Source organism: Alligator mississippiensis, chromosome 6, assembly GCF_030867095.1.
Source record: "Alligator mississippiensis isolate rAllMis1 chromosome 6, rAllMis1, whole genome shotgun sequence".
Taxonomy (NCBI): Eukaryota; Metazoa; Chordata; order Crocodylia; family Alligatoridae; genus Alligator; species Alligator mississippiensis.
The window spans coordinates 12607557-12679645 of NC_081829.1; positions in this window are offsets into that span (position 1 = coordinate 12607557).

Sequence of the window (72089 nt, forward strand, 5' to 3'; positions counted from 1 at the left end):
CTTGAATCAAGTTAACGAAGTAAAAAACATCCCTTTTTCTACCAGTGAAGAGAAGGCTTGGAGGCCCAGATAATGCCTATATATGCAAGAGTCTACATGCACGCTTTGAAAATGATAGGCTCTACATTAATTTTTACCACATAGGAAAGGTATCTAGGAGTCATTGTGGACAGTTTGCTAAAAACAACAGCTCAGTGCTCAGCTGCTGTCAAAAAGGCAAAGAAAATGTTAGGAATTATTAAAAAGGGAATTGTGAACAAAACAAAAAGTAGCATTATGCCCCTTTACAAATCCATGGTGCATCTGCACCTTGTATACTGTGCCCTGTTCTGGTCCCCACACCTCAAAAAGGATAAAGAAGAACTAGACAAGGTACAGAGTTGGGCAACAAGGATGGTTAGTCATATGGAGGGGCTCCCATGTGAGGAAAGACTAAACAGACAAGGCCTATTCAGTTTAGAAAACAGACACGTTAGGGGGGACATGATAAGGGTTTACAAAATATTAGATGGTGAAGAGAAAGTAGATAAGGATTTATTATTTGCTCTTTCTCACAATACAAGGACTAGGGGTCATAAAAAGAAACTAGAAGGCAGTACATTTAAAACCAACAAAAGGAGTTCTTTTTCACACAGCATGTAATTAAAGTGTGGAACTCACTGCCACCAGATGTTGTGGAAGCTGACAATTTAACCAGATTAAAAAATTATTGGACAGATTCGTGAAGGAAAGGTGGATCATTAGCTATTGAACATGGAACCTAGGGGTACAGCCTCTGAACCAGAACTTCCTAGACCTTAAAACTAAATACAGATAGTTGAAAAGCCTGAGGCTGAATCGATTCAGTCTTTGCAGGTTAGTCTAAAATACAGAGATTAAACTGAGAAACAACTGGACACGCATTTATTTTTGATTCAGGAAATGCAGCCTGCAGTGGCTCACGCCAGAAACTAGAGGGCACTAGAGCACATCTCTCTGGCACATAGCCAGCTTGGGCTGTGTGTTGCTTCCTCTTCCTACTGCCCCTGAGATTTCCAGGATTTGTAGTCCAGAATCACAGCAGCAGGACTCTCCATGGTTGCTCATCACTTCCTTTTCCTGCTTCCAGGTCCCTCTGGGATTTGTAATCCACAGTTGCAGACACCAGTAAGTTTCAGAAAGTTTAGCAGAAGGGCAGCTTCTGGGTTTTGGGTTTGACCCAAATCAGTTAAGTCTGATACTACATTCAACCAGGTTTAACATTTAGCAACTGGTTTATGTGTACTGAACTTATGTTCTGTTTTAGGTTTAAACCAGTTTCTGACCACTTAAACCAGTTTATGTGTAATTTCTGTCCCTACCCCAAATGCTGGAGGCTGCAAATGAGAGAGGAAAAATGGAAAAAACTTGGTCATACCCAGTTCACTCTCTCTTTCAACATCCACTCTCTGCCACTGTGTGGCACAGAATACTGGGCAAGATGGACCTGTGGTCTGACCCAGTAAATGACAGTTCTTATGAGAGGAGCAAACCACCCTACATCTGCTACTGCAAGTTTCTTGCAGCTTCCTCTGCAGCATTTGCTGCTGGTATCTTTCTGAGACAGGCACATGAGCCAGAAGGCCATTGGATCTGGATAAGACTGGCCAACCCCTCTGCCTTTAAGAGGCAGAAAGAGAAAAAATAGCATTTTAAAAATTATTAACCAACCTTGGAGAAGTAGGGTAGATTCCATAGTATTCTGCAAGTGGCTATAATAAAAGCTGATGGAAATTTTTTCCATCAGAAACTTTTTTTTAATAGAATATGGCCTTTTATTTCCAAACTGCAGTATATTTCAAAACTTTTTGTTTTAAAAACAAAGCCTATAGAAGACATGTTTGTGATTTTTCCCTCACTTTTTCTTCCATGTCCTCCCTATTACTTTGCCACTTGGGAAAAGGGGAAAAAAGAACCAATGCCTATATATTTTTTAATTTGTTTTAAAAAAAACAACAACCACAATGTCCAGTTTTCAACCTGAATTGTTCCTGTAAAAGCCAAAATATTTTTGCAAGAAATCTGGAGGGAAAGCCCAAAAATATCTCATAATTTCCAGCAAAAAAAACCCCAAACAATCGGCATTTTCTGAGCTGTTCTTGTTATTACAACACTGATTTTTTTTTCACCAGTGCGTTCCAAGTGGGGGCATGGACAACAGACCATGTGTTGAAAGGAAGCAGGGACTCCCATGCATCAGCTGTTCCATAGTAACAGCAGGTTCTTACTTGTGAAGAATGGAGCCTAGGCTATAGTAATTTAACACTTAATGAAAGAGAAACAAGTTATCATGGTTTCATTTCCACTCACCACGGGGTAAGAATATACAAAAAGGTAGTTACCACTGAGGACATGGGTGGCTTGGTGTAAAGTGCCAGCCCCTTTTACACAGCAGTAAATGATCTACATGTCCTAAGACTAAGTTATTGGTATCCCCATTCTACAGATAAATACAACTGAAGGATAGAGAGATTACACACTTGCATGAGGCCACAAGCTGTATGCCTGCAACAGAACCCATGCTTTCTGACTCCTGGTTCAGCAGCCGAGCTACTGACTCTGTGTTACTTTCATATGCCAAAGCTGCAGTATGCAGAGAGGTTACATAAAGAGTCAAAAACCTCTGTATTTATAGCCTCATCTTAAGGAGGAAACAGAAAGCTATTTGGTCCCATCTGCATCTGCAAGGGATAGATGCAGTCTTTTCTATCTCAGCACCTAGGAGCCTTCCTCTTCTTTGTCCACTTCAGTCTTACAAGGAAAGTCGTCACCTTATGTTACAAACCATAAAGCCAGGCTTGTTTGCAGTCTCTTCTTACTGTAGTATTACTCCTAGAAAACAGAACCTCACATAACAGACACATGAAAGAGATAAGCCATGGAAGTCTAGCTGTGCCAACGAAAATAAAAAGCTATAAGCACACAATGAAACTACTTGAAATGATACTGTTCCATCCCAAACAGGAGTATTTTAGCTTTGGGTGAATCCATCAGTCCATTGAGCCCACTCCAAGGGTCACTCAAGTCAGTAGGAATCTTTCCAGTGCCTTCACAGACATTTGGGACCAGCTCGGAGGACTCCATCTTGCAGGAGTTGTTTAAACACCAGGAGGGTGAGATGAGCTCAGTGCCACCTGAGAAGGGTGAACTAACCCTGTGTGCACAAAGTGCTGAAGTGAAGCACTTGACTCCTGCAGGGTGTGAGCACTGGAGCCTGAAAAAGAAGCCTAAGGCACATGAATAGTCAACACAGGAATGACTGTGACTATTTATATGCTTACAGGTAACCACATGCATAAGTCAATTGCTTAACAGAGCTAAATGGTTTAGCATCTTGCAGGGCTGAGCGCCTGCTGAGCAATTCTGCTTACCCAGTCCAAACTAGCTAGCCTTCTTCAGGAGCGGACCATTCCATGGCACAGAGATGCAATGCAGAGGGCACGCACCTTCCCTTCTTGACACATTTGCCCTCACAGTTGGAAGGGCCAGTTATTCAGAGGGCTATGCTTGCCTGAGGTTTTCCTGGCTTTTAGCAAGAACAATCGGTTGCAGTTTGCAGCCAGACAGGATATTTATAGAAAACCATTAAAACAAATCCAATCTTCTTATGTTCTCTCTTGTACCTCGTTCATTACATTTCATTGGCTCTTGAAAGCATTCCATGCCCAGGCCGCGGGATGTTATCCTGCAGGGACCATATCTCATTCATTTAGTTTTTATCTACATCTGGTAACTAGGTTAAAATCTAACGTAGGACTAATCAGACTAAAAATAACACCAGTTCCTAACGAACGATCAGGCCATCGTTATTGTTAAACGTCACTAGTAATGGTAATGTACTGCAGACACCTGACAAATAGCATAGCTTTTAAAGGTAATTGAATGAGATCATTAACTTTCCCGGAGCCAACACATACAATTTATTTATATTACCGATACATTTATTTATATTTACACAGAGATGTATCAGGCAACCCTCTCTGTAGCTCTTGCCTTCAGTGCTAAATTTTGTAGCAATCTTGGGATTATGCAGAATATTAGAGAAGAGATTTAGCTGCAAAATTCAGATGTAGATCTATGTATTGCTTAAATTTTGTATGCGTGTGGGAAAAGGTATTCAGAAGGAGATTTTTTGATTCAGGCATGAAACGCTTGGCTATCAGGATGATGATCATAGTGATGGAAAATTCCTTCCCGGCTCAAGAAGAAAATCCTTTAATATTCTACAGTATGATCCTTGTTTACCCTCCTCCATTTCCAGGCTGATTGTTGAGAGCAAGAATACTCTGCAATTATTTATACTGCGCAGAGGTGAAATCAGTACTAAAATTCTGTTATATTGGGTGGAGTTGTATGCAGATGAGGAGATGACATTTAATAGACCCATTGATATTAAGGCTACAAGAAATTAGTATTAGTATTAGTAAAGATGTAACTGGTAGAGTTTGCATCCTGTGCAGCAGAAAGTTTGAGCTCTGGGGCACCAGAATTAAGGCAAGAGGGCTCGAGGTCCCGCCACATGGAGCAGAGTGGAGGAAGGAGTCCGTTTGTCAGCCTTACCCTTCCTCCCCATGCAATACACCACTGCTGCGTAAAGAGGAGTCCCTGCCAAAAGCAGGGCTTAACCGTTCTCTGGCCCTGTACCCACTACACATTTATATACCAAGTGACAATGCAAAGCCTTTAATTCGATGGCGATGGCAAGGACATGGAAGGGTTAGCTTGGCTCTTGGCAGTAATACCTCCCTTTGAAGCGCTGGCATCTCGCACAGGCAGAGAAGGTGAGGCTGATGAGGGGATCCTACGCGTGTTTTACTCCACACGGCTGGAGCTTGGAGGCCCCCTGCTTCATTTCTAGTGGCCCCTGCCTACATCCTAGTGCTGCCTTTACTGAGCACTGAGGGCTTGTGCCCCACTTGCCCACCTTTAATTACACTACTGAGCGTTACTATTAGTATTATGGTAGTATTTAGAAGTCCATCATGGACCAGGGTCCCATTGTGCCAGACATCAGCCAGACACAGAACAATCATTATCCAATCTGACCTCCTGAATAACAGAGGCCATACAACTAGCTATGGTTTATTAAAGTCAGTGGAATCTGACTCCATTGATCTCAGTGAGTTTTTGATTGGGCCCTAAAGGGTAAAAAGGGACTGTGAAACCTCTGTCACTGGAATTTTTTGAGTGCAAGTTGGAGAGACATGGATCACAAGCCACCTAGCGGTGAGGAGAAGGAGGAGAGGTGAAACGGGAGTAAGAGGGCTTTCTTCCTACTAGATCAGACCTTTGCCTCCTGCTTCAGGGAGGACAAAGATCATGCATTGCCTTCGGCCATTTCCTTCACTGCTAGACCCTTTGCTTCCCTCTCTCCTTCACAAAATGCCAATGTATTTGCCTAGATCATTAATAATATTTAACACTTATATTGAACATTCAACCCAACCATCACTCTTTCCTGACCACTTACAAGATTGGCATGTACGACCCACAGAGATAGAAAATGCACAGACTATTAGGAAAGTTACCCAAGATTGCCCAGTGGGGCAGCAGCAGACTCAGAAACAGAATTCGTATGCCTAACTCCCCAGCTTGTGCCTTTCCCATTAGCCTTTAGCTCTGAGTGCATTAGCCATTCAGGCAAGAGAAGAAATGGTGAAGTTATAACACTGCAGATTTAACCTGGGAGCCGAAGCGTTTTGGGATAGAAACAGTCTTGGCTCTGTGCTCGTTCAGCACCTGCCACAATGGGATTCTAATCTGTGACGGGGGCTCCTAAGAACAACTGCAACACAACTAATAATAATAGCATCATATCAACTACCTTATTCCTCATTCCTTTAAGAATGCCACTGAGGTTCATCCTTCACCAACTAACAAGAGCAGCACCGTATGCTTAGATTTCAAGATGCTATGCATTCAGGAGCATCTTGCCTCCTTAGATAGGAGCAGTTGTAGGAAGACAGCCAAATTGTACCCCAGGCCACAATTTATTTTGTTTAAAAAATGGTAATGTAATTGATCCCTGCATAAAAATCAGCTTTGCACAAGGGTTATCGAAATCCGACTTACAGAATTTAAACAGAAAGGGGGCTATTTATGTTACTGCTTTCTTTAAAATAAAAGAGATCCTCTGGGCTGTTTGCAAGCAAAATCATCCCAGTTTCCTTGGAAAATGTATAAATAATGATCATGCAGCTAGAAACATGTTTTACAGCTTTGTCTTTAGTGGCAAGGGGAGTTGCATTAGGCTGTGCAGATGTTCCACCTTCCTGGACATGCAGTCTGGGCTGTGAATTGTCCAAAAGGGCTTTATAGATGAGATGACCGCGCTGTGACATTGGCATTCCATCACCCACTTCGTCCCCCATAGCGTTTTGATCCCACAGAAGCAGTAATGGGATTTATTCATCTGCGTTTATCAAGGCAAAGAGAAAACTGGCTCCCACTATTAATCCTAGCCCCAATCAAAAGAGGTGCCTTCATCTCCCTTTGCAGTTAGTAAGAAGGCACCTTGAAAAGGTTGCTCACCCAGAGTTTTATAGGACCTAGCTCCATTGCTTTGCTAACTACAAATAATGCATGGGATATTTTTTTCTTGAGACGATGGAGTCTTGTGATATAACTCTGGCATCATCTACACTGGGGTTTTGTCACTGAGCCAGCCCCAGGGTGCATGTGATTTATAGCCATGTGGTATGACTGGCCATGCTACTGCCTCGCTCATGGCTGGAGTAGACAAGGGCAGGCTCAGCTTCTGTCCATTTACAAGGCCTAGGTGCATTGTACAATGCCTCTCTGGATTGGTGCAGCCCTTTCCCATCAAGGAGCCCAAAGAGCCGTTCTCTGAGCCACAGACCTCTCTCCACAGATCATAGAGTCCTGGGTTTGATCGAGAATTGGATTTTGGGATTTACTCAATGATAAGTGATAATCCAACCCTCTTGTGGCAGATATCTACAAACCTAGGTGAACTTCAGATCTGGACCAGGCCTCAACTTTGTAGCCCAGGCCCCTGTTTGTTATAGGGGTGGTCTACAAATGAGAGATGTCTGGCTGTCCGGCTGTCAGTCCATGTTGCTCAGGAATACACGGTGCTGGTCTCAGTGCTATAAACCTCCTGAAATCCTCCTTGATGCTTTCAGCTACAAATGATTTCTTTACCAGCATCTTTTTGACTGCCAGCTTTTAATCCTTGCCTTATTCCAACAAAGTCCCCAGCAGGGAGGTCAGTATGTTTATACCTTTTGTGTTGATTAGTACATGGGAAAGCAGAGAGCTGAAGTGACTTGTCAGTGAACATAGCCAGGACCCAGCCCCATGCTCCAATCATCACGCTAGCAATAACGCCTCCACTCAACACTAACAAAGCTCGGTCTCCGCACCAGAAGCAAGCTAACTGCTCTTCGTGCAGCAAATGCAGCACTCGGGCTTCAACTCAGGGCAGCTGAGGAGCAAAAATCCCTTTCTCAATGGCAACCATTGGACTTTTGTTTTGTTACTGTGGCTCAGACACTGCTCTGTCCAAGTTAGGAAGAGCAAAAATCTCCTTTGTATTTCTGTCCTAAGCCAAGGTGCACAAGGCTTCCTTATTTCCCACTCCCATTGGTAAGTGGTAAGAAGGCTTTCCATTCCTACAATTGACCACCTAGCGGAGCTGAGCAGGAAGAGGGCAACAAACTTCTCCTAGTAGGAACTGGCAGACCGTGACTTCCCCACCCCAAATATTAGTGAGCCGTGAAGGACGTGAGGCACAGAGGTGCTCCTGGGACCACACAGCAATGAGTACAATCTCTTGCATTATATCCTATGAATACAACCTCCCCCATTGTTTCTGTCCTTTCAGGAATGGGGATGCTACCCATAAGCCCACCCTCAGGTCACAAAACTGCCCAGCAGCATCATTTCTCTTAAAGGTGATCCAAACTTTTCTGACAAAACAGTTTTTCCTTGGAAAATGCCAGATTCATTCAAACGGACGTATCTCATAGATATGCAGTAGATAACCTTCTGGTGGAACCCTATCTATTTTCCTGCCAGCTTGCCTGGGAAGCTGTTGGGTTTGCAAGTCTGAAGCAGCTCAGTGACATGGACTGTCCTGAAGTCAGAGACATTAGGCCTTTCAAACCCTCCTTCGTGGAGCCCTAGGCTGGAGATCTCAGAGCTTCTAGGTTCCCTCTGTGGATCAGGAAGGTGAAAGATGGAGTTCAAGGGTGAAAAGGTGAAAGATGGAGTTCAAGCTTTTTGCCAGCCCTGGGATAGAAACCCCTCTGAGGCCAGGGATCCCAAGGCTTCCAGGCAAATAACCAGCTGGTTTCTTGAAGCATCCAGTTTCTGCAGTCTAAGAAGCAAGCTGTCCTGAGAGTCAAAAAGTCTAACTCCAGATCACTCTGCATGACCGGGCTGACCCAGCACTGCACAGAATGGAAAACCTGGCATTTGCTGACTGAATCTGATATGATTCATATCAATTCACATTGGGTCATCACTGAATACCAGCAGTGACAGTGAAAAGCAGCCATAGAACTGACAAGAATGATGTCTGTATCAGCGAGCAGTTGGCGGGGTTTCCAGGATGGATATTTCTGTTTGGAAACACCAGGTGTCTGCATATCTGAAGCACTATAGGATTTCAGGTTTTTGTCCCGATTCAGGACCAACATGTTCTGAAAAGTAAAAAAAATACTGTGCAGTGGCATTGTAGTCTGCAGACCAGCTCTGCCTGGAAGCCCCGAGGACCCGCAGGATGCCTGAGCTCTCCCTTCTGTACAAGCAGTCCCAGAAACTCTGGTCCAACTGGGGATTGCTCCAGTCCATGGTTCACAAGGTCTTCAGGTTCGTTTCTGTACAGCTGGGGACCTCAGAGCCCTGGTTGCCAGCCACAAGTCTCCCAGCTCAGCCAGAGCTCCCAGGCTCATTCACAATTCAAAATGTCCTGAAGGAACAACTTCAGATTTTCCCTTCTAGAGGAAATTTCTAAATCTAGATGTTTAGTTCCAAAACGATACACAATGGTTTTCAATATTTCCTGAGGAATGAGAAGCCTGACCACTAGACGTGGCTTTTCATCTCACAAGACTCCTGGAAGACAGCCTAATGCTAGGAAGAGCTGAGATTCTTTTATATCTATCTATCTATCTATCTATCTATCTATCTATCTATCTATCTATCTATCTATCTATCTATGAAAATGTTTTATGTTCCAGGTCAAATTAGCCAAAACAAGCAAAGCTCAATTGTTCAAACACCATATTTGGCGCTGCAACCGGCGGGTATTCTCCACCCCAGACTTTTTAGCCTGGGCCTTCAAATACTTTCAAATCCATTGGCAGGCATCTTATGTGCAGGCCCAAGCCCAGAGACTTGGGGTTCAGATACCCCCAAGTCTCGCTTGCCCAATGGCCATGGGAGCAAGCTAGGGAGAAGTCCCCTATTTCCATAAAACTGGTGCATAGCCAAGATCCTCCTACTCAAAGCTGGCTGGTGGGAAGCTAATGATGAGGGTCTTGTAGGGAGTCATGTCTACATTTGAACAGGGGTGCACCCTCCACTACACGCTGCCATTTAAATCCATTTTGGCTTTGGTATCAAACCAGTGCAGTGACTACTCTTGACCTTAGCCCACAGATGCATAGTTTCATAGTGCTTAGGGTCAGAAGGGATCTAAACAGATCATCAGGTCCAACCTCCATCATCAGGTCCAACCCTCATCATCAGGTCCAACCCCCAGTCATACCTAATTTAGCCAGTCATTCCTGGAACAAAGCAAGTGATCTCCAAGTTCAGAGCCAAGCTTTCTAGTATCAGCCTCCTGTGCCTCTTAGGGCTTGTACCATTCCCTTCTGAAGCATCCCAACACTGGCCATTGCTTTAAACAGATTACCAAACTAAATAGACTATTGGTCTTCAGGATGCCCTTGTTCCTACAGACCTAGAGGAGTTCCCCATTTAATGTGCCTCGTTATTGTTCCATTTAATGGATGCATTTTAAGCAATGGGGCACAACACTTTGCTTCCAAAGCATCTGTTGGTTTTTTTGGAATCAATGGTCACTTTTTCATGGCATGTTTTTTGTACCACTCATAGCACAAAATAGTCTTTATTCCCCAGTAGTCAGTTCGTTCTTGAATTTTGCATATTTCTTCATTGGCCATCCCACATTTTTTCACTATAATAAGGAACATAGCCCCAAGAGGTGTGGAATTTGCATCAGAGTGATGATAAACTAGCCACGATGTGATTTTTTTTTCATAAACTCCCCCACACATGCATTGTCCTGGTCTGCTGAGGACATAAATATATATTAGCAATGGTGTTAACAGAAAAAAAACATTAGGGAAGGGTTCTGGGAAAGGATGGATGAAGATATTCATTTACTCAAGAGGAAAAAAGGAGAAAATGCATATTCATAAGAAGCCTCTAGGGAAAGCAATTTGTCGGAATAAAATACAGTTTCATAGAGCAGAGAGCAGCCAGCTGACATAACATATTCTGTAATAGATGGCTGAGAAAATGCCAGCATCTCCAAGCTACACCCATCCGTAAAGCTCACCTACTGCATGCTAGCACACATTCAGAAACCTGAGGTATCACACCCAGGCCAGCTAGCACATACCACTCTTAAACTCTTATTTGAGCTTACCACAGTAGCTCTATTGGTAACAAGTGACAGATCCTTGCAGCCACTGGGCTAGCCACAACAGCAAGACAAGTGTTTAAAGGTCATTGTACTGAACAGCATAGTCTTGTGCTGGATAGGGTTTATACCGATTACCCTCTCCTAAGAATAGAAACAGATTTACTCGAGTGTTTGTGGTTATACCTCCCTAAAAGCAGGAGCCCTATATTACAAAAAAGGAGAGTGTAACAGGGTGATCTGGCTCTTTAAGAGGGAGCATGGAGCCTATTGAAGAAGCCCATCTATAAGTATTTAGGTAATAAGAGAGTAGCCTGGTAGCTTAAAACTCCAGAGGAGAGCAGAGGGAAGCAAACTGGGAGAAGCAGCAGTTTGCAGGCAGGAGGTGGACTGGGACCCAAATAAGTTTGCTACCAGGAAGGGACTACACTGCTGTACTAGGACAGAGCCACAGGGCCCCTCCTGCTGATCATGGAAGTCCTAAAGGCTTTTGTCTGATGATTTATTTGCTTTTTCAGTGCAAGGGCTGTTCTATATTTAAAGGATGGGCTGAGGAGCTCCTTAGAGAACAAAGCCAGCCTCAGCAAGGCAGCAGGCTCACCAACCCGCTTACAGAGGGTTTTTGAGATGGGCCCAAAGTGAAGCAAAGATTGAATACCTGCTATATTTGTGAAGGTTTCTCCCTTCCATAATCCAGATTTAGATTCAAATTTTGCAGGTCAGAGCTCTTGTACTTTTTCAGGATGCTACTGCAGGCTGGATAGAGGCTGTCTTCTTGGTTATGTTACAGCACTGGGTCCTACATTTAAGGCAGCACACAGCACTAGGCAAATAGGACAGGGACTTCATTTTCTCTTACAATACAGATGTAAGTAAGGCCCCAGTATACATGCCCCTCTCATGCCCCTGTATCGGGTGCCTTATAGGATAGCTTGCTTTGAGTGCCCCTCAAGGGCAGCCTGACAGCAAGAACTCATTATCCTTATTGAAGGGTAAATTAATCATATAAATGATGTCCCAGCATGCTCAGCCCACTCCCTGCAGGCAAGTATACCCAAGACATTAGCCATACACATTGGTATCTCAGAATATACTGTGTCCTCCACCCCTACTCACTCTGATCTCATCTCCTCATCACACAAAGCATTTTCGTGTTTGCGTAATAACAGATTGACTATGGCAATATGACCTCTCCCTTTTTAAAGCATTATAAAATAAAGGACTGCTTGGTGACTAGGACAAAAGAATTTTTCTGGGAGCTTTAAGCCTGTTTCTGGTTCTGCCCAAGATTTTCTACATGGCTTTAAGAAAATCCCTTCATATTGACTCAGTTTCTCCAGCTATAAAATAACGAGAGCAATACTTACTACCTGATTAATGTATGAGGCACTCAGATGTTGCAGAAATGAGTGTTATAGATAAGCTAATAAATAATGTGTCTTCAGTGCAGAAATGGGAACACCTAAATCTATGTGAACTCAGCAAAATACCAACCAGCCACAGCCTGATAAACATATATCATGTTGCTTTTATGAATTCAGCTTTCAGACCATTGTTAAGAACAAGACTATTCAACAATGGATTTCCAAATTGTTCTTCATTGCAATATTTCTGGCTAGAAAGAGAAAGGGGGAAATATCAGTGCTCTTTGATGCTATTTCCTAGCAATTTGTTTGTGATGCACAACTCAAAGTGAGGTTGCAGGAACTGAACCAAATGTGATTAATTGCAGAAAGTATCCACGTATGTAGAATGCATTCTACGCAATGCACCTCTTGCTTCTAACTTATGAATGATGTTACATTGGTACTCAAGGGTATATTGGCAGTATATTGGATGTAATATAACTCAAAAGAAATCTTGGCAAAGAATGAGAAATGGAAAGCTCAAAGGGTTGATATAATGGGGTTTGGATTTCAGGCATGTAATGAATCAGAATATATTGTATATCATACTACTTTGTCAGGGGTTCAAATGCAGTTGGAAATGGCTGAAAGTTTCTGCTATCAGACTGCTGCTTGGTGAGGTACATGAAATGAGTTAGGGGTAAAGATCCAGTCTAACTCCTTTTGCTCAGGCACCCAAATCACAAAAGACAGCACCACAGTGGAGTAGAAAACCTCTGTTCTGCATTGGCCATGAAGACTGAGTCTCTAGCAGCTGTCCTACTAGGTTAGGAAAAAGGGAGGCACAGGGATGATGCACTGAAAAAGTTTGCATTACTGGTGTCCAACTCCACGCCCATTTTGTGGGCATCCAGGAGAGCCATTTTATCTCTGTTCTTGGGCATTAAGCAAACAACTTTTGAAAACTGAAAAACTTTCGCCATTCACAAAAATAAAAGGTCTGATCCTAATCCCACTGATGTGCATGGAAAACATCACCCTGTTTCAAATAGGCTTTGAAGCAGCTCTTTGATAAGTGGATCCCATCAGAAGATGCCTAAGGAGTAGATGAAACACCATCAGAGGCCATTCTGGAGATGGAAGATCATCAGAAGGACACTAACCTCAAAACCACATGATCCCCTTTATGATTTTTATTGCACAGGAGCTAGGATTGACAGTCTATATCAGTTTGACCCCAATCCCATCCTACATCTATGGTCGAATTTTAATATGTGAAGGGGCATACAATAGTCTAATATAATAAAAGCCGTAGCACTTCCGGCTGTGTGTCTGTCTATCTGTAACGCTCCGGGACAACTGTGCATGCGCCATTGGAGCCTTACTGACAGATAGACACACCGACAGTGGGGGGCCAGGGTTTGCTGCGTGGGGGGGAGGGCAGTCGAGGGGAGTGGGGCGTGGCTTGCGGCCCTGCTGGGAGGGGGGTGCTGTGCAGGGAGTGAGTGTGGGGTGCATGGGCAGAGTCCACCAGTTGCAACATAAGGCCGCAGGATGAGGCACAACTCCTGCTCCTAGCGAGGCACCTTGCAGCTGTGTGCCACACCCCCCATGCAGGGATCACCCACCAGCTATGGCTGTGGGGTGCACAGGGCACGTAGGGGGGCATAACATGAGACGTGTGGAAGAGATGTGGCTTCTGGCTGTGCAGGGGGCACGGACAGCGCCCACCACCTACAGCACACAACCACATGGCATTCCTCACACCCCTGTGCCATGGATGCTTCCTGTGCCATGCCTCGCAGTCGCACATCCACCACCGCCTCCCACTAGCCATGTGCCACACACCCCATGCCACACCCTGGAGCCACTCCTTGCACCACACGGGTGCAACCTGTGGCCATGCCCCTCCCTGTGCCATGCCCTGTGGCCACGTGCCACACCCTGGGGCCACTGCCTAAGCTACACTGCCACAGTCAGTGGAAGTCCCCGCACCCCAGTGCCATAGCCACTCCCTGCACCATGCCCCTTGGTCGCGCGCCATAGCCACCGCATGTGCCCTGTGCCACACTGCAGGACCACTCCCCATACAACATGGCCACAGCCAGCAGGTGCTCCCCCTGCTGTAGTTTTCCTCATGCCACAACACACACCACATCCCCCCCACACACCCTGTGCCACACCCCAGAGCCACTCCCCATACCATGCAGCCAGCAGACACCTCCCATGCTGTGGCCACTCCCTGTGCCATGCCCTGCAGATGCATGCCACCCCCCCCCACTACATGGAGTGGTGAAGAAGGGGGGTGGAGTGGGGCTGGACTTAGAGCAGCAGGGGGAGTGGGGTAAAACCCAAAATGATGGCAGGTGGAAGAACAGGGCATGAGCCAGAGTGTCGGGGGGGGTGGGGGTGGGGAGCAGGACAGGACCTGGAGAAGCAGGGGGGGGTGGGGGGAGCAAGGCAGAACCCAGAGTGGAAGTGAGTGGGGTGAGTGGGGCTGGATCTGGAATGACAGGGGGAGGTGGGGAAGCGGGGCTCGATCCAGAGTCATGGCATGAGGGAGGCAGAGTGGGGCTGGATTTGGAGTGGCAGGGGGGAAGGTGCAGGGCCGGACACAGGTCTCTGTCCCCACTCCACCTCCCTCTACCCACCCCCCCCAGTCATTCATGATGGGCATTTTGCTAGTAATGGAATAAAGCACTTTATACCAATATAACTGTACCTCAAGGAGGAAGTCTTCTGAAGGACAGGAAAGGCATTCAAAGAAGTCACTAAACTTAACAATACATAGAACTGTACAGGATTAGGCAGGAAACAAGATGCCTTAAAAACAAGCCTCCCAAAAATTTTGCATATCAGATGGAAAGAATCCATGAACAATAAGAAAGATCCAAAATATCACCCACCAGAAGTTCTTCACCAGAATAAAAAGGAAGTAGATATTTGGGGAATGTACTCTGAAAAGCAGCACAGAGACTCTCACTGGAAGAAATCAAATGGAAACTAACAAGTTTGAAAAAAATGAGTATTTGAAACAACCTTAGAGAAGAAGCCCTAACAGAGAAAGCAGAGCAGTCAACTTGAGCAACAACTTCAACAACGCAGAACAGAGGAAAGAAATGATCGAGAGGGGTGGAAAAAACTAATTCCCATCTGGTCTGAGAACGTGGCATAAAGGAGAAATGAATGAATTACTTCACAGAGGGAAAGCAGTGGTTGGTGAGGTGTTCAGACCACCACAGGGATTCACAGGGGTGGATCAAGAAATGAAGCTACCATCAAAAAATAAAATGACCATAAATAAGACAGTGCTACATGCAGATTTGGGAGCGAGGGGGGGGCGGTGGAGGAAGGGGGCTGCTGTGGACTGTGCAGGGCAAGCAGCGGCACCGGGGCTTGGAGGGGGCCATAGTTCCCCTAGCTCCACCACTCGCCCCACACAGTCTGTGCCCGCTTTCCACACCCCACAGTGTGCCCCCCGCACCTCCACTGGGATGAAGGTCACAGTCTGGAACACCAAGACAGGGGCTGCTGCCCCCATCATGGTTGCTCCCCCTCGCTGCTCCAGAGGCAGGGGTGGGGCATGGCCAGAGCCCAGCCAGCATGGCCTCTTCGGTGGGGTGCGGAGTGGATGGGGGCTATTTCCCCCTCCCTCCAGTGTCTGGCAGAGGGGGCAGGAGAGGGCTCATCCCACAGCTCACCCCATGCAGGGAGCAAGCAGTGGCAGTTGTAGTGGGCAGACCCCGCTACCGTCCCCCAAGGGCAGAGTGGGGGAATAACCCACCTCCCTACCTCCCCGCCTAGGGGCTGTGCCGGCTGGGCTCTAGCCATGACCTGCCCCTGCCACTGGACTGGTGAGGGGGGAGCAACCATGATGGGGGCAGCAGCCCCTGTCATTGTGTCCTAGAGTGTGAGCCCCTTCCTGGTGGGGGAGCCATGGTGTGGGGGTGGGGAAAGCTGCCACGGACTGTGCGGGACAAGCTGCGGTGTCAGCACTAGGGGCATTTGAGGGGCTATAGCCCCCTCCAATCCCTGCTGCCACTGCTCACCCTATGCAGCCCACGGAAGCTCTGACACCCTGCTCACAGCCTCCCTGGCAGGAAGAGGCTCACACTCCCCAAACACCAAGGGGGGGCTGCTGCCCCCACCATGGTCCCCGCTGCTCCAGCAGCAGGACAGGGGCACAGCCAGAGCCTGGCCGACATGGCTCTTTAGGCAGGGGGGCAGGGAGGGAGGTTATTCCCCCCTCCCTCCAGCACCTGGAAGAGGGGACAGGAAGGGGTTTATCCCACCACTCATCCCGTGCAGGGAGGGAGCACGAGTGGCAGTCACAGTCAGGCCTGGCAGACCCCCGTTGTGGTCCCCCAAGAGCAGGCAGGGAGGAAGGAATAACCCCCCTCCCTGCCCCCTCTGTCCCAGGAGGCCATGCCAGCCAGTATCTTGTCATGCCGCTGCCACTGCAGCACCAAGGGGAGAGTGCCCAGCAGACCCCGGCTCAGGTCTGTGGGACAAGGAGGAGGGAATTAAACCACCTCCCTGGCCAGTGCACTCCAGGCTACTGCAGGGGCTGCCCACACCCCACCTCCCCCCCGCCCCCCGCCCAGCACAGGTTCCCTGCAGCTGAGGGTGTGCCCTAGCTGGCTTCTGGCCTGAGCGGCCGCAGGCATGTGCCTACATTTCCTCACTCCAGAGGGAATGTCTGCGCAGTTGCAAAATGGTTCAATCTAGGCAGGTTAGATTAACCAGCAAAAATTGAATCAATTCAGGCTCCAGTTTTTTGAATGTCTGTCCCTAGCCTCTGAGTCAGTACCATGAAAGCACAAGGTACTGAAGGCCAGAGACTAGTTTAAGGAATAGATACACGCATTTTACTGACTAAAAAGAGAAAAGGGAGACTTACCACAAAGAAACTGCAGGTACTCCACAGAAATGGCTTCATGAGTCCACTCCTATCCTGTGGTAAGTAGAAGTTAAACTATAGCAGTTTGTCCTTTAATATATAAGCTATTCTAATTTAGCTATCACTTACTATAGGATAGGAGCAGCCACATAAAGCAGTTACAGTTACTGATGCGCAGTAAGCCGATGAACCACCATCTTTTAACTTGGCAAACTGCTCATCTGAAGAATTGTGGAATTTCACCCCATGAAAGGTAAACTTATGAGGCTTGATCCTTGCCGAGAGTACACTGAGAGTGGAAGGACAGGAAGGACCTGCAGCTGTGACACAAGCTATAAGACCTGTGGAAACAAGGCCACGTTCCTGGACACAGCCCTGGGGTCTCACTCTGGCCTTTGTTTTCATTTTCTGAGTGAATTATGAAATATTTCTACCCATTGCTGCTGAGCCAAAGTCCTTTAGTAAATTTATTACCGCACGCATGCCTTCAGCCAGTCAAATCATGCCACCCTGACAGGGCTTAAACAGAAATGAACTCATTTAGCAGGCATAGAACAGTGGCAATTCATTAGGCAACGCAGCACACTGCTCATGTCAGAATGGTTTTCCTGTGATTTAACTTTATTTTCAAGGTTTGCTGAGCTATTAGGTGATAATGAAGATTTTTTCAAGTGGTAATGAAAGTGATTTATTTGGCTTTGGGGTTGTTAGGGCTTTCTTTTCTGGTTTTGTCTTTTAAGCTCTTGAATGCAGATTTGTTGACTCAGCTCATCTGCAAGCTTCAGTATGATCCAATAAAGTCATCTAACATATGTGTAGGATGTATACACTCCAAGGTTTTTAAATGTGAGAATAAATCCAGGGTGCTTCAAATATTTGGTGCCCAGTTCCTATGTTTTGGTACCTATGCTCCAAAAATCAAGCACCTTTCAAATATTAAAGTACTCCAAAGCTGAGACCCCCACATTCAGGGTGATCTTCACTATACAAGGAAAAGGGCTGCTTGTACACCCTGAAATGCTCTGTAATCTGTGTGTGTGTTTTGGGATCATTTTAAAAATCCTGGTTGAGACCCTTGGGAACACTGTTTCATAGCCTGGAAAGATCAAAGCAATCTCCATCCTTCCAAGGTACACAAATCCCCATTAAAAAAGCACCATTTGCCAACAGAATTATCCTCTATTCTAAATAAAGGGTGAAATTACAGTAGCTCTGAGACCAACAGATGGTTACTGTATATAGCTAACAAACTTGTTAACAATGACTGTTGCAGCTAAGGTGACCTTCCTATTAATTATTGATGGCCATTTGAACAATAACTTTAAAGCAGAGATGCTGTGTGGCTATTAATAGTTTGATTAGCTAAGAATAGCTGTGCCAGCCAAAATTTCCCTCTATTCCAGTTCTTTACTGATGCATCCTGGTGAGGGAGGTGTATAGATACAGATATAGAGTGTGAAGACAGGTCCCTGTAGTGATGACTTACGTGTTGGGCGTACTGCCCAGCACCCGAGAGTGGGCTCCCTCAATCGTCTGTCATAACTTGATGTCAAAATGTATTGAGGAGGGTTTCAGTAGTGTTATCTCGTGCCTGACGCCAGTAGTACTCATGTTGCCAGTGCTGATGGTCCTGGGGTTCCCCCTCCCCTACACCCCAGTCTACATGCCAGACATGCAAGTCGGGACCCCATGGTCTTCAGCCACTGATTCAGGTCTCTGGAGCTTCCTCATTGAGGCTCCCTGCCAACTTCTGGCTGGGAAGATACGGGTTAGGGACTCTCCTGTGCCCATCTCTGCAGTGGCTGCCTCTGCCCCAGTCCTCTGAGCAGCAACCCTGTTTAACAATAAAAAACATTTAAAAAAAGACGAATAACAGGAAGGCAAACCACCTTCCCTTGGCCTCCTCTCTGGACTACTTCCAGTTAGGGAGCTTTTACAGCCTTGCTGTCCCTGCCTCCACATCCAGTCCGAGGGGACAGTGCACTGGGGATGTGACCCACAGCCTGGGTGCTTCCAAGCTACCCTAGCTAGCTCTCTGCTCACTTCCCCCACCTGCCTGGCCTCTGCCACGGTTTTCAAACTTCCCGTGGCAGCGCCTGAGGCTGACATCATCAGCTGGGCACCGCTGATCCTAATTGACAGCTAGTTCAAAAGCTGAGCCCCCCCCATGCAGCATGGGGCAGTGGGGGGCAGCAAGGCTTGCACCCCCCCCCCCCATGTGACAGCACCCAGTGAGCACCAGGGCTTCTTTTTAAAGTACTGAGCTGGGATGGGCATGGGCAGCCATGGGGGGGGGGGGAGCGGGTGGGTTTGGGGGGGCTGGCAGGGATCCCCTCATAGTCCCCTTCCCCCAGTCTCCCCTCCCCTGCCCCTAGTACTTACCAGCACAGAGTCCAGCTGCAGCTCCCTGCTGCAACCACCGGGGACTGCCCAAATCATCAAAGCTCTCCAAATCTTTTCCAAAGATTCAGAAAGTTTTGAATTGATTTGGACCTTTAAATTGGTCCCCTGATTCATTTCAGATTCAGAGATTTGAACACTGAATCTGACCAAATCTCCTCCAAATCGAATCACCACCCGAAGCTTTGCACAGCCCTAGTGTATATGGCTATTATGTTTGCTGTACATGATTAGCTCTGTTTTTAAGAAATAAGTGTAGTTTTATAAGCATGATGCCTAACATATATTACCATATAGTATGTGTCTGTAAACAAATCTCTAGTTAATGGTAGCCAGTGGCACAATGCTATCATTTCTTCTGCAGTCCAAACAAGAGCCCTCTGGTATGTCTATAAAACTGACCCCACTATGAAAACAATGACCAAGACAACTGATATGCAAAATCAGAGAACGTGAGCATTTATCTATGAATCCCAAGCTATCACATACCAAAATTCAGTGCTCAGTTTTCTCTTTGAAGCTGCTAACACCTGATAGGTATAAAAGATCTCACAATCTTCCTGCGGCATTGTACAACATGCTGACTCTTTGCAGCAGCTCCTGTGAGTCACACAGCAAAAGTTCAACCACTCAACTTCTTCTTGTGACAGCTTTTCTCCTTGTTGTGCTGACCCTGCTTAGTCTTTCGGACTTAATGAATTCCTGCCCCTTTATTAACAGCAGATATTTCAGTGAGATAAGGGCAAGCTACAGAACTGGAGATGAGTTGCACAGAAAGCCAAAAACAAATGCTGTCATTAAGGACAGCCTTAGCTTAATGGTAATAACAAGAAATGCTTATGTAACTACTTGAACACTATGGATTGAAAACTAGCTTTTTGATTAAGGTAAAGTCCCAGCAGATATTGGTTCAAATCCCTACTCTGTCACTGCCAGTCTGTGTGCCTTAGGACAGCCTGGTGAGGGCCTAATTCTGTAAAGGGCTGAGTGCTCTGTTGTCAATCCAGCAAATGTCAGGGTATGTCTATCCAGCTCTTTTTCAAGTACTACAGGGAAGTGGTTCTATTTGGTGCATGCAAAACCTGAAAACAGCTTGAATACCTTGTGCTGCTGTCTTGAGATCTATGGGCGCTTGTACACCTAACAATCTTGCTATGTACACATGATGAGAATTTCCCCATTGTTAATGGCATCATGCTTTACACATAAGCAAGTTTTGGGGGTTTTAAATGAGTTTGCTTCATCACAAAGTAAACCACATCCCAATATAGTTTAGTTTGCAACATTGCAACTTGGAACGTTGCAGCCATTAATGTCAGCTCACCCGGTAGCTGTGGGAGAGGTGGGCAGGCTCCGCCGAAAAAAGGAATCAGGCCCCTCACCACTTCTGCCTTCAGCAGGCATCTGCAGCTAGCAGGAAGCCTGGGGCCACCCAGGAACAGGCTGGCTTGTCCCTGGGGCAGTGCGGGGAGACAGCAGGAAGGTGGCTGGGTGTGCTGGTGGCCAGAGAAGACAGGGAGGATGGTACACAGGGCGCTGAAAGCCTGGGTGGGCTTGGTGAAGAGGCACCTCTGGGCTGGGCCAGCACCCGGCCCACTAGCAGCCTGCCTGTCCAGCCACAAAGTGGGGTCACCACCACAGAGGGAAGGACCGGAGCTCCCTGCAGCTCAGGGGCCACTTGGCCCATTAGCATCACACCCCCGGGCCATGGGAGAGTCAGGCCGGCTCTTTTGGAAAAAAGAAAAAGGATCAGGGCCCTTGCCACTTCTGGCTTCAGCAGGCACCTGCAACCACCAGGACAATGACATGTATACAGCAATGGAAAAATAAAACCCATTGTTTCAATTAAAAACTCAGTGTTTCAGTTTAGGGGGCATAGAATGCAACCCTGAAAGACTAAACCCTAAGTGCCCTATGTCTCTGCCATGCTTGAGACTGGAAGTGGTGGTTGTCCTGGAGGTGGCTTTGCTGCCTCATTTCTGGGTTTGGCACACGTGGAGGAGATGTAGGAGTAGGCAAGCAGGCATGCTCCTCAGGGGTGCTCTCCAAAGCACTGCTGTGGACAAGCCCTGTGCGACTCCATACAAGTTCTTGACATGCTACACTGGATAGGTCCCGGAGTTGTTAGCACCTTGCAGCATTCAGCCCTTGCTCTTTCTTTCTGTCTTGGTCCCCTGTGCATAAAAAAGGAACAACAATAGTAATAATGCTTCCACTTTCTTTTATCTGTTTAGACCAGGGGTGGGCAAAATATGGCCCGTGCACAGGATCTGGCCCTCCACCTGGCTGGATCCAGCCCACAGCTGCCCCCCACAGGACTTCACATAGGGCCGAGCTTTGCCCACTCCTGCCTAAGGACAGACCGCACCGCGCTGCCTCCCACATTAGCACCTGTGCCTGCCAGCCCCAGCCTCGGCCAGCGTGCACAGCTTCCCAGTGAGGCTGCTTCCAGAGCAGTGGCAGTCACCCGGGTGATGCTCAGCTCCCCCCACCTCCAGCAGCATCTTCACCATATTGTATAAGCACTGTATTAACATGAACATCTTAGCCCTTCTCAAATTTCTATCCCACCCCAGGCAGCAGAGCATAGATGTCCAAAGGCTGCCTGCTCCCACTGTTTAGTGGCAAGATGTTGCAACTGCTCTCTTGCAACAGTTCGCCCAGGAAAACACTAGAAGCAAAGTCCACTTGGGACCACACTGTTGCTGCCAAATTTACCCTGAAACGCTTATACCCTATAGTGATGGGTAGCAATGCAAAAACCTAAGACAGTAGAACTGGAGGTGTTTTATCTATTACCCCCTTATTTACTCTGTATCTCTGTTCAGTTCAAAGAGACTTGATTACCATGACAAGCTGAACACCCATCAGCAGAACCAGACAGCCCCTTCAGGTATCTGTCAGGTGGACACACACCCTCCATGGTGAGCATCTGGGGCCTAGTTCCCTAAATCTATTCGTCATTTCTGCCCTCCTTAATCTGGTGGCAGCTTGCCAAGCAGCCTAATGCCATCTGCACTATCTCTGTCTTGGAGCTGGGCACAGTTTTTCCTTGCGGCTTTTTTATGAGAAATCTTTGACAGTTGCTGGTGCCTTTGTGAACACGATTCACTGCCTCTATTAATTAAATAATAATACTGCTGGCAGGTGGCATCAGCCTGATAGTAAGCACTCTTAGCATCATGGTCCTAAGACAATCCATACCAGCAGAATCTCTGCTTAAACTGGAAGTTTTTTGGGAGAGGGAGGTGTCTTTTTTAGGAGTTGTGTATACAACACGTAACAGCTGGGTCCAGATATGTGAGCGGGGCTCTAGTCCACTATCTCAATGTAAATTCCTCTTATAAGTATAAAAAATATAAAGGAAATTGTCAGTGCTTTACTTAACAGAAAAGGAGAACATGTAGCAGATAATACAGAGAAGCCTGCTGAATTCAAGCTTTTTGTTTTTCAGCCTTCACAAGAAAGGCGATTGTGACCAGATATTTTTTAGCTTTCACAAAAAAAAGGCAGTTGTGACTAGATAATTAAAGCAAAGGGATAGGACAAAGACCAGAAAAGGAAAGAATAAGCTCAGGAAAATTTAGAAACATTAGTTGCATTCAGGGTGGTAGAACCTGAGCTTAAAAAGAAACAGCTGAAGCAATGTTGGAACCACTAGAGATTTTCTTCACAAATGCATGAAGTCCAAGTGGACTGGAGAAGGGAAAATATACTACTGTGACAGGCCCAGGTGATCCACCTGACATCTGATGCCCCCAAGAGGTCAGACCTGCCTGCCCATGCTCCCTCACCTCTCCTCCCCTCCTATCTCCCACCTGCCACAACTTAATCTCAGGGTCTTTTAACTGGGGAGGCTGCCTCCCAAGGCTGTGGTAACCTCTTCCCGGGTGCATCTCCTTGAGGCTTCTCTGCCCCAAACTCTACGGGGTGGGTTTCTCTTTTAAGACATCCCCAGTTGTGCCTTAGGGACAATAATCATGACCTCCAGCTTCCCCCATAGTCTTGCAGATGCCAGTCAGTGTTTAGATGGGGGGTGGGTTTGTCCCTGACTCTGCACTCAGCTTCTCAAGCCTCAAACCTTTGTTGGGGCTTCCATCTCCCTGGCATCAGACCCTTTCCTCTAGCTGGGCCCTGTAGACCAATATCCACTGTCCTAGACCTCAGCTTCTGGGCCCCAGCCCCTGTCTCACACGGTAGTCCTTAGGGTCCCCACCTCTAGCATGACTGCTTACATGCTGCTCTGCAGCTGGGGTCCCTGGCCCTAACTAGGGAGCTCTCTACTGGATGTCTCTCAGGCACCCCTGCAGCCTCCAAATCACCCTTGTAGCCACAATCCAGTCCTCTGGTTTTAAACCTAAGCCTAACAGAAAAATAAGCAAACTGCTTCCACTAAAGTTCTTCCCATTCTGGGTCAGTACCGCACGGCAAGCTACACTTCCCCCGTAGCTGTCTTGGCTTCACTCTCATGGATAACTTGAGTATCCATGGGCTTGTTTCCTGCAGCCAGCTTCCATAAGGAGCTCCTCTTGCTGCAGCATGCAGGGCCAGAGTGTCTGCTCAGCATCCAGCCTCTTCCTTTGGGTGTGAGCCTCTGCCAACTCTGTCCTGCTCTGTGCCAGCTCCTTGTGCAAGGTCTTAGCATCTCTCCATTCCTGCTCCTTCTAGAGCAGACTGCTCAGTTTGATGGTATTGGTACAGATATGCCACTGGCATCAACCCCTCTATGAGTGCTTGGACAGTAGCAAGTTCCTTATGCAACATAGAAAACATTAGCTCGCTCAGGTCCTGGGTTTATATGCCTCGAAGCCCTGCCCCCAGCAGCTCCCCAGCTGCACACAGGAGTTTCCCCTTTTACTTAAGGGCCAGCCTGTGCTCCTCCTAAATATGTGCATAGCAACAAACAAGGAGGAATTTCAGGCTTTTTGGAGGAGGATCAGGGTGCAAAATAATGTTGATATATTAGAGAAATTGTCTGAAATCGATACAGTGGAATGTAATAAATACAAGTGCCAAGGATTACCCTTAGGAAGGAAAAATCAAATGATCACAAGCTGACTAGACAGCGGTATTGCAGAAAGGAATCTGGGAGTCTGTATAGACTGCAAACTGAATATGAATCAACAATGTAATGGCACTGCAAAAAAATGAAATCCCATCCTTGATTGTAATCATAGGAGTGTTGTGTGCAAGACATAGGAAATAATTATCCTGCTCTAAGTTAGTGAGGCCTCAACTGAAATTCCTTGCCCGATTTTGCACACACCCATTTAGGAGAAAGGTAGACAAATTGAAGAGAGCCTAGAGGAGAAGCAACTAGAATGATAAGAGGGTTCAAAAACATGACCTATAGCTTGAAGTAACTGAGATTGGTTAGTCTAGAAAGAAAAAGATTTATCCTGCCTCAAAGCAGGACCTCTCTTCCAGCCCTGCATTTCTGTGTGTTTCTATAAAGTGGCAATGATAATGACAACAGCAGCAAAAACTATATGAGAGAGAGAGAAGATAGACTGACTGCATTCTAGACCAAGTTCCCAGTAAGAAATATACTCCTCCTGAGAGCAACTCATCAGACAAACAACAACAGGGGATGCGTGAGCCACAACGGGGGGAAACAGAACTAAGTGAAGCACTTTTAAGAGAGAATCCAGGAAAAGAAAGTAGCACATTATAAAGGGGTTGTCAAAGCTGGAGTGAAAGAGTTCAGTTGTGGCCTCAGAGGAACAGGCTACTCACAAGAAAAATGTTAAAGCAAGGATAGACAGGGGAAAAAAGATGCAAGTCCAGCATACAGAATGTGTGGTGAGACCCGAGACTGACAGCTCCATGTTCAGTGGAGGTACCTAGTTGGCCAGAGATGAGGATCAAGTGGCAGAAGCGCACACTTGGCGCTCTGCAAGAAGTTTGGGCTACATATGGAAGAGAAGTCTGACCTGCATAGGTTAGCCAAAGTCAAAAAGAATGAGTGTAAGACTAGCATGGGATTTTTCATCTGTTACAATTCATGAAGTAGATGCTAGAATGGGCCAACAGGTAACGTCAGTGGCATGAGCAGCCTCTGTGTGACAGCTGGCAGATTAGGGAGGGGACAGGTATCGCAGTGACAGATAGGGCAGGAATCAGAAAGCAGAGCAGTAGATTGGGCGGGGAGCAGAGAACAGAACAGCAGATCGGGAAGGGGGCACAAAGCAGGGAGAGGAAAGCAGAGCACCAGATCAGTTGGAGGAAGGGGATCAGAGTGATGCTCAGGGAGAGTGCAAAGTTAATTTGTGGTCTACCTGGCAAAAAGGTTTGCTTCTATTGCCCTTGGGGCTCCTCAGAAAGCAACACTGATGGAAAGTTTAGGATGTTTAAGCCCACAGGTGACTTGGTATACACTAGACTGGTATTGGAAACTGGGTGCCTCAACAACCTAGATGACAGAGAAATTTAATAATCCCAACCTAACCACTTCCTGGGGTCTGCTTTTGTATCCCTTACTAGCCATTAACCTTAACATCCCCCATAAGCTTCTGCCTGAGTTTGGCTCTTCTATGCTACAGTCAGAAGAACATGTCTTATAATGTGGTCTTTCTTTCTCACCCACCTGACTTTGTCACAGCAAACCTGTTCTCATCCTGGAAGTCTCATCCTCTCCCACACTGCCCTGACTGGTTTGTGTCTATACATTTTGGGAACAGTCTGCATAAAGATGCCACAGAAAATTGGAGGGTCACTTTTCAAATGACTTTTTTTCTACCTGAGCAACCCGGTGAGAACTGGGCAGTAGTCAGATGGACTAGCCTAGTTACATAATCATGGCGATGTGGCCTTGTCTTTACTAAAGAAGAACCATGGACAGAGCTATTTTACCAACAAAAACATACCAGAAATTTGATAATAAAGCCCAGCATATCAGCACAGTTAGGAGGCTTGACCACACCATAGTGATTTGGCAGGGATGGAGCTTAAATTTGAAACCGCTCCTTGTAAAATCATGAACTCCTATCGCTTAAAATCTACAAGTTAAAGCTGCAGCTAGCTCAACTGTTCTCTGTGTCCCAGCCACCACTAAAAGTAAATAGAGCACCACAGGTAGTAGGTTACAAGTGAAGCTCCCTTGCAACATAGTGTAGCTACACTGTTACATTCATAGATTCATAGATTCATAGATGTTAGGGTTGGAAGGGACCTCAGTAGATCATCGAGTCCGACCCCCTGCATAAGCAGGAAAGAGTGCTGGGTCTAGATGACCCCAGCTAGATGCTCATCTAACCTCCTCTTGAAGACCCCCAGGGTAGGGGAGAGCACCACCTCCCTTGGGAGCCCGTTCCAGACCTTGGCCACTCGAACTGTGAAGAAGTTCTTCCTAATGTCCAATCTAAATCTGCTCCCTGCTAGCTTGTGGCCATTATTTCTTGTAACCCCCAGGGGCGTCTTGGTGAATAAAACCTCACCAATTCCCTTCTGTGCCCCCGTGATGAACTTAAAGGCAGCCACAAGGTCGCCTCTCAACCTTCTCTTGCGGAGGATGAAAAGGTCCAGTTTCTCTAGTCTCTCCTCGTAGGGCTTGGTCTGCAGGCCCTTGACCATACGAGTTGCCCTTCTCTGGACCCTCTCCAGGTTATCCGCATCCTTCTTGAAGTGTGGCTCCCAGAATTGCACGCATTACTCCAACTGCGGTCTGACCAGCGCCCGATAGAGGGGAAGTATCACCTCCTTGGACCTATTCGTCATGCATCTGCTGATGGACGATAAAGTGCCATTGGCTTTTTTGATGGCTTCGTCACACTGCCGACTCATGTTCATCTTGGAGTCCACTAGGACTCCAAGATCCCTTTCCACTTCCGTGCCCCCCAGCAGGTCATTCCCTAGGCTGTACGTGTGCTGGACATTTTTCCTCCCTAGGTGCAGCACTTTGCATTTCTCCTTGTTGAACTGCATCCTGTTGTTTTCTGCCCACTTATCCAACCTATCCAGGTCTACCTGCAGCTGTTCCCTGCCGTCCGGCGTGTCCACATCTCCCCATAGCTTTGTGTCATCTGCAAACTTGGACAGAGTACATTTGACTCCCTCGTCCAAGTCACTGATGAAGACATTAAAGAGTATTGGTCCAAGGACCGAGCCCTGCGGGACCCCACTGCCCACACCCTTCCAGGTCGAGACCGACCCATCCACCACGACTCTCTGGGTGCGACCCTCTAGCCAATTCGCCACCCACCAGACTGTGTAGTCATCCACGTCACAGCCTCTTAACTTGTTCACCAGTATGGGGTGGGATACCATATCGAAGGCCTTCCTGAAGTCTAAGTATACAGCATCCACCCCTCCTCCTGTGTCCAGGCATTTCATAACCTGGTCATAGAAAGAGACTAGATTGGTCAGGCACAATCTGCCCGCCACAAACCTGTGCTGGTTTCCCCTCAGCATAATTTGCCCTGCTGGGCTCTCACAAATGTGAGCCTTGATAATTTTTTCAAAGACTTTACCAAGGATGGAGGTGAGAGGTTACAAGGGGCTGCACTTGCAATCTTCTCATGGACCCCATGCTAGTTTATGGGGACATGCTACATGTTCAGTTTATGGCACCATACAAACAAGCCACAAAAATGTTCCACATATTTTGTAGAATATCTTTGTGCCTGGTTTGCCACTTCTTGGCACTATAAATGGGCTGAACATGTAGTACTGTTACTATGTATGGTATGATTAATATGTTAATCATACCATAAATGTAACATGTGCCAGGGGCCTATGAGTCAGACGCTATCTCAAAGCTAGAAAGCTTGCTTTCTTAGCTTGAGTCTGAGCATTTTGTAGCTAAAGTCCACTAGCAATAGGTTCCAGGTTCATCTGTGATCCAACCAGGCATGTCACATTTGGGTCTTAGAGATGCATAAAACGTGTCAATACCAATAGGTCCCAACAATGCTGAACATTGTCCGTTTGCATTTTTATTTAAAAAGCATAACCCAAGATTCATTTTCATGGTCTCTTTGGACTGACACTTAGCAAAAAAATTGCCATTTGTATAAATACATACACAGTGTGTCTATGTGTATATTTATACTGTTCCAACAGGCTATAGAAACTATGAATAAACCATATTATTTCTATTACTGCAGCAATGGCACAAGCTGCTACAGCAAGGACAAAATAGGTTATTCCTCTGGGGTCTTCACAGAGTACAGGAGCTGTATTTAGTGCAGTGTCATATTAATACTAGGACAGGGAGGATTCTAGCTTGAGAAACAGACACAGGGACCTGTAGCATATTTATTTAATAGTGCATGGCCTCTCCTGCAGTCCTTGGGTACAGACAACTCTGCTGGAGATAACAAGTGTGGTGTGTATAAGTAGCATAGAAACATCCTCATAATGGTTAAAGTAAGGAAATTCATAGGCAAATACACATTGGAGTCCCAGTACTGGATAGTCCATCAAGTTCAGGTATCTGCCTCTATTGATAGCAACTTTCCTGATCATACAGAAGGAGGTGAATAAACCCAGAAAGTGGAAGTAGCCTACTGCATAAGATAAACACAAGCCCCTATACACCACATAAACACTCGTGGACATTGCAGGTTGTATATTAAGTAGTACACACAGGTTGGATGCAAGCTGCGTGCACTGAGGTGGATGTACACTTATATACCCTACGCCATGAAATTCAGCCACTTCCTCACTTCACGTGAGCAGGCATTTGAGCTAAGATGAACGCGTTGTGTGATAACATATCTGCATGCAGTGGGATGGGAATCTGGGACTAGCATTAGCTCTGAATCTCTTTCTTTTTGTCAGTAAGTGCCATCACCTTCCCATGCCTTCAGCATGGTTTTGTGCAGGATGGTACCATGAAACTCTAATAGTACACGAGAATTTCACAGTGCATCTGTCAAAGCATTCAAGCCATCCTTTTCAATCAAAATGGCAAATCCTGCCTAGGGAACTGCCTATGGGAGTTAATAGTGGAAGAGGAGATAACCCATGTTCTCACCAGCTGAGCTGCACAGCAGCATTTCAACAGCAAAGGATTAACAAGCCCCCCGCCCTCCACCTTGCTCTTGATCAGCAGAGAATTAGCAAGTATTTGTACAGATGATGCCGACTCAGATTTCTTTATCCTGGAGGGGCATTGGGGCATTTTACACAGTGCCACCTGCCAAAGATTAAATAGAAGAGGCTAGGCATTGTACCATGACGGATAGCCATGCCTGTCTGCTCTCAGCTATTAAAAATAGCTTTTGTAGTTTATTCCAAGTTCTAATCTGCTCTTCTAGAAAGGGAAAAAAAAACTAGCTGCATCATGCTGTAAGAGTAAAGACCAGTTCTTTCTTCAGTAGAAATCTTCACTCTGTTATCCTCTGTCTGCTAAGATCTTTACTCATGTAAAGAGAGAACACAGTTGTCCATCTGCCCAGGGAAATAACCCCTTGTTTTTAAAGCAGGGTGCTCAGTGCAGTAGTTGTAGGAAATGAAGGATGAGTTGATGGTTTCAGTAGTAGCCTACTATGTGACCTTGGGGAAGTCACTTAGGGCTGGCTAACTTCTACTTCACTGCTGAGACACCTAAGTTGCCCTTCCGCAGTTGTAGGGCATAAGTTATAAAACAGCATTCTCCTTTGCTTTGCATAACAGCTTGAATCCTGCCGAGATATCTACTATAAGATCACAGAGGCATTTAACCATGATTATATTTCATTACAATTCAGTTTATTGTTAAATATCATGTACGTAACAACCCAAAAGCATGACTAGCAGCTATGTGTCCCCACTCACAGAGTACTGAGGGGCACACCGTCTGCCCTATACACTAATAGCCAACCTGTGGCACAAGTGGCACAGGCAGCCTGCATGTGTGGCACACGATAGATTAGGGAGGAGGCAGAGAGTACAGTGGCTGATAGTGCAGAAAGCAGAGCAGCAGATTGGATGGGGAGTACAGGACAGGGAGCAGAAAGCCCAGCAGCTGATCAGGCAAGGGAAAGGGATCAGAGTGGCATTTGTGGAGGGTGCAAGGCTTAATGTGTAGCACATCTGTGTCAGGAGGTTGATCCCCACTGCACTAGAACTTTCCAGCAATGGAAACTCAAATTCTAGGCCCACCTTCCCCCCATTTGAACTCTACCCTACTTTACTCTATGACCACATCTAGACATGCCAGCACGTGCGGTTTGTGGCACTGCAAACCTCTTTGTGGCACTGCAACCCGCACACCTGGAATGTTAAAACATGAACTGTGCTGCAAATTTGCAGTGCAGGGCCAAATTTTGCTACCAGGAAATCCTGGTAGCTAAAATAAATAAATAAATGGCAGGAAAAATAGTGGTGGGGTGCACACAACAGGCACGTGTGCCAGCAGACAGGGAGGCTTGGTCTTCCGGGGAGACACTCTGGCTGTCAGCACTCCTTTAGCATGCCGGGAGCTGGGAAGAACAGAGAAAGGGCAGTCCCCTGAAGCAGGGCAATTTTCCCCATACCAAAGCATGTGTGCGGGGGTATATGCTGCATTAAAAAGTAGCCGCACAAATTTGTGCCACTACTATTTTTGCTGCTGCAAGTGCACATGCCTACATGTGGGGACGTACCCTATAATAGCATGTGAACCAGCAGGCCACAGCAAGACAGAGCCAAAAGCAAGGGCTTCTTGACCACTTGGGCCACCAAGTGAAAAAAGAAACATGGGGAGAGGAGGAGAGCAAGTCAGACCAAAACTACATAATTCACACTGGGAGCAAGGAGCAAGCTTCTTCACAAATTTCACTTGTTTGAAAATTAAAATATATACTCTCAGCATAGTACTTGAAAAGTCTTCTAGTAGCGGGAGTCCTTATTACAGTATTTTCATGAAGAAAAGCCTATTAGAAGGCAGTACCCAGTATCCTTAACAGGAAGAAGTGCACAGCTGTGTTTGGAGAGAGGAAAATAAGGTCTGGAGAATTGGTAGAAGCAAACCTCAAGGTCTCTAACTTCCCTTTAAGACAAAAGAAATCCCACATGTGTACAGTACTTGGCATTCTCCACCCCTCTGTCACTAGCCCACCCCACATTATGGGCCACCATCCTACTCTTTTACCTTTCCAGTCTCTCCTGGAAACATCTCTCACCATGCAGCTGCCTGACAAAGGAAATTAGGCCTACTAATTAATGCTGGTAAAATTGTTTTCAGATCACTCTGTTCACTGCAGCATCTTCTCACATGCACCATTGCAACTCCGTTGAATGAGATCCTACCATGTTACTTAATTGTAATCCAAAATAATGCAACAAGTTTACAATGGCATGACCCCAGATTTACATTACTGAAGCATTTGCTATTACATAGTCATTGGGTAAAATAACAAAGAGCCTTGGGAAGCCGAGGTCAAAACACAAGCCACCTTCCCTTCCCAAGTAGTTCCCACCAAGTCAGGTTTATTTTGGCTGGCCCACCTTCTTGCCCTGTGGCTCCTTCCCACCCAGTTGGGTGACTTCAGTGGGAAGAGAGTGATTTCAGCCATACATATCCCTTAGTTTGGTGGTAAGGGCACTTCACTGACACATGCAAGTTCAAAGCCCCTTATGTCAAGGGCAACCTACAACCCAGGTTTCCCATGGCCTGGGTGAGTACCGTACCCACTAGGCTATTAGAGGAGTGGCTGTTTTATTCCCAATTCTCAGGTGGTGACCACTACAACAATGCAGTCATCCAGCTAGACATCGCTCTGCTCAGTTCTGAAATACTGCTAAGATGTCTGTGCTTTGTGGAGCCTAGACGACAGGATGGATGCATATTAATACAGGGGGAGAACGGAGAGCTAGATCTTCCTCTGGAGGAGCTAAATGCTGCCCAGTGCAATAAAAGAGAGAAATCTGGGATTCTGCAAGGTGGAGTAGAATATGCATCTAGAAGTGCGCTGTGTCCCCATTGAAAGGAGAGGAGAACCGTATGACTACACAGGTGAAGTAGAGTGCTGTCCGGTGCCTGATCACATTAGCTTGGAAAAAACAGAGACTAAATCAGAGGCATCTTAGGAGTAAAGTAGAAATTAGCCCCTACTCTCCTGATGCTTCAGCTTCTGGTCTTCAAAGAAGGGGCAATAGTATGGGTGTATCTCACATTGTTGAAAGCATGAATTGATCAGGTAAGATGGTAAATACATTCCTGAGAAAGGTATGAACTGTGGGATAGCAGATTGGGCCTCTCTTGCCAAGAACATGAGTGTAAGCACCAACTCCTCTGAAAATGCAAAGGGGCTCTTTAAGTGTCCAGTACAGATGGTAGAACCTCAGTGTCTAAGGACTCACATTCAGTAATTCACTACTGTCTTCTCTGATTTTGATTTTGCTGCTACCGATTTGGATATAAAAATAAAAGCAGCTTTTTTTTAAATAAATCCATAAGTTGAATCAATCATATCAGTTATCTAAGACACAACACATTGTGTATTCATTTCAATGAAAATAAATAAAGGCTGTCACCCTGGTTGGCATCCTAGTTACAGTCCAGTGCTAAAATGCAGAACACCTGGGTTCACATCAGTTTTACCCACAGGAGTAACAGGGCAGCTCTGTGCACTGGGCAGCAGGGGAAAACAGGGCAGTGCCAGCTGGTGATGACAGCAGCACATCTACCCGCAACTGTCTGCAGCTATTTTTGCATCCTCCCCTCTCAAAGATAGTGCTCAAGGCTGCTGCCCTGGGTGCCTTCCCCGCCACCCCTGCTCCACCAGTGCTACTGGTTCTACCTCAGACTTCCTGAGTGATTTGGATAAATTACTTTATTGCTCTGTGCATCTTCTCCTCTTTAAAATTGGGGGGAAATAATCTTATTCTTTTACCTATTCTGATTGACCCTCTCTGTAGGCCTGTATAGTACCCATCATAACTGGGCCCTCCTCCTGATCAGATCCCAAGATAGTACTGTAATAAAATTATACATTAATCTCCTGATGGGGGAAATGCTCCAAAAACTGATGACTCAGAGCTCCCATGTAAAGCGAGTTGATTTTTTTAATGTGAGCAATTTCTCCAATACACATTGGCATTTCTCTTCAAACAAGCAATTTGTGAAGATCTGTTTCCATTATCTGACTGTGTGCCCTTACACAGAAACACTACATGGTTTAGTTGAGAATTATTTGCCTACGACTGAATTCAGTAAGTAAAGGACTAATGACGGCTTTTTTAAGCCACTCTATAGAGTAAAAGAGAATACTATCTGTGCTCTGACTTTCCAAACATATATAGATAGAAAGAATCTTGTTTTCATAGACTTCATAATTTCATAGAAGTCAAGAAGGGCCCATTATTACCCTGGGCTTTCTTCCTCCATGACAATTCTCTGTTAAATCTAATTGTAACTTCTTGGAGTCTTGCTAGTCCCATCTGCGGCCAATGCTATGGGACTCTTCCTTAAGGGAAAATGGGAAGAACAGAGGATCCCTCTGCTCCCTACCATCTGCCCCATGCTAGCTTTGGATGGCCTCATGCTCCAACCCTGTCAGTCTCCCTCCTGCTATTTGCAGCAGAGGAGTCTACTGGTTAGGATAATGCATAAGCAATAGGACCTGACTCCTTTGCTAGGAAAATTTAATTAAGTCTGCTGTTTAAATATGCAATTCTAAACAGCCTAAATATAGGTTAGGCTTTGGGGAGGGAGGGGAAAGAGGTGGAAGCATCTTTTATTGAGACACAAAGCAGAGACTGCAGCAGAAGAGGCTTTGAAGGGGCATAGCATCCAGCTGTCAGAGGCATCTTTAAACCAACTGTTTCTTAGCAGGAGAAAATAGCACAATTACCATTGTTTTCCTTGCTTGTGTCCAGTTATATTCATGAGCATCTGTCCTTGGTTTGTGTTGAAGCATGTCAGGAGAGGCCCTGTCTCGCCTCATGAAGTAGGGCAAAAGCTCAATTCCTGACACTCGCATGGGAATCACTTGACATTTCAATTTAAACTTCATTCATTTGGACGCAGCAGAGGCGCTGCTTGGCATGCTCTTTGCAAGCCCTTTAATATTTCATCATACAGCTGTCGCAGGGGCTGGGTGCTGCTGGGAGCCCACATCTGTCTGCTTACAATAGCGAGGTGTGTTTCTGATACCTGGGGTAGTGCATGCAATCACAGAGATGCAAATAAAGCCGATGCTTTCTCAGTGTCACTGCAGTTTTAAAATCACTGGCCCATAGGCCTAATTCATTTGGAGACAAAGATGAATGTATAGCAAAGGACACGGGAGCGGAGAGAGAAAGGAGCTGTGCTGATGTCAGCAGAATAGCTCCACTGTGAAACAGCACAGCAATGGCAGACCTGCAATATTGCTTCCTGCTTTATGGGTTTGTCCAGACCAGGGTATGTGGTCTTGCTTTAACTCATGTTAATTGATTCCTAATTAACATGAGTTAATCAACATAACTGCAAACAGTCATCTAGACACTGGCCAAATATTTATACCATTGAGCCAGCACTGGGGAATGCTTAGATTTACACTCTCATTAATTAATTGCCAGTTGATTGATTCAAGTTAAAATAGGATCATATGCACTGAACACAAGGGGAACATTTTCAAAAGAGCTTAAGTCCTATTCAGAAAACTAAGTCCTATTATGAAAAGTGACTCAGACACTCTGAACCGGACCTTCAAAGTAGTTAAATGCCTAGCTCCCACTGGCTGAGATGTGGGCATTAAAAGTCTAAATCACTTGGGTGCTTTTAAAAAAATTACTCATAGTAGATAGCTAAGATACTTACCTGCCCCCAATCATTGTAGTATCCAAGCACTTCACAAGCTTTTGTGTGTTAATGCTTGCAGCATTTTTATATGTTATGCTAACAGATAGGGAATGGAATCACGGAGCTGAGGTAGAGAAGTTACACTTATTGCATGGACCGTACAGGAACACAGTAATCAGCTGGGGCATAAACCATTGCAAGTGCAGTGGTTTTGAGCACTTTGAAGTTGGCACCCCAGGTTGTGCTAGCTAAATGTTTTAAGGCAGCTACTGGTACAGAGACTTTACTGCTGACCTTTTGAATGTGGTGTTTATAGATGAGGGAACAGTCTAATATGACTCCTTAGTCTAAGCTTGGGGTAGCTCACCAGGAAGGATGTGCTTGCCTGCTCTGATATTCAGTGTTCTCTTGGTTTGATGATTGTCCGTGTAGAAGACTAACAATACTGATTTATTGATGCTTCCTCCTGACCTCATGCCTTGCAAACACTGTCCCCTCCAACACTTGTGCCACTGGCCTGGAACAAAGAAGAGGTGCCAGGGTCAGGGCACCCTACTGTTGTTGGGGGCATATCAGTCTGTTTTACATTGAGTGGGGCCATAAATCTGGATAACTGACAATGGGCCATCCCATCCCCAAGGTCATGTTGCTTTCCTGAGAGAGGCCAATGTGTTTTCCCAAATCCACTTGATGCAAACCCTAACACAAAAAGACCCCGATATACACTGAAAGCATTTTTCCCCACAGTCAAGGTATAGCCAACAGGTGAAACTACATGTTTTCCCTGGCAGTTATCCTGGTACTGTTTGGCAGAGCAGCTATGAATGAGCACTGCTGCAGGTAAGGCACAACAGAAAATGGAAATTCTCCCAAGCAAAAACTACCCAGTTCCTCCCTCCCACTGCTCCTGGAGAACAGGAGAAAGCTCATCCCACTGGACCCTGATGCTTGGGTTTCCCAGCCCTCCTGGATTTAGGAAGGTTGCCCAGACACCTGCAGAGCACTGGATATATGTGCATAGACAGTGCCAGCAACATGAGGACAAAAGGGGACCATTGATGTGGGGTGTTTGAATGGACAGGTTGATGACTGCTTGCACCCAACGTGCCATGGCATTTGAACGAGACATGCAGGCCCAGGAATTGGCTGCAAAGGTCCAAGAACAGAAACTATGGATAGCCAATTGCTGTCTGAGGGAGGCTGCATGTACTGCTACAGAGCTGAGAGAGTTGCAGTGCCAGGATAAGGAATTTATGCTCGGGGTCAAAGACCAACTATGACACCCATGAGTGGCATCAGCACCACCTTCTGTGGGGAGACCATTGCTCTCCCAGGCCAGAGTGGTGCAGCAAGCTGGTACCCACCCACCCCAGCATAGAAAGCCCTGCTCCAGGGACTCCTCCTTGGAGTGACATGTCCAAGAGTCCAAGGGCAGGGGAGGGGTGGATGGTGCCCATGGGGGGACACTCCATACCGCAAACTGATTGGGAGATGCTGGGGGCAGGGCGCCTCAGGACAGGAGATATGGCACGTGATGGCTAGAAAATGGTATTTAGAGGTTTGCTTTTGGAAACTGGCTTGTAGATAAAGTAGATATGTATTAGAATAATGGTCCAGGGCAATGACAAGGGTTAACTCATTTCTAATGGGGTGGAGACAGCCCCTGAACCCACCAGGCCAGGCAAATGCAGGCCCAGGTCCCACTGCAGGGGAGCAGTGCAGCCTCTGCAAGGATAGGCAGCCCCATGGGCTCTGGTCCAAGTTCTGGAGTGGGTAAGGGTCCACAGTTTTTCTTTATTATGCACATGAACAATTGAGCGGCTGCAACATATAATGAACCTGAGAGGTGGCAGTTTAACATGTGGCATTCCCCCTGCCTCCCCAAGGTTTCCTGTTGTGTTGAGTCCCCACAGCTTCCCACCCCACTTTCCACTTCAATGTCATAACCACCCAATGCAACCAGGGTCTTTTCCCACTCTCTCAATGTTAACTGAAAAGAAGGCTCCAAGCAAAGCAGGCAATGTTGCACAGTTTTTGTGTAATAAACACACTAAAAGTTTGGCAGCTTCAACATTCGATTAAAATGATGCAAGTCCCTTCCTCACATTGCATTCCCTGGCACCCAGGTGTGTGCCCTTGGGGGAGGTTAGGGAGGGAAAAGGAAAGGGGGATGGTGCCCAGGCAGCCTGGGTTGTGTGCAGCAGTACCCAGGTTGTAGAGGCAGAGAAACCCAAGGCAGGAGACCCATGGCCCACTGGGGAGGGCTCTCAGTCCACACATGTGAGGATTTACTTAGCCAAGGCTTGGTGGATCCAGACAGCCTGCCACAGTGTGGGGCTGGGGTCTTCAGCATTAGAGGGTGGGGGGAATACAGGTATGGCAGGACAGTAGGGGACACACCTGTGCTGAGCCACCTGCCTCACTGCACTCGACCAAAAACCATGTTTCAGGTGTGTCTCCTGGGGCACCTATGTCTAGCCAACCCCCTTCCTAGGGCACACCCAGAAGCCTGGGGTAACTGCTGCCACCACCTGGGCCCTGGTCTTTGTTAGGGCTCTGTGCAGCCTGGGGTACACAGATCCTGTTGACCTTGGGGGTGCTTAGCCCACTGTGGTATTTAGGGGTGCTTCTTTTAGCCTGAAGCACTCACAAGTAACCTTCTGTATGATAGGAAAGTGAAAAGCCATGCCACCTTGGCCAGCCGAGCAAAGGGGGCTATAAAGGCTAGCCTCACCCTCATAAGCATTTACAGAAAGGCGTGCCACAACAGATAGCTTTATTGATCAAAGAGGGAGAGTACAAGGAACAAATACAAACAATGGAAAATTGAAAGAAAACGTACTTAAGCAGAACGGAATGGGCTTGTTGGCCCTTTCGATGCACATCTAGTTCACTTAATCTTAAATGACTAGCTAAATTTCAGGTAAGTTACTCACATGTTCATCCCGAGAACAGTGGAGCTCTGGAGGCTTATTGCTAGTTTCAGGGTCCCAAAGATGACCCCCCCTTCAAAATGAAGTGACCCTTTTTATAACCTTTGTGACCTCATCACTAGGTCCCAACCAGAAACAGGCACCATTGGCTGCAGACCAGCCCTTTTAAAAGTCGTCAGCATCCTCAGGTAAAGTGACCAGGGTCACAAAACTGGTCCAGCAGGTCCCTTGGAGGGAAACTCAGGACAAAGGACTTTATACAGTCTAGTCCACTAAGTGACTAGGCTCAGTTGCCAATGCAACCAGGCAGTGTGAAGAGGAGACAGAGGGGGTTGGGCTGTCCCCTTGCAAAAGTGAAGCAGACTGAGGATGATTTCAGACGCATGCATGAACACACACATGTACACACACAACCCAGGCATCTGACACTCACACGCACGCACACAAACACACTTGGTGGGTGAAGTGTGCACTGTGTGTTCATGCATGGCATGGCCGGCCGATAGCTCATGTTCATGACAAGCAGCTGCCACATCTGGTCCACGTGGGCAGCTGTGATGTCTTCCTTAGCCAATCACCTCGGCAATTTGGCTCCACTTAAGAGTCTTCAGCAGTCCAGGGAGCCTGCAGGGCATTCTGGGAGGTATGCAAGGCAGGATCTAAGACCACCTCGGACAAGGGCTAACATGTTCTGCTTCCTCCCAACCTAAACAGGGGTGCTTAGAGTAAATCTCAAAAGTCAGTGCATTTCCACCATGGGCTTCTTAAATGCCTGTACTTAGCCACAGTGATTAAATGACTTACCCAAGGTCACAGAAATTCTGTTGTAGAGAATAACAGAGCAGATATATGTATTTTCCTTGCTGTTATGGATAATTGTAATAAAACAACCATAGTTACCTTTTGTCTGGCTGGGAATTACTTGAAAAGCATATGAACTGAGGCTGCATTCAAATTCTCTACAAAAATCAAATCTGAGAAAGATGCCCTAGGTAAGACAACTTCATTCAAATATATCCCTCTAAGAGCAGAAACCAGAGACAAAGTTAACAGATTGCATACTCCTTCATAGGCCAATCCACAAGAAAGGATTAAATAGAAGAGCTCACTGGGACCCTCTTGGCAAGGCTAGGCAAATGCCAAGACTTCTTGTCCTGGGGTATTTCAACACACACATTGATGAGGTTGCAATGGCAGCAGATGAAAAAACCATCTCCTTGTTTGTCTCCCTACAACTTTTCCAGGCCCTATCTGGTTCAAACCACCCAGGCAGTCACACGCTGAGTCTGATCTTCATCCTAGGTGTCGAGATTGAAGACATTCAATTGAAGGCATTACATCATCAAGGAACTGATCTGAATTCTTCCAGTTCTCAGGCAACAGGAAAAACCAATGAGCATGATTAAATGCATAGACTCCAACCAAGTCCAAAGGTTATTATGTAACAAATGCATATTACCTACAGGACAAGGTATTGAGGAGTTAAGGAATCAATATTTTCTTACTCTAGACCCGACCTAAATGTCAGCTCAATGCGCAGTAGCAACAAAAAAAGTCAATAAAATGTTGAGTATCATTAAGAAAGGAACTGAAAACACAGTGGAAAACACCATCATGCCATTATACAATTCATCGTACACCTACATCTTGAATACTGTGCAGTTCTAGTCTCTGAATCTACACAAGGAGGTAGTAACAGTAGAAATGGTACAGAAAAGGGCAACCAAAATGATCAGGGTATGAAGCAGTTGCCATAACAGGAGAAACTAAAACAGCTAAGACTCTTTAGCTTGGAAAGGAGAAGGTTGAAGGGGATATGATAGATGTCTATAAGCTCATAACGGGTGTGGACAAAGTGAACAGGGAACTGTTATTCACCAAGTCCCAGAATAGTAGAACTAGGGTAAACCCACTGAAATTAGTAAGAGACATGTTTAAAGCTAACAAGAAAAAATACTATTTATGGGAATTCATTGCCACAGGAAGTGCTGGAGGCAGATAGCATAGTCAAGTTCACAAAGAGACTAGCCAAATTCATGGATGATAGATCTATTAATAGTCTTGAACAGAAAGGTTAGAAATGTTTCCTCTGGTATCTCTAAACCAATAATGGTTGATGCCAGGGAAGGGATTAAATAGGGGATAAATCTTTCTAGATATATCAAGTTCAATGCTCTCCCTTTAAAGCATCCACCCCTGCCATTGTTGGAGACAGGACACTGGGCTACATGGATCATTAGTCTGACCCGACATGGAGCCTCTACGTTCTTATGTTCTGTTATGTTTTTATGACAACGAACACAGTAGCCCAAATAGCCTCTTCCTCCCCAGTGTTTTGATTCAGAATGCCATTTTGCCTTTGTGTTTCCTTATCCAACAAGTATAATGCCATATTGTACCACTTATAGGTCAACTTTTTTCCCTCAAAAAGAACCATACAAATCAAACCTGATTTATATTTAGGGGTGACCCATAGCCAGGACAAATGTATGGAGCAGATTATCCTACATGGTACCCTTAAGGGCCAGCCACTGTGACCCAGATGAATGCTGTGCAGGTCATCTGCTCCACCACCTCCATGACAGAGTGCAGCACCTTGACCAGACAAGTGAAGGTGCTACACAAGGTCATATGCTTTGCTGCCCACAAAGGCATCTTGCAGGCTCATCTGTACTGTCATGGTTGAGGAGGAATCGCCGCTCCTCTCCAGCTCCTGTGGGGCTCCTGGTCCAACCCACTGAAACGGGAGGCAACCATTAATTTTCCATCGTGAAGCTAGGAGCTCAGAAAATCTAATAACTGTATGTCAAGTTCAAGTTTCCAGATCCTTGGTTCCACCCCAGGGAGCACAGAACTGGGAAGACTTTAGTCTAAGCCCATGTGGCAGATCACCACTGGAGCCACAGAAGCAGACAACAGGCCACAGGACACCATGTAGTATTGGTTACAATTCAGGAGTGTGAATGTATAATATTTATAACCCATTTTAATCTTTTCTGTTTCTTTTGCTTTTTGCAGTGGATGGTACATTTACCATTAGAAAAGGACCAGTGATCCTGAAAATTTCTAACACTAAACTAAAAGGTGTTTGAGGTTGAATTTAAAATATTTAAAAGATGGCAATGTGTTTCTTTCATCCCAAGCACAAATTAGCTGAAGGTACTTTGCTTGCACCTTTTGGAGAGGTCAAATCAGAATTGAAAACTGTATATAACAATGACATAAACACAACCACCCACTTTCTCCTTCCCCACATCCCTCAAAAAATTAGGAAAATTTGGATTTCTCATCCCCTAAAATCAGGATGATCTGGCTCTAGAAGTTATGTGATGTTTGAAGTTTGAATCCAGAACTGCATTACATATCTGGCCTTTTATTAAGGGTCCTTCTTTGCTGAAACATGTAAACAATTTTCATTTAACTAAAAACATTTATCTTGGCATGTATGGACATGGGATTTTAGACTGAAGACAGTACCGTGAGCCATGGGCAAACTGTCTTTGGTAGAGAAGATGCGTTTTTATTGTCTTAGTATTTGTAATGCATGTAACCCTTTGAGTCTTTTGCAGGGTAGATTCATAGATTCATAGATGTTAGGGTCGGAAGGGACCTCAATAGATCATCGAGTCCGACCCCCTGCATAAGCAGGAAAGAGTGCTGGGTCTAGATGACCCCAGCTAGATACTCGTCTAACCTCCTCTTGAAGACCCCCAGGGTAGGGGAGAGCACGACCTCCCTTGGGAGCCCGTTCCAGACGTTGGCCACTCAAACTGTGAAGAAGTTCTTTAGGTAATTTGATACTCTCATGGGAAATATAAATCTTATTATATTTCATGTCCAGTAATACAGACACATCTGAACAGTCTATGGGTTTTTTTTCTCTTTCTCTTATCTAATACCATGTGCATGATGAGGACTCTCATAAACCAGAAATAAACGATAAATGAGCCAGAGACCCGCTCCAATGAAATAAAAAACCAAACCCACATCAAATAGATCTCTCAACTTACCAAGACTCAAGTGTAGGGTGTAATGTTTCTGTCTTAAAAACCCTACAATGACAGACATAGGAAAATTGCTCCTTCCAGAATATTACAGTGCTAGAGGACAGATTCTATAAATATCACTGGTTTTCTGAGTCTCTACTTTCTGGTGTAAATATTTTTCAACAGCTAATTAAGGGAGACCTCAGTTAGGTGGGATGTTGGATTTTTTTTTTTATTTTTTTATTTTTATGGCTAAAATTCAGCTATGTCTCTTGAAATGAGGCCTTTTCAAGCAGTATGAAGCAGAAGGACCTGTCTGAACCAGTTGTACTTCAAAAGGTACAAAGACTCCACTGTTGTTGTTGGTTTTGTTTCTTTACATGTTCTATCATTGAAGAGGAGGATGTTTTATATTTTCCAGGACATCTCTGATCTCCCTGAATTTGACTAAATTTGGCACCAGAATAATATTCTTGTGTTTGTGTTAGTGTGAGTTTATCACACTTTACCAATCCACAAAGAAATCTACTAGATTCCCCATGGCTGAGAATTTTCTAATTTCAAGAGGTTCTGGTTGGGTTTGGATAAAGAAAGCAGCCCAACTTTTAAAAACTGACCTATCACTGGTATGTGCAAAGGCCCTTCTTGTGTGTGGCATTAAAGTAAAAATTAAAGTAAAAATAGTATCAAGAATTAGTGTGCATGAGTAGGAGGGTGAGGAGCATGCAGCATTATCCTCTATTGGATAGTATCAGAGGTGTCCAACAAAGCATGATAGGCCTTGATTGGGAAAACTGGAAAAAATACCTTCTGAGAATTTTGTAGAGATGTTGTGGTTGTTTCTGCTTAATGTCTGATCTTTCCAAAGTTTTCTGACTTGCAGTGTGTCAGCTCCTGTAATTATGGGCTGTGGAGAATCCATGTTAACTCATGTGGTAAGAGGTTTTTAAGACAGTTCTAGCCACACTATCATGACAAAGTTCCAAGGGCCTTTGCTTTGCAGCACAGTATCTATAATAATGATGAGGGATTTGCTACAGTGGTTTTAAGTCTGATTTACAAAGTGTAAGCTCATTCCAAGAAGTGAATTGAAATCAGCTAACAAGGAAATACGCTTGCTAAAGCTGGTTTAAAAAAAAATCCAAAAGTCTGTTTTCCAACAGAAAATTGGTTATTCAGCAAAAGAATTCTTCATGAAATTATCTGCTTCCATTACATTTTTTAGCTTTTTTAAATATCTAAATATGTGTATGTGTGTGTGTGTGTCACTAATTGTCACTCTAATTAGTCTCGCACCCTGACTTCTAAAGCAGGTGTGAACAGTCAGTGTAATCTGTGAGAAGGTGCTTTTCCCTGCCAATGCTAAAATCTCAAACATTGTGCTCATAAGAAATAATAATGACGAGAGACTTAGCCTCAAATACAATTTCATCTTTTGATGGGTAAGTAGCATTTTCACAGATAACTTTGTATTTGGGTCCTGTTCCATGGATTTAGATCCTTCTTTCCCCAGAAAGCCATGTTATTCTGTTTAAGTCTTGAAACCATGAAAGAGGTGGAGAATGCTCCTACCTTTAAGCTCTCTGGACTAGGGGTTGGGTCATTTGCCCAGGGGATGGGAGACCCAGATTCTGCATTTTGCATTTAACAGCCATTCAGTAAAAGGGATGGGGAGCAACAGAAGCCATAACTTAAGAAGCTCTTAAGTCAGGGGTGGGCAAAATGTGGCCTGCGGGCCAGATGCAGCCTGCCAGGCCATACTATCTGGCCCATGGAGCCCCTAAAAAATGTAGAAAATGAATATTTATCTGCCCCTGGCTGCCTGTCATGCAACCCTCAATGGCTTGCCAAAACTCAGTAAGCCGCCCTCTGCCCAAAATAATTGCCCACCCCTGGCTTAGGTGCTACCTACCTGCCAAAGGGGGAGTTGGATTTCAGCTCTAGTTCTTTGTGTTCTTCTTCCAGCAGCCCGACTCCAACCCCTGGCCTGAGGCAGGATCGTCCCTATCTAAACCATCCTATACAAATCCCCTCCCTGACCTTTTAGCAAAACTACACAGTCAAATGCGGGTTGTGATATGGAAATGAAGATGAGGTGAAGATAAGAAGGAAAAGAGACTGGGGTGGTTAAAAATATGGAAGTATTTCTACTGAATCTGATGCAGGAGAAGGGTCCATTAAAAGAATAAACTATGAGTCAAAATTTTCAATCTCCCTCTGCTGCAGTATGACAGTCACCTAAACAGACAGCAGCAAAACTGGCGGGAAGCATGACAAGAGGTCATGGCTCCTTCCCAAGAGGTCTGGGATCACTCCTTAGCTCTGTTACTAGGGGGACCTTACTCAAGTCATGTTGGGCGGGATTTTCATAGATGCCGAGCGTTGTCCTAACTTCAGTCTAATTAAACTCTTGAGAGCAAAGTCCAATCAATGCTGCCTGCTTTTAAGAACTCCACCCTTCTGCTCTTTGGTAGAGAGTGACAGACTGTGTTTTACAATGGAGTTGGCTCAGCACAACTGAACACATTCTTCTTCGTGCTTGTTAATCATAAAGTAACATTTAAATATTATCTGACCACACTGCAGCATAGGCCGTCCACTATATCGTAAGTACAGGTCCACTACCATCAATCAAAGGAGGACAGGAGAAATATGATTGAGATATAAATGATGGGAGCCCCATTAGAATCTACTCTCTGGGACAATCTGCTTAATCCAACAGTCACTAATGACTGAGCAAACAGATTCTGCCATTATTTGTTATAGGCAGTGGGTTACTGTGGCTAGCTGATCCTGACCTATGACAAGGGATGCTAAGTGCTACAATAGTAATAGTAATAGTACTTCCCTTTGGGAAAAGCGACAAAAAAAAAGTGCAGACAATACAGCTTTCAACTCCTGCCACTTCTTATGTAAGTCAACACAGAACATATATTACAGCCACAGAGATGCTGCCACACCTAAGCCTGGCAAAAAGAATGGACTTGAAACTACTTATGGATATGAGATCAGAAAAATATTCTGACAGCAAAAAATGAGTCTCAGCAAGATCATCCAGGCAGCCATTCAAGGGCGAACCTACAGCAGATTATAAAAGAGCAGCTGACGGAGGGCATTGGGCAAATAGAGGATCATGCCATGCCATCTGCCTGCTACCAGCTTCCATGGACTGAGCCAGTTAGGTTTTGTGGGAGAAAGCTGATACGGTGCTCTAGCCATCAGTGCCTCAAAACATGGAAAAGAAAGCAAGAGCCACTAACACAAAAGGCCACTGGCAGCAATGCACATCATAGTAGCAGTCACTGGTGGGTACCAGAGGGGGAACAGATAATATAGGGATCCCATCCCTCTGTGCAGCTTGGAGCTAACATGTCTTGCACAACTGCAAATCCAATCTGTCTCCACACTAATGGGAGGGGGTGTAGGAAGCAAAGGCTTGATCCAGACAGGAAACCTTGCTTAATGCCATCCACAGGGATTGCTGAATGCCATGCATGGCCAGCCCAAGAGTTCTTCTTTACCTGAGCTATCTGACAAAAATGCATTTTACTGATGCCAGGGTCAGTGAGATGAGAGCTTAATTCCATGTCTCCTGAAGTCAATGGGAGTCTTTTCAATCAGAAAGAGAGACCTGCTTACTAGCAACAGAACCAAAACTGAAAGGTGAAGAGTACCCTCAGCCTTCATTGACTGTCAGCCGGAGTTCAAATTACACTCTGGCTCTTGGGGGGGTCTGGAGTGGTGGCAGCTGGAACTGCTGCTGCCGCCACCTGAACTGCTAGAAAGGCGCAGGGTGGGCCAGGGGTCCTCGTCTCTTATGTGGTGGCTCTCATGTCTTATGGAGGGGCTTATGGGGGGCTCTCATGTCTTATGGGGGGCTCAGCTCCCCCAAATCTCCCTATATTTTGAATCCTGCTACCACCACCACAGTCTTGTGGGATGAGATCCAGACAGAAAGCAGCAAATGAATCCACCTTTTCCTTCATCTATAGTGCGCTGTAGCTGGTGACAAAGAGGCAACGGAAAGATCTCTATGGCTCCCTTCATTCTTGTAAGCTAGTAAAGTACCACCCCCAATTTACAGATGGGGAATGGCAGTTTGGAGTAGCGTGGTGATTTGCCCAAGGCCTCTCAGTGAGTCGGTAGCAATGACACTCGTTCAGCCCAAATGATGTGCCTTTTCTACTTTACTCAGCAAATAAAATATGAAAGAACCACAGAGGAGCCAGCAACGTGCAAATAACTGTGTTCACTAAAAATCGATACTGTTCAAGGCCTAACTACATACTCACACTACTGCTTTGGGAGAAATCTGTTGACATCTCTAACAGAGCACTATAAGCACTACTACAGGACCCAGAACCTATTTAAAGGGATACTACCCAATTTCTGTACATTGCATTAAGTCTTCCAGTCTGGTCTGGTTACAGATGGATGCCTTGTAATTGCTAAGGGTCTCATTGATTTTGAGAGGGCTTCTTTGCAGAGTTACCATATTTTCTCACATACAAAACACATCTTTTCCCTAGAACCAGCTGCTGGAAATTGGAGTGTGCTTTATAGGTGAGAAACACAGTAAAAGCAGGTTAAAATCTGCAGCAATCCATTGAGGGCAAAGCACTAGCTCCTGCTACTCAGTTAATTAGAACAAGGAAAGATCTTTTTTTCTTCTTTCTACCTTTCAAAGAACAGGGCAGTGCTGTAGGCAAGAAAAATATAGTATGTGTGACACTTGCTTTTCTTTAGTTTGCAGAAGTACTTGTGTCATGTTGCATTGTGCAGTTTGGGGTGAGGTGGGGAGGGTTGGGCAACATGCCATAGGCTGGCTCACCACTCACTCTCAGTGACAGCTCTGAGCCCTTGTCAGGTCTGCTTAGGTCACAGAGACCCAGCCAGGGTTTGGGCCTGCTCTGTGCTCTGTGGCTACACACAGATAGGCAGAGGTGAGTGGTGCAAGGTGGTTAAATGACCCAGTGCAGGAAACCAGCCCAGGTTTTTCCCCAGGGGATGCAGCTTAGAACCAGAAGTCAAAACATCTTAAGCAAAGCAGCAAGAGTAACAGGATTCACCCTCACCCCCCCACAAACCCAAGCCAACCCCTCCCCAAAGCTCCTCTGCAGGGTGATGGGAACACCGAGCTGAGGTGAGGTGTCCTGGAAGCACTCCACAATCTGTCCCCAAACAGGTCAGTTTACCAACCAGAAGCAAGCATTACCAGCTCCAGTTCAGCCTGTCCCTGCCCCCTCCTTGACCGCTATCGCTAGCAGAAGAAAACCGGTTCCTTTTCTTCTCAGCATCAAAACCTCGGCGACAGTCGTGCATGCTGAGTATTCTTATGGAAATGCAGATGGAGGACTCTTCAGTTGGCTTAATTTTCTGCTGCTCCAGACTGGACAGATTTGTGTCATACAGAAATCCAATTAAGCCAGCCAGCCTGGCTAACTCCTCCAAGCTGAACTAATGGATGTCACCCTCGAGCTGAGCAACTCAGCCACTCAGTCCTGCAGTCGCCCCACATAGATCTCCCAGGAGACGTGCGGATCCTGGCTCTGCTCATGTCAAGAGCCAAGACTCACCTTTCTTAGGCTGCTTGGAAAAAATAGCCTGGGGTCAGATTCAAACCTGCACTCACTGCCATCTCTCTTCATTTCATGAAGGCCCCAGAGCTGGGGCTGGGCGCTGAGATTCAGCTATGGATTCCAGCAAAGACTGTTTCAATTTGAAGTGGGTAATTGGTTTTGATTAAATGCCTTTTGTAGCAGAGGCCCCTATAATTTGCCTGGAGGAGGCCAAAAGAGCTAGTGTAACAGATGTTTGGGCCTGTTCCTCATGACACCGCAGATGGGGGTGGGATTATGTCCTCTTTGATTGCCTAGTTCTTCTCAGGGCTTTGCGGGCAATAATGATGCTCTGCTCCCTGCCTGTGCTCTCTCCCCTCCTATTGCGAGTGAAGCTTCAGGGGAGGCAGAAAATTGTCAAGCAGATGAGTCTGGAGGGGAAGCCTATTGCTAGGAGATAAATACCCCTGACCCTGCCTATGGTATTAGGGTCACATACGTTAATAAGGGTCAAAGGTTAGCAAGAAGGGAAAGTGATATACAATTTCTCCTCTATGGAGACAGGAGACTACCGTGCTGGGAGTGGCCCAGAGCTGTTCTGCTTAGAAATCTGGCAGCACTTGCTTGTAAGATGATCTCAAATCTAATGGGAGGATGTTAAGAGAGACAGAGCACCCTAACTTCCAGGGAAATCCAGGTAGCTGCAAGTGTCCGGAGCCTGCAAAGAACTATTAGGAGGGGACTTGAAAGTGGTCTAAGATGATAACGACTGTCATAGGAATGATCAGTCCTGGTTTCTGCATTGTCCTGTCCAATCAGAAAAGCAGGCAGAATGAACAACTCTAAAACACCCTTCAGAGAGAGGCTGGGGGCACCTCAGGACTGTACACAGAGCACCTATCACTTCACAGAGCATGGTAGCGTCCGAGCCAAAGGTGTGATATACCGCATATCCCCTGGCCAGACCTTCAGTGTGGGCCAGCAGAGCTTTATTGACTCCAGCATAGCAGCACCAATTAACATCAACTGAGGAATTGACTCTATAATCCCATCTGGATAAGGAAAAGGAAGGAAAGGATGGGGTAGGGCAGGACAAGCTCTCCCTTTCAAAAGAGAATGGCTTCTAAGATGAGGAAGGCCTGTTCCAAGAAAGGAATGAAAGCAGCAGCAGTTCCTTCTACCAGACAGAGCATTTGACTCACTATCAAGGAGCCTGGATTCTAGTCCTGTCTCCATCCCTGCCCTTCTGGGAAACGCATTTCCCCTCCCTGAGCCTCAGTTTTCCCCTCCATAAAGATACTGATGATCTCCTTTGTAAGGCACTGTGACCTACAGATAAGGAGCAAAAGGAATTATTTCTATGGTAAACACAGGACAATACTCTATTCTACCTATTAGGTGTTTAAGTGGATTTAGGTGCTGGAGTCTGACATATTGCACCCTGTTCAAATCTTTAAAATCCATTACTGCAAAAGTCTCAAACTCACCTTGTGCCCTGGCCAGGATCTGGACTGCAGAGCTCCTTGTGATCCAGATCTATCCCAGAGCACGTAGCAGTGACTCCAGTCTAGGACGTGCAGCTGTCAAGGCTCTGGCTACATTACAGGACATTCAGCAATGGAGACTGATAACAACACCATCTCAAGATGGCAGTGGGACCAGAGGTGGAGGAGATAGGGTAAGCATGAGGCCAAGTGGCCACATGGCAACAGACCAACCAGCTGCAGGACAACCAGGGCTGTATCAGCCCTCACTTACCCTCCTATCACCAATCACCAGGTCCATTTGGGGCCCAAGGACCCCAGACTCCCTACACACCTACAGGCTTGGCAATGCCAAACTGACCAGCACCATGAATGAAAGGGACCTGGGGTAATAATAGACCACAGTATGAATATGAGCCGGCAATGTGACACCGTAGCCAACAGGGCAAATAATATCCCTGCATGCATCAATTAATGCATCTCCAGCAAAACTAAGGAAGTGATTCTTCCACTCTACTTGGCATTGGTGAGACCGCAGCTGGAGTACTGCATCTAGCTGTGGGTGCTGCACTTCAACAAGGATGTGGTAAAGCTTCAGAGAGTCCAGAGAAGAGCCACCCATATGATCAGAGACTTGCATGGCAAGCCATACAAGAAAAGGCTGAGAGACCTGGGGCTCTTCGGTCTGCAGAGGAGAGGACTGAAAGGGGACTTGATAGCAGCTTACTGCTCCATCAGGGGTATATAACAAGGGCTCGGTGAGCAACTGTTCACCAGGGTGCCCTTGGGGATAACCAGGAGTAATGGCCACAAACACCTGGAAGACAGACTCAACATTAGGAAAAACTTCTTCACAGTCAGGGTGTCCAGACTATGGAATAAGCTCCCTCCAGAGACGGTGCAATCACTTACCCTGGAAATCTTCAAGACGAGACTGGACAGTCACCGCACTAGGGTCACCTGACCCCAGTTGTCTTTCCTGCCTGGTGTAGGGGATGGACCTGGTGATCTTCCAAGGTCCCTTCCAGCCCTACAATCTATGAATGAATGAATCCTGTGGCAAGACACTCCCCCTGGCCACACTCCCCAACTTCCAGTAGCCCACAGGTAGCTGGATGGAACATCTGTGCAGACCAAATCTGTCCCATGAACCACATGTTAAATGCCCCTGCAGTAATGCATCTACTTTGTAACTCACTATCATCTGATCCTTCAAAATGAGTCATAAAAAAGCACTGAGGAGTAGCACTCACCCACCTTTTGCACTAACTGTTTTTCAGTCAAGTAGATAGAGAGGATGTGGAGAAGAATGTAAGACAAAGTAAGACAAAGATGTGGGTCCACCCGGACATGAGCAGGTTTCCTGCATGACACCACTGAATGGTTGGTCTTCCAGTTGAGTACTGCCAGTCTCGTAAGTTCAGAAATCACTAGTCACACCTCCCAAATTCAGACACTCTCTCAAACCCCCATGAATCTGTTATGAAACTGGTTGAACCCAAAACCATTGGAAGTTTTTATTGGTAAGAAAATAGAGTAGCTATTCACCCATGTGCTAGGCTCGAATATGAGACACTCACATCTAAATCCATGCTTTGAATCAGCCAAAACAGAGTTTTGAACCCAAGTTAGCTCATTTGAGACTAAATCTATGTGCATGCATGCCCTCTCTCTCTGGAAAGAAATTCCATTCTGGCACTGAAAAACCCTTCCAGGTCTAAAGTCTAGTTGAGGCAGATACATACCCATAAAAAGATTTTTCTGATGAATCAGTATTTTCCAAGGAAAAACAGCGTTCTCATATAATTCCCAACCAGCATTATGCTTTAATGGAGTGGCCATCTTTTTCTGTGTTGTACTGTAACTAGCACAGTGGTCCATGACCAGGGCTCTTAGACCGTACATACAAATAATAAGCAACAACCATGCCATCTGGGCTATTTATCTTTGCTGGCGCAATGGGGTGCTGTTTGAGAGTGATGGTAGAAAACTGCTCTATCAGCCCATTTCCTAGCTGCTAGCAGTACATTTGTCAAGGGCTTTACAGTGCCACAGGATGCAATCTCCTCACAATCGGGAGAGGGTGCATGTGTTGTGGGGGTGGCTACGAATGCCTGGTTTGAGGAGTTGGGGGAAGGGAGGGTAATTTTCAGTTCTCATAACAGATTACCTCAGAGACAGATTGAATTTTAAAAGCAAAAAGACTCCATAGGACCCAAAGAGCTTGCATGGTATCGATAGCCTGTGGACATGATAAATAAGCTGATGTTAGAGGAATCAATTCATTTTAATTTGGAAATAAACAGGGAAAAATGAGTAAATTACCTCCTCTCCAAGGGAACAGGGCAGCAGTGCAGCACAATTGGATTTGTTCTTTACTTTTAAAATGATGATTTTATACTCTGTACTTTGGAGGAATTTATAGAGGATCCCAATGGTAGTACAGGGGGAGTCCCGTGAAGGAGGCATTTGGGAATAGTGAGTCAGATTCTGTTCCACCTGATTGCACCAAGACACTTGAGCCCTCTTAGATGCCTAAGATGAATCCTAAGCTCTGACTGATACTAGCATCATCGTGGAACAGTCTCGCAGGGCATCTATACATGTGGTCCGGGGTGGAGGTGGGGGAGAGGACACTTTACTTACAGCAGCTCTGAGAGCCACTCTAAATAAAGTGCCTTCAGCATCACATATACAGGCAGTCCTCGACTTAGAACATTTCGAGTTACAACCTTTCACACTTGCAACATTTATAAATTGACACCTTGTTTCAACTTTCTGATGCCAGTTCGACTTTACAATGCTGGATCCGACGTGATGCCAAGCCAGTGAACAAGTTAGCTGCGTTGCCCATCTCCCTGGAGTACACCAATGGCAGGAGCTTGGGGAATAAACAGGAGGAACTGGTCCTCCTGCTAAACAAGAATGACTATGACCTCATAGGGATAATGGAGACCTGGTGGGACTCCACCTATGACTGGGCCACAGGTATAGATGGCTATACCCTGTACAGGCGAGATCGTACAGATAAAAGGGGTGGGGGTGCAGCTCTCTATGTCAAAGACAGCTACACGTCCCTGCAAATTGACACTGGCACCCAGGAAAGATGACTGGAGTCTTTCTGGGTTAAAATACATGGGGAACATGGCACAGGGGACATCACGGTAGGAATCTACTACAGACCTCCTAACCAGAAACAAGAGCGAGACCAGGAATTCACCAGGGACCTGGCTGAGGCTGCATGCTCTCGGTGCATGGTTGTCATGGGAGACTTTAACTACCCAGACATCTCCTGGGAAGAGCACTCGGCCAAATCCGATTGGTCGCAAAGCTTCCTCATGTGCGTGGACAAGCTCTACTTGACTCAAGAAGTCTATGGGCCGACAAGAGGTAAAGTGTTGCTGGACCTGGTACTGGCCAGAGGGGATGACCTACTCAGTGACCTAAGAATTGATGGAAAGCTAGGTGATAGTGACCATGAACTCATCACCTTTACTATCCATCCCAAAGCTAGCAAGTCAGTCAGCAATACAAAAGTCCTTGACTTCAGGAAAGCTGACTTTGACAAGCTCAGGAGGCTCATTATTGAGGCCCTAAGGGATCACAACTTGACAGGAAGAGGAGTCCAAGAGGAGTGGTTGCTCCTCAAGAGAGCAATCTTGACACTCCAAGGGATGGTTATCCCATCTCGGAGGAAGGATAGCAAAAGGGCGCAGCAATCCCCTTGGTTCAGCAGGGAACTCAAGGACCTCCTACACCTCAAAAGAGAGACTCATAAAGAATGGAAGGCTGGAATTACCACCAAGGAGAAGTACTCAACATTGGTCCGTACCTGCAGGGACCAGATCAGGAAAGCCAAGGCTGCAACCGAGCTCCATCTGGCTTCACATATCAAGGATAATAAAAAGTCCTTTTTCAGATATGTAGGGAGTTGGAAAAAAAGCAAGGATAACATTGGAACCCTGCTGAACCAAATGGGACAGCTGGTAACCAACACCCAGGAAAAGGCCAATCTTCTCAATGGGTACTTCACGTCTGTCTTTCATCAGTCCAATCCCCCATTTACAACATTGTTTCCTATGGGAAAATCGGTTTCGAGTTACAACGTTTCAACTTAAGACACAGCTGGCAGGAACCAACTGTGTTGTAAGTTTGAGGACTGCCTACATTCAGCATCCTGTGCTTCAAAATGGTGGCAGGGGCTAATCGCCCCCCACCCTCTTTCTGCCACCATGGGCTAATTCAGACCTTCATGGGCTGTATCCAGCCTGTAGGCCATTAGTTGCCAACCGCTGCCCCATTGGTATCATCAACTTTTTTTTTCCATATAACTTCTTGTGTAATCGTCAGCTGTTTGGAACAATAGTTCATTTAACATTGTAGAATAGACCAGAGGCCCTGTTCCCCTTGGCTTCCCTAGGCCTCAGCTTCTAGCAACCTTTTCTCCCCTTTTACCCCCCCCCCCTTAATTTAATGAGGTTTCTACTTTTACTCACATTTCCCCACTTCCTTCTTCTTTCCTGAAAGAAGCTTGGTTGGTCTGTCAAAAATATAATGACTAATGTGTTTCAAGGCCCTTGCAGTTTACATCTGAAAGATGCTAAGTCAAGTGATGTGTCCTTCAGGAAGATGGTGAAGTTTAATGGGAGATTCGGCAGTAAGGGGACAACTAATTGGTACGCATATCAAAATAGTGAAAGAGTGGGCACCTAGGTATCTGTGTGGTAACTAGTGATTGCTTTTTTCATACAGTCATTACTATCTGATTGGTTTCTACAGTTATTTGATGTATAGTATAGGTATAGAAGAGGTAACTGTTCTGATCACACTTCAGACATGTGTACTTCCTCTCTGCCAGCTGGTCTGATCATTCAGCCAACAAAGATTAAAGACTTTCTAGTTATACCCACTTTGTCATTTTTTCAAGCTTAATAAGTAAATAAACTAAGGACAAAGCCAAATGGCATAGGGCTGGGGCTTGGCCAGCCCATCTACTTGTAACAAACTTTAAATCAGGAATTGAAGATCATGCAATGGAGCTAACTCACCAATACAGTAGTAGGGTTGGAGTGATGTTTCAGCTGTAAAGATCCAGGAAATATGTGAGAAACAAGGATTTTTTCTAGTTTTGTTTTTAATATATTTTATTGGATCAACTGTATATTGGGAGAAATGTTGGACACCCTTTGGGCAAAACAGAAAAGAAGTATGGAAAAAAAAAAGAAAAGAAAAAACAAGGAAGGACAAGGATCCAAAAAGGGAGAAAAAGTAGTGGGAACCCTCAGATTTAGACAATGATCATTTTTATAACAACATCTTCCCATAACATATTTATTGTAAAAAATGCTGAATATATAAAGAGTTGTTCCTTTCTGAAAAGTGCGAATTGTCGATATTTTCCCACAAAGACCCTTAAGTATTTTTTCAACTAACTCACCTCCTTTGAACTGCAAGAGCCGGGATGGGGAAAAGAGACCACAAAAAGAAAAGAAAGACAAAAGGAATGACAACTTTGTATCAATTTAAGAGGATTTGGGTAAAACTTTGGGGCTGTGTTTGTGTGCTGGTGCCTCCTCAAAGAGTAAAAAAATTCTGTCAAAAAATTCCGTTTGTCTGTTATCAGACTTCAGAGCTTTGTCCTCAGAAGCCAGGATTTTGTTTCCTACCCACTATTGATGTTGGAGCCTCTCATCCCCTTGAGGATTTGCTCAGTAAAAATTCCTCTCTGAAGATGCATCTTCCTTTTTCTCTCTGCTAATCAATAATAAAACGCCCACGGCTAGATTCCTGTGGGCTGGAGACAGGCCTTTCCAGGAGCTTCGGAGGAGACAATCATCCTTTCTACTAGCAATTCAGCCAGACAGACATGGTCACTGTTTGTCTTTTCTGATTTCCCTCAGCAGTGCTGGGGTGAGTAGGAATCTATAGATACACAGGCTGAACAATGGCTTTCTCTATCTAATGTCTTTCCTCACTACAGCTCATAAGCAGTCCAGAGCAACCAGTTAGCTGCACTGGTTCCAGTAGAGTGGATTGGTTTGAGCAGGGCAGCTTTTGTGTCATCCCAACTGTGTCAGTACATCAGCACCTATGTCCCAGCTGGTAGAACTCAATTGACTTTAGTGGATCCGTGCAGTTTTAAACCAGCTGAGGATCCGACATCATGTTTTCTGGCAGTGCGTTCTGGAAACTATCTTGTGGTGCTTTACACCAAAGGAGTTGCCTGCACCAAAGAGCATAACTATTTTTGGCACATACACACATATCTAGGCTTTATGGTTCGTGGGTCTTGCATGTGGCTAGCTGTGAAGCTCACCATGTTCAGATACAGGTTTCCCTTACTTTGTGCTGTACATGCGTTCCTGGAAAACGGTGCATAACTTGAATTTGCATACAGGGAACCCACTTTACAATGTAACAGACAGGGATATGTTCCAAAACCTTGACTGCACTGACCCCCAGACCCATTTCTACCACTTTCAGTACAATTTTGGTACTCGCCAACAGCAGACAGGCACAGGGTGGGGGTGACTGTTTAGTTGGTGAGAAGAGAGGGTGGTGGAGGGTCTTCAGTGTCAGACCCCACATCGCTGGTAGGACATACAGAGTAATATGCAGAGGAGATAAACTAGCAGGATACTTTGAAGTCATAATGGGGATGGCAACTACAGAAACACACGTCACAGACAATGAGCAAGGAGCACAGATCCACATGGGAGATTATATTCTTGGTGAACATCATTCCCATAAAGCACCACACAAAGCAGCTGACTGCAGGTTTCCACCACACCTATCGCATTAGAGTGAATTTACCTCGCATATAATGAATTTTTGGTATAAAAAGGGTCATCGCGTAAGAGCAAATTCACACATACAGAACTCGCATAAAGCAAGGGAAACCTGTATTAGATGTGAAAGCAATAGAAAGTATTGGGAATTATACTTCAGCCCCTGCCTTCTAGACCAGATAGGAGTGCAAGCTCCATGGGCTGGCTAACAGAGAACAGAAGGGTTTCCAGCGGTCACGTGCGATGAATATTTTTGTTACATGGGAAAGCATGCTGTGGGACATCAGTGGAAAGAGAGAGGCCTAGATTTTCCAGCTGTGGTGGCCTGGTTAAAAGTGATCCTTTGCACATCAAATTAACCATAGAGTTAACCGTTAAACAGAGCCATTAAGAAAGTCAGTGCACAGCTAAGATTCATAGTCAGTAAATGTTTGTTAACCATGGAAAGCCATCAGTCTGCCTAAAGTCTTGATTCAGCAACAGGCTCCATGAGGGAGGGTCTTTGCAGCCACAATGAGTCTCTTAGGCCAATCAGAGCCCAGTCATCCCACTTATTGGTCTCTAGCCTGACCTGTGCCCAAGATTCATTAACCTCATGCTGCATCTCTGTTTAAGAGGCACCAGCAGAAGAGGTCTTCCTCTGCAGGTAAAACTTGCCTTGGGCCATTCAGGAAATACTTCAAACACCTGCCTTGTTCTAGCTGCCTATCAAGAAAGACATTATTTATAGGCCTTCACTACCTTACTCCATTGGGAAACAGCCGTGGGGCTTATAATGGCTTAGCCTTTCTTGGCTCGCCTTCCCTTGGCTAAAGAAGTAAAGTCTCCTTTTCTCAGCACCCCCCTCCTCTCCTCTCCAATAACATTCCCTCCAAGCTTTATGAGATACAATAGCCACCGGCCACCCAATTACAGTCTGGTATTCCAGCCCTACTTCCCTCTATAAGATGAAAAGCAGTAACAACCCTAGGCAAAACATAAGTACTGCAGATCAGGGAGGTCTAACAGTCCAGTCAATGTAGCTCTACAGAAATGCAAATAACCAAACATAGGGCTCAGCATCATTAATTCAGCTTGGGGGAGAGATTTGCTGAGCAACATATGGAAACTGTAGGTCAGAGGTAATGTACTGGGCAACCAAATCAATATGATGTAAGTGAGAATTAAAGGAAGATTTCACAATCTATAAACCATTGGGGGCAGAGACCATCTTTGCGTGGTGTGTGTGATGACCCCTAACAAAATGGGGCCCTGGTTCATGACCAGGACTCTTAGGTACTGTGGAAATATTAAGTTTAAAATGATTAATAAAACGAGTTAAGGTTGTCTAGTGGGTTGGATAAATAGACTATAAGGTGGATAGAAAACTGGCTGGATCATCAGGCTCAGATGTTAGTAGTCAATGGCTCGATGTCTAGTTGACAGCCAGTATCAAGTGGAGTGCCCCAGGGGTTGGTCTTGGGGCCGGTTTTGTTCAATTTGTTTATCAATGACTTGAAAGATGGCATGCAGTGCACCCTTAGCAAGTTTGCAAATGACAGCAAGCTGCGAGGAGTAATAGATATGCTGGAGAGTAGGGTTAGGATTCATAGAGAATTAGACAAATTGGAGGATTGAACCAAAAGAAATCTCATGAGGTTCAACAAGGACAAGCGCAAAGTCTCACACTTAGGACAGAACAATCCCATTCACCGATACAGGCTGGGTACTGACTGGCTAAGCAGCAGCTCTACAGAAAATGACAACGGACAATAAGATGAATATCAGTCAACAGTGTGCCCTTGTTGCGAAGAAGGCTAACAGCATACTGGAAGGCATGAGTAGGAATACTGCCAGCAAATTGAGGGAAATGATTATTTCCCTCTATTCAGCACTGGTGAGGCCACATCTAGAGTACTGTGTCCAGGTTTGGGCCCCCCACTACAGAAAGGATGTGGACAAATAGGAGAGAGTCCAGCAAAGGGCAATGACAATGGTGAGAAGGCGGGGGCACATGATTTATGAGGAGAAGCTGAGAGAACTGGACTTATTTAGTCTAAAGAAGAAAAGACAGAGGGGGTTTAATAGCAGCCTTCAACTACCTGAAGGGGGTTTGAAAGAGGACAGAGCTAAACTGTTCTCAGTGGTGGCAGATGACAGAACAAGGAGCAATGATCTCAAGTTGCAGCAAGGGAAGTTTAGGTTAGATATTAGGAAAAACTCTCTCACCAGAAAGATAGTAAAACAATGGAACAGGTTACCCAAAATTGTTGTGGGCACTCCATCCTTGGATGTTTTTAAGACCTGGCTACACAAAGCCTTGGCTGGGATGATCTAGTTGGGGATGGTCCTGCTTTGAGCAGGGGGTTGAACTAGATGACTTCCTCAGGTCCCTTCCAACCCTAAGTTTCTATTATATATGGGCATGTGTATATGTTCATTAATGCGCTTTTGCTAATGCACATTAAATTTAGTACCTCCATTGTGAGGTACTAGAAAAAGGGGCATTAGCCTATTTTAACGTGCATCAGTGAAAGCTCATGTAGTGTTTATACACATACTTTTCTCTCTCATAGCGTGCCGGAGATCTGCTGCTTTGGAGCAGACTCGATTAACTAAGTCTGCTCTGCATGTGAGCCATGGCAAACTGCACTGCACCATGTGCACTTGTATAAACAGTGAAATGCACGTCAGCGTGCAGAAAATGGTAGTGGTACACTTTTGAACTAAAGCATCTCCAATGTGTTTTAGTTCAAAAGCGTGCCACGGCTATTTTAGCAATGATGTGCACTTTGCCATTTATACAACTGTAAGCATTGTAGCACCGGATGCTTTTCAAAGCACCTGGTGCTGTAGCACTTGCATGTGTAAAAATGCCCATGGTTTTTTTGTGACACTTTAATGCACATTAAAATAGGCTAGTGCACATTAAAGTCCACATGTGGACATGCCCTATGATTCTAAGGTGCAGTTTTTACCTAGGTTTCTATTGCTAGCTCTACTTCAGCTCCATGAATGGAGTTGAAAACTCCACCATATTTACCTAGCTGCAAGATGACTGTGAATGTAAGATAACCACCCCCAATAATAGACCCTACACATGGAAAAAAAATAAAAATTCATCATAGTTTTCCATGTATGGAATCTATATTGGAAGATCATCTTAAATTTGTCCCCATTTCCCTACCCCCATCCTTCTCACTAATGCAGGTAGTGGGGGGAGAAATGACGATAAGGGGAGTAATAGGGGCAGATGCAGGGAAGGGACAGACTGGGGGAAGCAGTAAAAAGGGAACTTGGAATGGCAGGTGGGGGCACAGTAATGGGGTAGGCAATGGCGAATAGTAGGGGGCAGGCAGTATGGAGGTGGTGCAACAAGCAGCTTGCTCCCCACTGCCTGCCCTCCACCACTTACCCACTATTGTACCTCCCCACCACAGCCTCAGGCTGACCTGATTCCCCCTTCCCCTGTTCTCCCCTCCTATCCCCTCCAAACCCCTTTTGCCACCCATAGCCTCAGGTCCCCAACCCCCTTCCTCCTCTCTCACTTGCCCCTCCAACCCTTCTACCTTTGCTTAACGCCAGCAGGCTTGGTCCCTGCTGCAGCCCAGGACACAAAGCATGATGCGAATCTGGCCCCATAGCAGCACCACAGAGCCAGCACTGCTGCTCCAGCCCAGCCCCAGAGCATCGGCACCAGCTCCCCACCACATTCAAAACACCACAGTGCCAACAGTCTTCCTTTTACTCCACCCCTGCTGAGCAAGGGAAGAGCTCTGTCTTTGCTGGTACCCAACAGGAGGCATGTATATGGGATTCCACGCCTTCAGCCAGCTGCCAGAGTTGCAGTCACCAGCTGGGGCCTCCCCATAGTGCACTTTGCACTCCAGCAGCACAGCTGCTGCGTGGAACTGTCCTGAGCTGCCAGAGGTGCTCAGATGTGCATTTGCTTTAGTGGCTGGGCAATGGTGGCTGCTGGCAGCCACCAGGACTTCCTGCCACCACATCAGATAAGGGCAAACATAGCTTCAGGGACTCCTGTTCTGCCATTTACAGTCCCGCTCCCTCCCCATCTCCTCTTTTAACACATACTTTGTCAAAGCCAAAGAGATACTAGTAGAGCTATTAGCTTCTTCCCTCTTCTTCCTCCACAAAACCTTCTCTTCCCTTCTCATAGAGAAATCCAATCCAAGACAATGCATTATTGATCTGGCTGCAGGGTAGTGAAGGGGGGGGGGCACACTATTCAAACTCTATTGTCACTCAATGATTATGAAACCAGCAGCAGCTGCCATGGTTTACTATTCCCCAAGGGACCCATCTCAGTCTCTGGCCAATTGCTTACACAGTGGCAGATATAAAATGAGAGCAGAGGATTGTAATAAAGCCAGTTAGAATGGGAAAGGGAGGGGGGCAAATCTACCCAGTGCTAGGTTCTAAAGGTTGAGTCAGTGAAGTGGAAAAACGGTGAAAGGTCAGGCATTTTGTTCTCATTTTCTCTGTAAGTGATGTTTGTGAGCTCAGTTTCTTGCTTGCAGGCTGGCATTGGTTTGATTCTGTTTGCTTGCACTGCTGTTATGTGTTTAGCTAGCCTGGATGGTTAGAGACACAGCACTGCAATAGGGCTCAGGGATGTGTCCACTTCATATTTGGTCATGTTTCATTTATACATGGCTTATAAATTGTTAATAAATGTAACTGTTTTAGTAAATAGTTATAGAGTCCAGCAGCTCATTAAGTTGTTCCTAATCTGGATCATCACTAGAACAACTCGGGGAAGGTTCATCTCTTTCTTTTTTATCCCCCCTCATACAAAATATTTCATAAGAACATAGGACTAAAGGGACCGCCTAAGTTGTTGAGTCCATCCCCCTGCTATTGCAGGCATCTGTCATACAGTTCTGTTCAAAAATATATCAAGAGCCATCCTTGAACTACTTACGTAGTTTGTCTCCATTTCATTTTTGATGCAAAAAAAAATATATATATATATATATATACACTCATACACCCTCCACCATTGTATTTGTATATGTATATTCTTACATTTAAATTATTTTTTGAGATGTTTGGGGTTTTTGTTTTGAAGGTAAGTGGGAGAAGGGACTGATGTTGTATTCAAGATGTAATACAAGCAGCTTACACCAATCCCAAAGTGGTAGCACATATAACAATATAAGGATCCCAGTTGGGGCAGCCTGTCACTTTTAAAGGGAATCAAAATCTGAAACTCACACTGGAATCACCAAGGATCAAATACAAAGCCAATGAAAATAAATTCCAAGAAAGGGCTATGTGTAGTAAATGTAAATGCAAATCACTTGGATAACGGAGCAAGACCATATCATGGAGTGGTCATGAACTCCTCCTGACCACCACTCCATGCAATAGGCACAGAAGAGATGCTGCTGCTCCGGCATCTAAACATGATTAACAGCTGGAGGCAGGTTCTGCAGAAGCTCTGCCCATTAGCCTAGATGGCGATGGAGTTACTTCCCATCTGCTCTACACTGCTGCCATGTGTGCGGGCACAGTACTTGGCACAATGAGATCTTGATTCTGTTTGGAGCTTCCTGGTATTACCATCATGCAAACAGTAAATGATGAAAAGTCTTGCCAGACAAAAATATCTGCAAAAAGCAAGAGGCCAGAGCACAGGCACCGTGAACAGTAGCAATTCCTGATGGTAGATACTTGAAGGTTGGGGGAGAGAGGGCAGCAGCATCTTCAGATCGTGCCCCAGCAAAGCACACTTTCTGGTGGGGTAGTCCCAGTGAAGTCACGTGAGACAAATTAGTATATGAATTGCAATTAGTGGGACTAGTCACATGTTTGAAGTTAAGCACCTGTTTAAGAGCTTTCCTGGAGTTGTGGGGCATGCCTTTGGAAGACACTGGATTGGAGACCCAGGCTCAGTTTTCAGCTTTCTCATTGGCCTCCTGTGCAGCAAAAACAAACCTCTCCCCTTCCCTGTGCCTCAGTTTCCAACCTGTAAAATGAGGATAACGATAATCAGCCCCTTTTTGAAATGCCTTGAGATCTGCTGATGAAAATATTCACACAGGTGTTAGGTATTAGTGTACAGTATCCCACATACTGCTGTGGCCTATTCCTTTTCGCAATACCACTAGCCAGTGTTATCCTCGCAGTACTGCTTCTCCACAGGAAGGCTGCATTAGCAGGCGGCTGTACACAGCAGATGGGGTTTGGAAAATCAGCAGTCTCTGGATGGATCTCTGGAGAAACTTCTTCCCTAGCACTTCATTATAAAACTGATAAATAAAAGTAATTGTCACACAATTAGATTTCCTGTCCTCTACAACTTAATCACATCAAGATTAATTAGCATCATTCCCTCATTGTTTTGCAGTATGGATTTCACTTGTTTATCTGTGGGTTTGGGGGTTTTTTTTAGTTCACTTTGAGATGAGACAGAGATTTGAAGCCACTTAAATGGAAAGTCCTAGCGCAGACTGAGTTTTGTTAAAGTCATTTTCACTTAATAATCAACTCCATTTTTCTCATTGCAGCTGGATGCTCTGAAGTCATTTAATTGCAATTTAATCTTCCTTCCTTCTCTAGTATATTTCAGTGCAGTTCACTAGGCTCTATATTCCAGTTCATTAATAGCCTCTCATATTCAACATCTTGCTTTAGGGAAGTACAGGTATATGGTCTTAAATATTCAAATGTTTTATTAATGAGATTTGTAGGGCTAAGACATGAGGATTTTTTAATTTAAATGTTTGTTTTAGAAAGAATGGGTTAATTTAAAAAAAAAGACATCTGATGGTGGTAAGGATTATGGAAAGAAACAGAGGTAGTAGGAAAGTCCTATTTTCAGGAGGCTGGTAGCAACCACTGTCTTTGTTGGTTGGACTGATTAGCCAATATTAGGGATCTTGCATGTTATTTCCATTAAGAGGTGACAATGATGATGTGATTGGGGGGGTTGTTTTATTTTGTGGCTTGTTTGGGAGGTTTTGGGTTGGGTTTTTTTTGCTGCAGTCTTGTTATTTACCACAAAGGTACACAAAGTCTTGGTCCTGGGTATGCCTGTAAACTGCATCTGCCTGGAGGGCTTGGTGGCATTGTGGTGGGGTTACTCATGGCACGGTAGCTCCTATAAAATACCACAATTTTGCAACCTCCAGACTAAGGCAAGTATAGGGCACCTCAAAACCCTAGTCCCCACTGCCTTGTGGGTACTCCTTGGTTAGAGAAAGACTAAGGAACATCACCCTGATAGAAATGTGCCCTTGCTGAGGCATTAGGCTGTTAACCATGACTCTAATCTGTTGCTCTCTGGCAGAAGCCACAACCATCAAGGCACTGAATGTCAGGACTTCATCTGACCTCTGTTTCGGTGCTCTAAAGTGTGGACGGCAGGTCTAGGACAGCCTCCACTCCTCCATACTCTTGCCTAGGCATATGTGATAAAAGTCTTGGCATGGTGGTCACATAGACCTTTTGCACATACACCATGATCCAGAGAATCAACAGTTGCCAAGACACAAAGTCTTGTTTCCCTGGACAAAGGAGCACTCAAACAAGAGTCTATTTCCTGCCTAATATTCCAAGCTTGCTTTTTAGACCAGTACTCTGCTCAACTTACCCAAGTGCCTACCTTTCTGCCAGGTTGCATTACACATTTTGTAGACTATTCTTGTCTTTCTGCTGATTCATCCTTCTGTGTCTGCTGAGTTTCTAGCTGCGTCTGTGCACACATGTACATAGCTCCAAAAGAACAGTATCTAGCCCTTCAGTTATGTTCAGCCTTCTGTCAAATGCTTCCACCAACAAAGCTCACCTCCTGAGAGCCTTCTCAAGTATCCCATGTGTTGGGTTGTGGTACCCATTTTTTCATGTTTTCTTCCAACAACAGTATAACTACTTCAGATATCTATCTTGAATGAAGGGTAACTATTATGCCCCACAACTTCAACAAGATTTACTCTAGACCTCAGTCTAATTATACCAAGGTGGGTGCTATGCATTACTCTGCCATTGATGTGCTATTTGACCTTAAGCAAGTCACTTCACCTTGCCTTAACACAGTTTCCCCATCTGTAAGATGAAGAAAGTGTGTAGGTATACATAAAGATTTAAGCTTGTACTAATAGACATCTAGCAGGATTTTCAAAAATGTCCAAGCAACCTGTTCTAGCTCACTGCCCATATGCCAAAAGGCTTAGAGTCTATACAGCCAAAACTACAGATAAGTCAGGTCTAAATGGGAAACAGCAAACAATACAGCGGTAATGACTGATATTAACAATTAGTTCCAATCCATATCTTGATGTGTACTTGGACAGCACCATGCACATTATTGTTAGAGTATAACTAATTCATATAAAAATCATTATTATCAATGCTAAATCAAAAAGTTCAGAAGTGCCTGCATAGCCTTAATTTAGCCCTCCTGTGAGTGTGCACTATGCTACGACCTATAATGACACAATAATATAACACCAATCTCATTCATTTTTAGATCTTTAAACATGAAAAACATTGTTTTTTTAGTGAAACTGTTGCAAACCATGCTTTCCTTTTTATAAAGCGGGGAGGCTTCTCCTACCTGATCATGTCCCTTTTATTGGGAAAGAGAAGTCTATAATAAACAGGTGTACCATTCAGAATTAAACCCAGGTGATTAATCTCACCAGTCACTAACTGCCATCAGCACAACTGGTACATGGAGGAGTATTTCATTTAGCAGGAAGTAGCTTTTATTTTTGTCAATGCCATCTCTAAATAAAGGACATTTCTCTTTGCTGTGTCCCTCATTTGTATGCAATTTGCAAAAACAATGGATCAGAGGCTTCGCACATTACTGAATTACAAGCTTGCCATCTGGGAATGCTCCAGCCTTTGGGGAGGAAATCTGTGCAGTACACCATACACACCCACTATGCCTTGCAGGGGAAAGTAATAGCCATACTAAATAACTACTAAGTGGGATCCTAATTCAGCTCGTGTATACATTTGAGCACATGAATTGTCCCGCTGAAGTCAATGGAACTGCTCACATGTTTAATTACCTAGTGAGGAAACCATATTCAATCTATATAATGTAACATCTATGTTTAATTTCTCACATTGAACAATTCTCATTGTGAATGGCAAGTCACTATAGGTTTTTACATGGTCTTTTTTTTTAGCACTTTTCTACATTGGTCTATGTAATAGGATTCCAGTTGGCACATCTACATGTGCAACTAATGTGCATGAATAAACTCTGGAGTTTACTGTTCCTTGGTGTCTCATCTTCACGTACACCCAAGACCACAGCATGTTGAGCCAGGGCAGAACAGCCAGGCTGGGGTCCCCTCCTGACAGGCGACCCAGGGAGCCAGCCTGCTCCCCCCAACTCAACACACTGTGGAGGGACTGGCTGGGGCCCAAGGGTGCTTCAGCGTGGGGCTAGCCAGCAGACAGCCCTGCACTGAAGCACCCTCATGCCCCAACCAGCTGGGGCAGCGTCTACACGTGCACTGCTGAGGAGTAAAAAACTATGCAGCAAGATACTACTTGTATTTGGCATCCTGCTGCAGAGTTATTTAGTTTATTTCAGCTTAATAGGGGCACACATGCAGATTTCTGGTGTTTACTGCATAGTTAATTAGTCTACTGTGCAGTAGATGTCTCATGTAGACGTGTCCAATGTGGATCAGAAGACTCTGACGTAGGGTGGCCATTGATGCATCCCCAGAATACAGGACAGCCCCTGAGTGGGAGGTGGGGCTAATCACCAGTGAGGGGTAAGGCTGCCTCCTTGCCCAATCAGCAGCAAAGGGTGGGACCACTGGGCCCCTTGACCAATGAGCAGCAAAGGGCCGAGCCACCACAAAAAGTTCACCTTCCTCCCTGGCTGGCTACGAACCCTGCTCCTCCTAGCTATGCACCACCCTACCGCTAGGCACAGCCAATAGAATCACGGGGACAAATAATGAACATGTATTTCCACCAATGAACTGAAAAACAGGACTTTTTGCAGTCAGTTCCTCATTGAGAAACAGACAGGGGACAAAAGGTTTTAAAACAGGATGGTCAGGTATAAAACAGGACCAATGGTCACCCTAGTCTGAGAAGAGTGTGGGCAAAGGGGCCAATGAATCTGCCCACGGTTCTAGCTTCAGGAACTTATGTGTACAATGTCTTAACTTGTTTCCTACTAGAAAATATGCCACTGAGAGCACTGGAACCAGCAAGCATTTTTGAACATTTTTCTTTGAATTGCTGGTTGTAGCCCATAAGAAAGTTAGGGAGATGCAACTGATCTAACGTTGTTCTCTTTGGAGGCTCTTGAGATGTGTAGAGAAAACCTGAGAACCCTGGATGTTAGTGTATGGATCTATTGCTTGAGCACAAACCTCTGCTGTACCAGCCAAGTCTGCAGAGGTGTAACTAGGAATTTTGGTGCCCTGGGCAGGGATTGAGGGGGAGGGTGTTGAGCTCTGGAAAACAGGGATTGGAGGGAAGCTAAGAGACTTACCTAACTGGGTGACTGAAAGACCCTGGTTGCTGCTACTAGGACTGGCTCCCCATGCCCTAGTGGCTGCTGCTACAGTAGTAGCAGTGGTAGCTCCCTATAATCTGACTGGTGTTGCTGCCATGCAGGCTTTCTGGAGCTGACATTGTTGTGCCACCTTTAAATTGGCACCCAGGCTGGTGCTCCACTTGCCCATGCCTAGTTACACTACTGGGATAAGTGCATCAATTCCTTGGAGGTCCAGCGCCCTATGCAGACTGCTATACTGAATAAGCATGGGTTATACTAATACATACAAAAAAAATGGTTCTTTCTTTTTAAGCCTGGGAGGCAGCATGGGCTAGAGCAGTGATTCTTGCCCAGGTTTCTGAGGCACCCTGGGGTGCCATGAAATCCTTATAAGGGTGTTGTGCAGTGCCATGCCATATTAGTACTGGTACATGAGCAGGCATCTAAGCTAAGTATGGATGTTGAAAAAGCCTGAGGCAGAATCAATCTAATTTACGTGGTTTTCTGTAAGCAGCTTAGGTTAGATCAGTAGTGAACAGTATACATGTGTGCCCTTTGGTTGGGGGGGGGTGCATGCAGACTGCCTGCACTGGTTGATGCCTGCCGGCTGGGCACACTCCTGCACACCTCTCAGCATGCCCTGTGGGCTCCCTGGGCTGCTGGGGACCCATACATACCCCCATACATAACTCCCCACGCTAGTACCCCAGGACCATGTAGCTGAGGACCAAAAAAGACTTGCAGCACCCCAAGTGCTGATGGCCTGGGTATCTGCCAGTAGTACCTGAGCTGCAGATGTCACAGGGTTGCCTCTGTGCAGGCCCAGCCTGATGTTCTGCCCCCTGCCACCCTGACCCACCAGAGGCAAACCACCAGCACTGGCTTCTGCTTGAGGTGGGAGGTCCATGCTGAGATCTGGGTATCAGGGCACCTGTTGCTAGCTTCAGAGACATGGTGTGCAAGAGTCAGAGTCAGTCTCCATGGGACTGTGCCTGAGCACAGAGACATGGGGGTCCCTGGCTGGCTGTGCAGGAGCCAGGTTTGGGCTCCGTGGGGCTGTGTCTGAGCACAGGAGGTCTCCTGGGCTTGGTGTCAGGTGTGTGTGTACATCATGTCTTGTAACAGGGTGTGAGGACACAGCCCAGAGACATGGGTGCCCAGGTCCCAGGGCTCATGTAGGGGACACAGACACCTCCCTTCCCCCTGACACTGCCTGTCTGTATCTGACAGATGGCCAGAGGCTGGAGGCAGGGCTGGGTAAATGTTCTGTGCCGGCTCAGCTCTGAGAGACCTCAGCAGCAGGGCCTGGAGCAGCAGAGCACGGACCAAGTGCTAGTATGCCTCTCTACAAGGAAGGAGTTTCAGGGGGCCACAAAGGAGGCTGAGATGATGGAGGACAGTGATCTAGCTTGACTTGATAGGTGAATTCTGGTACAGAAGTTTAATTCTGTACTTCTGGTACAGAAGTTTAATTCACTGCTCTAACCTGTATTGATTAGATTTGAGCACACATCAAACCAGGTCTATCTTAGCATTTCTAGATCCATCTATGTGCATGGAACTTCTGTACGGTCATGGGTTTAGATTGATATCCAATCACTTATACCAGTTTATGTGTAATGTGGCCCTTCACATGATTCACAAGAGATCTCAAATAGGCATCCATTGTACCAGAAATGTTCTGCCCTGTTGTGGTCTTTCTGAGATATTTGCAACCTAAGAATTGTTCTATTATTCTTCAATAGTTAAAAAAGTGAAAACGAAGAGCTGACATTTTTTGGAGGGTGCCTTGAGTCTAATGAGGGATGCCATGAGTCTAGAAAAGGTTGAGAATCACTGGGCTAGAAGTTACCACTTATATTGGGAAGACTGGGTCCCTCTCTTTGGCTCTGCTGGTAGGAGACTGCATGGAGTTCAGTGTATGAGCCTGGGAAGGTCATATCTCTTCTCTATGCCTTCATTTTTAAATGGTGTATTAATGTCATTTTACAACCACCACACAAATATATTAAGAGATATAAATAGCTGATGTCTGTGAAATATTTTGAGTTGTGCAGAGCAATGCAGCTATAAATGCAAAGTATTAGTACTTGTAGAATAAAAAAACAGCATACCCAAGCAAATTCTATTTCTGAAAAATGTCTTTACCTGAGATCTGGCCAGAAAAGACTCCTTCTCATGGAAATCTCAGAGGCCCCAAAGCCTCTAACCGGCAATCAGCAATAGCCAGTGCTGTGTGACAGGATGATAAGGAACAAAAATGGAAAAAGCTCGGTCCTTCCCAGGAAACAACCTTAGGGAAACTCTTAGTGCTATTAATCAAGATGCATGACTTTATGCCCATGCTCATAGGCAAAGGAACTAGGAAAGTGATGCCTTCAGAAAGAACAAAATAAGTTCACGTCAAGGCCTAAAATAAGTCAAGCTATAAATCCCCCCTCTGTTGTGGTTTTGATTTCCTCCCTTACTAACAGTATACAGCACTAGCCATTTGTGTTGGATTATTGCATATGAAACGAAGCTTAACCTAATAACACTGTCAAAAGTGGAAACAGTGTTTAGTCATTAATGGGATTCTAATAGCAAGGCCATTAATTGAAACCCAATAATGCTCTTCCATTCCAATGACTAACTGCAATTGTTTGCTCTGAAGAGGTCCAGACTTGCATCTGTATCTAATTTCCACTTTCAGGGGAGACGGAGACCTGTACCTTTTATCATTTAATACGCCTTTGAATCATGGGATTTTCTGCTTGTTATTCACTCTTACGAAATTTAACAAGTCTACCCAGGCTCTTTAAAGCTAATGTTGCATGAAACATGGGGATAAACCAGAGCAGACAGCTTCATAAGTACAAACAGACTATCACATCAGCTCCTACTAGCCGGTCATTTCCTAATGGTTTTGTTATGTAAAATGGCTTGGAGTCTGGAGCAAACAATCATTGCACAAGTGAAAAAAAAATCAATATCAATCAGGTATTTTCATTTCTTTCCTTTATTTAAATATCCTGCTGGATGAATCACCCTGCTGCACTGCATTCAAACAAACTTTTAATAAGATTGGCCTCAGACTGCCTTCCAGTTCCCTAGAGTCACAAGAACTGCCATATTGGACCCAAATGGGGGTCCATCACCTCCAGTGTCCCTCCTACAAGAGGGACCAGAGTCAAATGCTTTAGTGGGAAATGCACTAAATATGCACTAAAAATGCACTAATAATCCTGCTGTGAGCAGCTATGGGGAAGCTTGCTTCCTGGAAAAACATCCCCCATATCCACAGAAGTCTCCTGATCGTGCCTGTGCCATCCATCAAATCAGGCTTAGGCTGTATCCAAAGGTAAAGGAGGCTGGGAGAAAAAATGCAGACACAAAATAGAAAGAAAATGCAAAGATCCAGCAGTACCAACTTGCACTGAAGAAAAGTTCAAGCTTACCCTACCTAATAGTCTGTCTACACTACAACTTCTAAAAAGTTGATGAAGGTTAGGAAATCCCACCAGCATGGAAACAATATTTTGCCTACTACCAGAAGCAAAAAAAATCATCATAATCATGACATGCAAAAAGTTTTGACCAGATCCAATTTTAACACCTGACAAATACTTGGGACAGTACAGGTTGAGATGCAGCATAATCTCATGAAAGCCCAAAAGTGTAGAGGGCTAGTTATCCAAAGCCACAGAGTGAATTCCACACCACATCTAATCACTAATTTGCTGTCTACCCCTCACATTTTTACTTTATATGTCCTTATTTTTCATGTGTGCAATGGAGATAATATTGCTCTTGGTCAGAACATTGAATAAATGAGGTTTCATCAAAGTATGCTATTTCATCACATCTGAGATGTGCCAAAGAGATGCTAATTTAAATGAAGCTTTGGTGGGGAAGGTCTTTAGGTCCAAAACTCTCTGGTCACTTCCATCCAGAAAGTAAGAGATAGAAAAGGCCCAGATTTTCTAAGCAAAAGGCCTTATTTCAATACAATTCCTGTTCAAAATGTTTTTTCTTCCACGGTCGAATAAACATTTTAAACCTCAAAAGTTACTGTGAAATAGAATAGCTATCTTCTGGACAGCTCTAACAACAGTTATCTACCTACCAAGGTATAAATGATAAACTTACTTGTAGTTACAGTTGTTATAGTCTGTAGCACTTCTTTTTTTATGTCCTTGCTCCAACGTATTTAGCAAAATTTGCAGATTCATTGGAATCTGGCAGGTCATGCCACAAACACTCCTCAAACTTGTGACTTCTGGACTATCAGCCATGCACCTTAGCGCTTACACCACCCTAGCCCCTTTCTGTAGTACTATAGGTAGAGGGTACAAACTCAGTATGAAAGGTTGTTACAGATATAGTAGAAGAACTAGCTTTTAGAGTTCGACATGATGTCCCTTCCACTGATTCTGCAAAGCTTTCACAGTACAGTATCTTGATAGCAACAAAATTAGTCATTACTTAGCTAACCCTTCCACTTTGGGGCTCTTCCAAACTTTCAAAGTATCCCCATGGCTTATGTCTGCCAATGGTTTTGGCTGCTTGTCACTGAAATGTTTGTCTTCAGCTATTATACCGTGCCTGTAATATATAAAATACTATCGCACTGCCAGACAAAAAGTTTTGGTTACTTCTGTATATTGACATTAAGAAGCTTGATGTGATCATAGTGATGCTTGGCTCTGGTTTTTGGATTCTGTTAATATAGCACTTATTCCAGAGTGTGGTTCAGTATCTGGGCCTCTCAAGGGCATTGGACCAGGAGTCAGGCTGCTCAGCATTTCTTCTTAGCTGTCCTGCTAACTTGCTATGAGAGCTATGGTGAGTCTTGTCACCTTTCTGTAAAACAGACAGAGCTATCCTCATCCTTTTCCTGGGGGAAGCATAGGATGAGCTTTGATTAATTTTAGTGAACCACATTGAAGTCAAAAGCATATAGTATCATAGTATCATAGTACTTAGGGTCGGAAGGGACCTAAACAGATCATCAGGTCCAACCCCATGCCCTGGGCAGGAATGGGTGCCATGGTCATATCACTGCAGCCAAATATCTGTCCTGCCTCCTCTTGAAGACCCCCAAGGTAGGGGAGAGCACCACCTCCCTTGGGAGCCCGTTCCAGAGCCTGGCAGCCCTAACTGTAAAGTAATGTCTCCTGATGTCCAGCCTGAACCTTCTCTCTAACAATTTGTGGCCATTATTCCTAGTAACCCCTGGGTGGTGCCTGGGGGAACAGAGCCTCCCCCAATTCCTGCTGGTCCCCCCTGGTGAGTTGGTAAACAGCCACCAGATCCCCTCTCAGTCTTCTCTTGTGGAGGCTGAATAGGTTCAAGCCCTTTAGCCTCTCTTCGTAGGACCTGCCCTGCTGCCCCTTGACCAAGCAAGTGGCCCTCCTCTGGACCCTCTCAATGCTGTCCACATCCCTCTTGAAGTGCGGCACCCAGAACTGGACGCAGTACTCCAACTGCGGCCTGACCAGTGCCGCATAGAGGGGAAGGATCACCTCCTTGGCTCTGCTTGTGATGCATCTGTAAATGCACGACAAGGTGCAGTTAGCCTTACTGACTGCATCCCCACTTTGGTAGCTCATGTTCATCCTAGAGTCAACTATGACTCCAAGATCCCTTTCAGCCACCTTGTTGTTGTGAAGGGCGTTCCCCAGCCTATAAGTGTGTTGCTGGTTTCTTGTCCCTAGATGCAGCACCTTGCACTTTCTGCAATGAATTCCATCCTATTCTCATCTGCCCACCTCTGTAATCTGTCTAGATCTAGCTGGATTCTGTATCTAATTGTACTGTAAATCTATTTGAAATCTTACAGCAATGACATTTTTTTTTCCGAAAGGACCAGTAGCTTATATCTGCAGGT